Below are 60,948 nucleotides of genomic sequence, written 5' to 3'. Positions count from 1 at the left end.
GCGGCAAATTTCATTGTTCCTCAGTGTTATTACCTAACACTTGGTTTCGGCCTGTAAGCATATATTTAGTTTTCTCTTAGTTAACTTCCAAACCTATCTCTTTAGCAGTTTTGAAAAATATTTTAGCATTATTCTTAATTGTATTTATATCATCCCCTAATAAGTCTACATCATCTGCATATGCTAACAACTGAGTCACACCATTTAATTTTAGTCCTTCGTTAGTTTCTTTTACCTTCCTATCAGCATATTCTAAGGCAAAATTAAAGAGCAATGGAGATAATGTATCTCCTTGTTTTAACCCATCATGAATTGTAAATTTGTCAGATACATTAATACCCACACAAATTTTACTTTCTGTTTCACTGGTGCATACTTTTATCATACTAACAAGCTTCTTAGGTATTCCAAACTCTACTAATTAGGGCATGGCTGTCCCTAAATGTAGGATACGAATCATTCACAGTAAATAATACACATTATTAGAACACGTTAACAAATTGTGTAAAATTGACACATTTTCAGTTTAAAGATTCTTAATCAGAAAAAGAAAACACCACGTTTTCAGCCCTACTTCACAGAGGAGCCAACTTTCCTCAAAATATCAGGTTTAGTCAAAATATACTTATGAAACTAAACAGTCAAAGTCTTCAAAATTATACTGAACCAGTACCAAACCTATACAGACTGAATTTTTTTCTCTTATCAGTCAATTGTGGTGATATCACCTGGAATAGCAAACAAATATTCAGCAAATTAACATAACTTCAAATAATGTGAAAGGTAAGATTGCAACATAACTGCAATGGTTCTAGAAATTTCATATTTTTGTTCAATAACTGTTCTCTATACCTCCTGCTTTACAATCAAAATATTGAATTAAAAAGGGAAATGTAGGATCCATGAATACTTCCATCAGTTTAAACTCCAAAGCAAGAAATTGTGCTCAGGCATAGAAGAACAGTGACCTCAACAGAATGTGACCCCTAAACTTTGTTGATTAGTACCTCCCCCCCCCCCCCTTATTCACTATTGGCTTTGGCAATGGCCTCCATAAACTTGTTACTTTTTACTTGCATGATGTTTCCCTGTGATTTCTTATTGTTACACTGTAACATGTATTTTCTTGATTTAAATTATGTGATGCTCAAAATGTAGGACATTTTTTTTCTTTCTTCAAATTCTCCTGGATGCCAGACATACAGCTAAAATGTAGGACACGTTTATGAAAAAGAGGACGTCTGGTAACTAGTGAAGGTAGGCAGTTTAGGTGCTCTGGCCACAGCCATAAACAAGGTAATGATCAACACACGAAAATGCCCTAGAGCTGTACCCATCTGATTGGCGTCTCCATCATGACAATGCCAGAGCACATTTGGCCAATGTTGTTTTCATTATCCAGCTGTATTACAATTCGTCATTTCTAATTGTGCACACAGTGTTACCACACAGTGTTTTGTGTGGATTGCTGCAGTAATTTGGAATGTGATAGTCGGTCTAGAAAGAAGTAATTGTTGAGGGAGTGGATCCTCTTGAAGTTGGAATGGAAGAGAGAAAAAAGGTCTAAGTGGAATTGATTTCTCCACATACAAAATGCCATGGCCTGCATACAATTTTTTTAAAAAAATTAAAATTGTTCAGGCAATGCTGACTCTTTGTTCGATCATTTTTTTTTAAAAAAAAATATTGTAATAATATAAATACACTCGCTCAGAAGAAGGTTGGAATATTGTTATATTAGACAATAGGTGACGGACACGTCCTTTGAATACAACACCACATGGTATCTGTCTGGTGGACGTTCTCATCTTTTCGCCGACATATGCCACTATCCTATCACCTAATGCCTAACATAATAATATTCCAAACTTTTTGAGGAATGTATGCGAAGAGACATACGAAAGCGTGCTGAAAAGTAATGCCTGCTATTTTTTTTGTGACAGTGTAAAGACATTTTGAATTTTGAGCAACCATGCATTGTACTCTTCAGACTTTCCCCCTTCTCCATTCCAAGTTTCAAACTTCTATCACCATGGGTTGCTGAAGTAGAGCGAGGAAAATGGCAGCATGTAACCATACTATGTCAGTGCACCTGAAACTGCATGTGGTGACCGAGTTTCTAACTGCAGAAAATGTGTCCCCCAATTGACATTCATCAGAAAATGAAGGCTTTTTATGGCAATGAATGTGTAACGTCAGTACTGTATGATGTTAGGCTGTTCATGCTCACAATGAAAACCGCTGCCGAGGAACTCTCAACGTGTGTGACAGAACTTCTTGAGAGGTAAGGTTTTTTTTTTATCACTAGGATCAAGGAGGAGACATTTCTTAATTCATTTGCTCATTTATTAACATTCCTAATTGTTTCATATACGAGCATATTCTTAATTATCTTAATTGGCTATTTACAACATTTTATTTACTCCTATAATTTTTATACTCTTCCTTATATATATTATAGTAAATGCAAAATATATAAACAGTGGGAATTCCCCCCACCAACGATCTTGTCCCGAAATCTTTTCCGGGGGGAGGGAGTTTTGTTGCAACAACAAACATAAACAATTAGTTTGGGAGTTGATCGAATATACTTTACTGGAATAATATCCAAAACATACGCAAAGGACGGATAACAAAGAGCTTCATCTCTAAGGGCACTGAACCCTGCAAACCCCAGAACACAGAAATCAGTCTGACTTGTTATTTTTCTCCATTTCTCATCGCCTTTCGTTATCTACCGCAAAGTAAGTAACTATATTAATAAAACACGTAATGGCATTTAGATGTGAATTTTATATAGGAAACTATTATTATCAGATAATATACCCATATCTGCGTTTTTATCTTCTTAATGTATCTTAATGCTTTTCGTTCCTGTTAAGTAAGTTCCGAAATTGAAGAATATGGAGATCGTAGAGACCAGGAAAGGGAAACCGTGTGCAATGTTTAACGGATACTCGTACCGGAAATTTCGCGTAAACAAATCTGCTGTTGTAACGTGGCTTTGTGTCGGTGAGAAATCGACCAAATGCAAAGGTACGATGAAGACCAAGGATGATACAATTTTAATTGTGACCGATCACCAATGTGTGCCCGACTAAGCCAGCATCGAAGTTAAGAAAGCGCGCTCAAGAGCGAAAAAACTTTCCTGCGAAGACACTACCACTTCAATATCTGAGGTATGTATATCATTTAAAATTGTTCAATCTTCTTAGTTCCATTTTAACATCAAAATCGATGTTATAAGGGAATCGCAGTTTTTTTTTTTTTTTTTTTTTTTTTACAATTTAGTTAGGTGTTACCATAAATGTTTTGTCGTTAAATATGTCTATATTGTGGAACGAATTTGCCATTTTTTGAACAAAAATGCAAATGCACTTTCGATTAAGCAGAAATTTCTGTCAAAGAAAAGCTACGATGCTAATTCAAATTGTATATTTTACAAAAAAAGACGATTTTGTTATCTTTTCACAGGTGTTCAAAGAAGAGTTCTAGTCCGTACAATGCAGAGGCTACGAATTTGTCACACGTGTTCCAAACTTTTCTGACGTGAAGATTTCCTTGTACGCAAATAGAAATAAGGCGCATAGAGTTCAGAAAGAAGCTAAGTATCCCGAGGAAATTGTTCTTCATGAAGAATTGATGAAGATGTCGGATGGAACTACAAAATAAACAGCCGCATGGCTACACCACATCCCAGAATAAACAAGCTTATAATTCTTTTGAAGCTGGAAGCCGAGAAATCAAATGAGAAAATTGTTAGAATGGAGCTCAACTTGGAAGGAGTGAAGAGAAAGAAGAAATATGTAAAGTTGGACGAACGAGTTGCAAGAAACACGAGAAAATATGAAGAAAATGGTGATGTGCCTAAATTTCTAAAGACAATGTCCTACATTCTAAAACTGGATTGATAACATGTAAAATACTTCTGACGTAGCACAAAACTTACGTGTTTGACAAATCAGCTTCGCTTAATGCTGCTGATGGAACTAGGACTAAATTTCTGAAGACGATGTCCTCGTTCCGAAACTGGATTGCTAGCATGTAAAGAACTTTTGACGTAGCACAAAATGTACGTGTTTGACGAAGCAAATTAATGCTGCTGATGGGACTAGGCCTTCAATTTGAAGGCCGAGTACGGTTATCCGTGCGGGTCTATCACGTCCGTGGGTCTCTCGACCCCCTGTCGCATTGCCGGGAATCGAACCCGGATATCCCACGAAGTTGTCAGACTAGACCAGCGCGGCTCCTTGAATGAGTTTCATATTTCGATTATTTCAATAAATTTAATATATTTGCTTGTTTTTATGGATTTTCTTCACACTTAAAATGTCTCACTTATCATATACAAATAACCGTTGACTAGACAATTATTTTGAAACAAAAGAATTGTAATTTTGTTCTATTTCTCTCATAAATAGCAGCTGCATTAGTAGTAATTAAACTAATTAATTAATTATAAGAATTATTAATTAATTTATTATTATTATTAATTAATTAAAGTATAATAAAACAATGGTAATGTGAATTTGTAGAGAGTTTTCGAGATAACACCCCCCTTGATGAAATCCTGCGTACGCTACTGCCTGGTTTAAACTGGAATTGGAATCACTGTGCATGTGCTTCTTTCCAGGATCGATCTAAAGACCGCTTGAGGCGCGAAGAGGCTCTTTATCTCGTCTCAAGCCATGAAATATACGTATAGTATCAACATAGGCGTAACTAGAACTTTATATTTGGGTGTGCACAAAGAAAAAAAATGAGGTTTTGCATCTTTTTAATAGCATATTTTGCAACACAATCACTTGGCTCTTTAACTGCACTGATGTTTGTAAAGGAATCTAAATTCACTAAATGACAGTGTTGGAAATTTCTAAATACCGTGCGTCCATTTCGATCTGCAGCCGAGAGATCGGGAGAAGCGTGGCGGGCGGCGCTGACGGAGATGCCGACATTTGCGGCCTGAAATGCCCGCTTATTTTTATGGACATATGCAGACATTTATATAAATATTGCAAAACGAGCACTAACCTGTGTTATAAGAGTATGGTTTTAATTTTAGTAGCTTAGTGACTGTATGTGCCGATGATTTTGACACGCCCACCTCTTGTGAATCACGGCGTAGAGGTTTGTTTGGAGAACGTTCTAACGCTGCACCAATATCATCGAGTTTTGCTTCGGTTAGAATCCGTCGTTTTTGCTTAGGTGTTTTAAAATTTAACGATACAGTTTCTCGTAATTTAAGGACAAGATGTCTAACCGTATCTCTGTGTGGAGTTGAAACGCATGGGAATTTCTGTACAAATTACCTACACACGTCTCGACACGAGTTTGTTTTCACGTACGTGTCATACATAAAAAATCTTTGTTCTAACGTGAATCTTGCGGCTGGCATTCCAATCGTCTCACTGACACGTCACACATACACACTACAATAACACAAACAAGTAACTGCAAGTAACCAAGAATAACACTCTTGCGCACAGTACGAAATTAACACGCTCTTGGTTTACATTGCTCGCCACTATATTTACAACTCTGTCTTCATCTAGTCGCGAAGGAACAAAAAACTCGAGCTCGGATATTTCGGATTGCAAGGAAGCTCACTAAAACCATTCACTTTTATCGGTTTCGTCTGCAGTGTAATCCTGATACAGTGTTGCACATTCGAAACCTCCAAACGATTCCCATGGCCACAAAACTCTTTCAAGGATATAAACTTAAGCAGGACGTTACTGGTCAAAACTATGATTAAAATGCTTTATTATCTGTGGCTCTTAACATCGTTTCTATAGCGTATTTATTTGTGTATATAAGAGCAGAACTTGGATGAATTACAGAAGAACTTTTGCGTGTTATAACACAGGTTAGTGCTCGTTTTGCAATATTTATATAAATGTCTGCATATGTCTATAAAAATAAGCGGGCATTACAGGCCGCAAATGTCGGCATCTCCGTCAGCGCCGCCCGCCACGCTTCTCCCGATCTCTCGGCTGCAGATCGAAATGGACGCACGGTATATGTAGTAGAAAAAATCAAATTGCATAGAAATTACACACACACACAAAATGTTCATAAATGTTACAAACAAATACATCAAAATACACGTCATCTATAACGAGAGACGTCTGTCAAAGGGTACAATGTTCTTAAACTCATCAATAACTTCATTTACATCAATAGACTAAGCTTTTTCCTGTTCCACAAATAGCAAGAGCAGGGCTTCCAATCTATCCTGCTTCTGAGTTGCTCTTAATTTAGTTTTAACTTGGGTAAGCTTGGAGAAAGCTCTCTCACACGTGCAGCTTGTGACAGGTATAGAAGAAAACCGCTGCAGTACAGAGTAGAATGCAGTAATTTTCTTCTTTCTCCAATGACATAAAAAAATCGAAAAACTATAGACACTCGTTTCATCAGCGGTAATGCACACGTTTTTACCAAGTAATGACATTTTCAACTTCTTACAAACTGCCGCTTATTTTCTCTCTTAAGCCCCTATCACACGGAACTGGATTTCTAGTAGGAACGCTCTAGTTGACGCTGAACTGGCTACCCATTTGCTAGTTTTCGCCTCACACGGTACTTGTTACACCGTACTTGTCGATAGTCTTTCGTTCCCATAATGGCGGCCGCGCGAGATGTAAACAACGTATCACTTCACACTTTTAAAATACGATAACTATTCAACCGAGAGAAATATCGCTTCGTATTAAATGGTTTTAGGTAGAGAAGAACGGCGCTGATAAAATACATACTTTACAACGTTTACTATACACGTATGGAAGAATATTTTAGCTTTTTTAATTGTAAACATGCCTTTCGTGCTGGATGCACTCGGAAACCACAGACAAAAAAGGCTACATTGCAAACTCACAGATTATCTTCTCATGGCCAAACTTTGCTCTGATTGGCTGTTCCACAGAATCTAGTCGAAGAAGTTAGTAGCAATTAGAACATGTTCTATTCCTCAAAACCAGTCAAGCAGTCAGCCAGGCGGCCATAATTTCTACCTAGATAGTCAGTTCATCGCCAACCAGGGCATTCCAACTAGAAATCCAGTTCCGTGTGATAGGGGCTTTATTGAAATATCTGTCTTTAATTCTCTTTGATAAAGCAGCCCATTAGGGTGTGCCTAGGCACACCCGGCACACCCCGTAGCTACGCCTATGAGTATCAGCAATGTTTACATTATGTCTCACAACGTGTAGAGGTCATTAAAGCAACCAATTTTTCTAAGTAAAGTTTTTCTGCTTCATGCCTCATTTCGATGCTGTGAACCCTCCAAATGCGGAATTTTATCCGGAATCCTATATGAAACCAAGAAGCATCACAGGTTTACAACTGTAACTGACTAACTTTGCAATTACGACTAACAAAATATTTGACTTATCCGCTTTATATGTCTGAATAGCGTGCATAGTTATGTCAATTCGAGGCGAAACTGAGAGGAATCCGAAACTTGTAACGGGGCCATATTTATTTTCAACATTATCTCTATAGATAGGTTTAACCAGTTATCAGAATGCTATATTTTAAAGGTAGCTTCGCTACAGCTGCAGCTACGGGAGTGCAGAATAATTTTTAGACAACGATTATTAAAAATAATAAACAGTTGAAGTTTTCCAATGAGGTATATTTGACGTTTTTCCTCCCTTGGAGTATAATATTACAAGTATGTAAATCAAGAGCTCAATTTTTGTGACGCGGTCAGTAGTCCACTATGAGAGTGTCTTTCTACGTTGAAAAGTCCATTTCCACTTGGTCTTTAATATTAAGAAAGTTACAGAAGAGGAACCAAATGGGCGTTCGATCTTGGTCAACTTCCTGTAATAAATATTCGCACAACATATTCTAATCTTACTTCCATTCTCATTTCGCTGTGGCGTAACTTTGGCGGCATGTAAATCCTTGATGACAAGTGTTCAATAAATAATCTGTGCACTGCCTGGGTTTTTGTGCTTTACAGGATTAAAGACTGAGGAAAAATCACCAAGCTTCTTGATGTTTTGTGTAAAAATAGTTTCATCGTTTATTTTACTTAATTTTCAACACCCCATTTAATGAATTCGGTGGCGCAACCGCAGGGGGGCATTGCCCATCCCCAAACCTTGGACGGAAATCAATTTTAGGGTGGTAAACAATGCCGACCAAGGGCAGCTGCAGGGGGGCAATCGCCCCCCCTCGCTCGATTCCAAATTTTATTCAAATAGAAATGTATTTCGTACAATTTTCTTGATCGCTTCGCTCGCAATACTTGCTTTCTTACTTCATCAAGTTCAGACGGAAGTCGGCTCTGGGCGCCGAACGATCTAAATGAAAAAAGTTGTAAAAGAGAGAATGCCATAGCGGCCCTTGAAATTATTTGCGCCCTATTAAATCAATATTGTTTTCAATTTGCAAAAAAATTGGATCTAAAAATTTTCTTGCTCGCAACATGATTGTTTTATGTAACGCATTGTGAATTACCACAGCAAGACATCTGTTATTTGTAGGGCCCGGGACTTTATGTCCTATAAAACTGTAAAATATGTATGTAATTATGTCATATATATTGGAAAATATGTCATGAAAAATTACAAATATGTCAGAAAAATGCAGAAATATTCCCAGTAAAGTCAAAAATATGCACAACAGTACTCTCGAATTTCTCCCATACCCGGTAGAGTAGAGTAGGGGCTGTAATGTACTGAATGTTATTTTACTTTTGACAGATTTTTGTGAAAAGCGAAAAAGGCAAAGAAATGAGAACGAAACTTCTTTACTTCCCTTGCAACAATGAGAGAAAACATTTTTCCTCAATAATGTTTGCTTGGCTATCAATTGTCGGCGGGATAAAAACAAGTGAGGTATTATTGTTCTGTACTAAGAAAAGACGGCACCTTTCTTCCTCTGTAATTTCCATATCCTGCCATCGACAATATGAACTATCCGTTGTGCTAAAGCTACGAAGAAAAAATATGAAATAACCGATTATATGCGAGAGAATCACGAAATTATACAGAAATATGTCTTATTACAACAAAATTGAAGAAATATGTTGTAAAAACGCGAAATTGGTGAAATATGTCAAAATATGCTTTGTCAAGTTTGTCTATTTCGGCTGATTTTCATCAGATATGTAAAGATCTCACCCCAATATTAGATCCGAAGCCAAATGAAAAATATGTTATAACACAAAGTCCCGGGCCCTAGTTATTTGATTTCGTCTTAAATGGCACAAACAATTGTTTTGAGGAAAAGGAGTGGGCACATTTCATAGACAATTTATATAATTTTTGCTGTTGGTTTGTTATGAGGTGGATGAATTGATTATGTAATGTATTTGAATAGTATATTTTATATATACATATGAATGGCTTATTGCAGAAAGGGACCTGAGTCACATTTTTGAGGTATCGGAGTTAATTTTTTCATCTCCACTGTGTCTAGCAGCATACTGCAGGGGGTGTGCATTGAGGGTTGCAAAATTAACTATTCATTATGTTGAATATTTGAGCCAACAACGGCACATTTCTTTCTTACACAATTATTATTATACGATTTTTCATTGTTTTTCTCAGAATTGTGCAAAAGTGACTCAGGTCCCTTTCTGCAATAAGCCATTCATATATGTATTAGAGAAACTTTGAATACGTGCAGAATTTAGTGTTAACTAGGGTGACCAGACATACTCTTTTTAAGAGTATTATACTCTTTTGAAGGTTCATATACTCTATACTCTTTTCAATTTGCAAAAATCCCCAAATATACTCTTTTCCTTGCTATTTAATTTCATTCATTATTTTACGCGTAAAAATACCTTAAAATCCACAGAACGGAAAACGTCAAGATGTCAACAAACTGAAGTATTTACTCCTTGACTCAAGAATTTCCTGTGAACAATTTCAAGAGTCATTTTCATATTCCATCAACAAGCAAAACATATTTCAAATTAATTGGAATTTAATGATAATGATTAGGGATGAGACGATACCACTTTGAACCAATACCGATGCCGATACTCTTACCGATTCCCACCGATACCGATACCGATAGTTGAAAATTGCAATAAGTAAAATTTGTTCAAAATATCGATCAATATTGGTGTGTAAATATTCTCCTCCAATAATATGCAGCAACATACCAAGAAATTTGCTTTAGAATATTCAAGAATTACATCAGAATATTAAAATAGATATTATGTAGTCACAAAATATAGTTTTTCGTGCAAAATTAGTGTAAAATAAAAAGGAAGTTTTAATTTTGCATAATTTCAAGAAGTCGCGCGGGATTTTTTTCGAACCCCGTGAAAGACCAAAATGCCGGAAAGTATCGGCTGGTATCGGTAGCTGAATTCCAACCGATACTTTCCGATACGGATACCACGGGTATCGGCCGGTACCGATAATGATATTTTTGAAACTTACTGTGCAATTTCAAAAGCCGTTGAAAAACATTTGAAGATTGGCGGGAAAGAAAAAAATCAATGATAGGTAAGTGGAGGTCAGTGCGCAAAGATTTAGTACAGGTTGGGTCAAATTTTAAAGTGATTGTGCCTCTTATAAAATTCTTGTTTACCGTGTCTGGTACAAATGTTGGTTGTGAAAGACTCGTCACTGTTATTAAAACTTATTGGCAAGAGGAAAAAAAGTACACTCCTGGTGTCAACACTCGAACAAATAATGAAAGTGAAATTCAATGTGGACATGACCTGTGAAGAGTTTGGACTGGCAATAAAGTTCGATTTAAACATACTCAAGAAAGCAAAATCATCCCAGAAGTATGAACGATGGTGCCATTGGTGATGAAGTACTTGTAATTAGCTAATTACATTAGACCCATAAGTAATTTGAATCTGTAGAGTGTAGGCCTATTTTATAGGGGCTATAATAGAAGCAATAACAAATAGCCACCCTTATTTTCGTTTTCTTTTTATGTTTTGTGCATGCGGACCTTCAACCTATAGACTATACTCTTTTTGGTCAACAAATATCTGGTCACCCTAGTATTAACATGTTGCATATGTATTTTCTTATTTTACGGCGCTCCATGTTGCATATGTTTAAAACTTATGTTCTACATTAAAGTTATGCGCGTAATATGTACAAAAATAATTATACTCGGAATGCATTTGTCATGCATTTTCTGCCTTTCTAAAATACAGTTTGTGTGCTTGTTTTCCATTACTAGCTAATGTGAAATTGAGCGTATTGAAAAAAGTATTTGAAATCGTTTGGTTCCAACACAAATGCTTTATCACCGACTAATAATGATGATGATGATATTATTTATTATTATTATTATTATTGGTACGTTTATTCTGGTACCCCCCCCCCCCAGACAAAAATTCGTAGTTGCTCCTCTGATGAATTACCATGCGAAGTTTAAGACTTTAGTTCTTAACATTTATGTATAGTCTATTATTATGTTAAAGCATTATAGTGTTCTAGAAGGTTTTTCATTTCTTTTATTTTTTCTAAAGTACGTGCAAGTACCTGATAAAGTCGGGGAACGTTGTTTGGCAAAACGAGTTGACATCTCAAACCATTCTGTTTCTTGCAAACTCCACCAGAGAGCAGCAGTTAAGTCCAAGAGAAGAGGGAAGTAAAAATCACGCGGCACAAGCAAGACTCGACGATCTCTCCTTGTTTCCTGGTAAGTTGACATGTCTAACTGGGAAAAGTAGGCCGGAAGGGACAAGAAAAGCCAGCAGAGAAAACATTAATCCCATAAGGCGTTATCTTAATCTCGATCGGGCACGAGGACAACAAATATAGTGTTGGTTGATAGCGCCATGTTTATTTGTAGACACGCGTAGCTTTTGATGTTGGGGAAAAACGTTCAGATTGCCCTTTCATTTGCTCCTGCCCCATTATGACGTTTTGCAGGACGGATCGTTTGCAGAGCACACTGGAGCTTCACAAATGCTGAGGTCATGCTCCACAGAATTGAAGTTTGTCGCTGAAGCTCTCACGTGTGCCCTGGCAGCTGCTGACTTGACCAAAAAGTCGAATGTCTAGACAATTGAAACAAAACACGATCTGTCCTATTTACGAAGAGCATCGAGCACGTAGAATGCAATACGCGGAAATCTTGTACACCAAGACGTTTAAAATTGACAAGGCTGTAGTCCCCTAACCCCCCTCTTTAAATCCGGACCTGTGTAAGAGTTGTTACATTATAGAGCACTATATCTACAAGTACTTAAGAAAATTTGATTTTGTGCTAAATTTATCGACATGCTTCAATATGACGGACTGCCGTAACCAAATTTAGTCAAATAAGATATATAGGTGAGCCAAAGTAGCCCGTGTTGTGTTCCCAAGGTGGCCCACATTACGAAAATCGTATTAGTATTTAACACAGCTAACAAATCCCACTCATTAATATATCCAGTTCCCCTCAGGTACATAATGCAGAAAGCTAACTGTCCTGTACTCTTCAAATTTGTGACCAACAATGTTATGCTGTCTGTAAAGTATGAACACTTCACACTGAAACTATAATTCTTTACGTGTCATGCAAAATCCAATGGCTATCTGGCTCCGTGTACTATTTTCGGAAATATTTTTCTCATTGAAAAGTTAACATTAAGAAGGCCAAGAATCACAAATTTGAGAGTCCTGAAATATTTCTTTCGTACATCGTTCACACTTCATCCTTCTAATGAAACATGATTATATAATTTTGAAATACTCATTTTCATAAACAACAGCGATCTATCTATTGTTGTGGGGTCTAATTTTTAATTTTCCATACATTAATAGGCGCACCAAAAGAGGGGGGTTATGGGCCTTGGGCCATCATGTTGCACAGAAAATTACCTTTTTCACAATTTTATAATAGAAAATTTCTCATACTTGTATCATTTTCAAATAACAGGAATCAGTGTTTGGAATGGCACAGCAGCATTTATCAATCGTTGCAACTTTTTGTAGGATTTTCAATTTTATCCCGTACCAAAGTTGTTACTTGAGAATAAGAACGAGATCAGTTTTTCTTCATATTTTTAATTATGTATATTTATTCGTTGAAGGTACTTTTAAGACCTTTTAAAGCAATGTCTCTGCATGGTGCTGTTCTTAGTTTCACCAAACCTCTAATAAATGGGTACCTGAAGGGTAAAAGCGGGCGGATATTGAGATATTGACAAGAATGAGTTTGCTCGAGTGAGGACAAACTAATTTTTTACATTGTTTCTTTGTAAGTTCAATTTTTATGGTCAGATCGGCTCAGACCTCCTGATTTCAAGGGGACGACGTTACCGCTAGGACATAAGCGTATCCAGAATTATTTTTTGAATATACAATTGGAAATACAATGTGCAGCATTTTCTACATATCACACTCTGTATCAGGAATCTGTGAAGCAAGGGCGCGCATAACAGTAGAGAAGGGCGAAAGCGAGTGGGTGGAGCAAATCAGTGCGCGCTGCTGCAAACGGCTGGTAGTTGCAGCAACGTTTTCCCTCCATGCACTCACTTCATCTCATCTCTCACACGTTCATTGGTCGATCTCTCTCGAGTCAATACCTGCGCAGAAGACTCGTTCGCGTTCTCTAGCTCCAGAGATTCTCTGGACAGAGTGTAAATGCAGCCATACTACAGCGCCTTGAATAACGTAGTGTGGAAAACGACCCAAGAAACTGGTTCCCGAGACGATGACAACATAGATGGCAGTGCGATCCGTACAGGTGCTAATTTTGTTATGAAAGTGTTGCGGCTTAGTTAGTTTTTGGAATATATTGTGTACATTTGTTTGTCTTGAAAGGCGGTAAGTGAATTGATGGAAACAGTTATATTTGTGGAGTGATTTGCAGTCACGAAATGGCATTAATTTACACAGAAAAGTAACATAAATACGTTTTATGTGCAACGCAACACGAGCAGCAACATCGCAATGTGAGGCTGGACGTCGAACGTTGGATTGTGTACACAAGTTTGTTTTTGTATGCTAATAAAATTTATCTTTTTGTTTGGGAACACTAAATATACAAATACCCTTTTCTTCACTTGAACGATATACACTAGAACAACCAGGCCAAAACAGTGGCGATCATATCTTCGAGACATGGTGAAAATATAACTCAACCAACGCGTTGTTTAAGCGGGCAACGAAAAGTGTCATATTTCACTCTTGCGAGTTTTTGGGTGGTACGCGAGTGGATGTAAAGCAGATCTTTGAAAAATTAACGAGTATTGTCTGTGTGAATTTCCATAAAAATAATGTTTGTGACAATGACAATATTAATGAACCTTTCAGGATAATGCATACACAATATTAATTCTCGCGGCAATTGTCACATTGCGAGTAACAATCCATACCTATGTTTTCTTCCGTATTGTTAATAAAAAACTCAAGGACAGGTCATGATCGACGGTTCAGAATGTTCTTTAATATTTTCGCGACTACTGTACCAAATATCATAACAATTTTCTGATACAAAGAAATGTTACAGGGAAAAGAATCAGACGTTGCAGCAAAAACTCAATTTACTTCCATTATAAGCAGACGAATGTCATGCACCTGTACCGACACCAGCGCCTCTAGCGGTATCATTTCTGAGTGGAACCAGCCAGAGAAGCCAGAACCGTCCGTTTTCCACACTACATTATTCAAGGCACTGTAGCCATACTATGATATTCGCGAGTGAAAAATGTTTTCAAAACTTTGTTTTGGGTCAACTGTGCTGTGCGTTCAGGTAAACTAATCGAGACTGGGCCTACAGTTTAAAGTGGGATCCAATCCACCTTCACTGCCAATCGAATGTGGGACCCCTTCATTAAAAGGTGAAGTACTTCTCTTACTTGATTTAAGAATGATTTAAAAAGGAAAGAATGAAGGTCACTAAGGCAAAATTGCGCCTAACCTTGGATATGCTTGTGTGTGTGTATGTGTGTGTGTGAGAGAGAGAGAGTGAGTGAGTGAGATGGAGGCTTCTATATACTTCAGCTTTATCTCCATAAGTGTAAATTTACTTACAACGTCTCTCCACAATTTATTCTTTGAGGGCCTCCAGTATTAACGTGATCTTTATGTGCAGTCACCAGCAATAAAAACGAGACACCTAGATCCTGAAATTCTCGCTTCCCTGCAAGGCGTTGTGTGTTGCCTAACTCTACGGCGGTGGTACAAGTCGCCATTGAAAATTTGCTATAAAATCCACTTAACGCCGTATAGTTAGACAACACACACAACGCTTTGCAGGGAAGCGAGTATTCCAGGATCTAGGTGTCCCATTCTTATTGCCGGTGACTAAACAAGACAACGTAGGTTCGATTTCGATCAAATCTAGTTTCGATTAGCTTATTTGTGCAAACTGCGTTTTATTTTTTGTTGTCTGGAAATGGATATAACCGAGGGGGGTTATTGAAGTATTCTATCAAATGTTCTTCGAATATTTTTTTTTGTTTTTTGGGATATTACCTTCAGTAAAATTAATCTTTCCTTTTGGGAGGGGTATGTGTTCCCGTGGCCCTCCCGCTAAATCCACCAGTGCATTTCGCCATCGAGGAGGCACTTGTAACATTTCAACCTTCATAGATATGAAGGGAACAGAGGAAGACAGGAGAAAGAAGTAGTGACAAAAAGATACAAACAAAGGGAAGGGAATTATAAAGAGCAAGAAAGAAACACAAAGAATAGAGCGATAGAGGAGGAGGAGAGGAAGAAAGAGAGAGAGAGAGAGAGAGACAGTGGCGGATCCAGAAGTTACAGTGGGAGGGGCGAATTTCAGTCGGGCACCTCACCTTACCGAATCAATTCTAACCTACACTATATAAACAATATATGGTTCTATTAGCAGGAACCAATTGTGTTCTAGAGAGTACTCTTTCTTTTTTTATTGGGGGTCTAGGTCTGGAATAATTGGTTATTATTGTAGTATGTCGTTATTATCATAATCACTCCCATTTCACGGTAAACTGAGTAAAATGAATAAACAAGGAAACAGAAATCCATTCTCTGCAATGGTCACGGGTACGATCTCCTTTTGAGGAATTGTGAAGAGTGATTCGTATCCAAATTTAAACTGAAGCACCAGTTCCGATTAGCCTATAAAATAATATCATATCATGAACAAAACGTGGGCTTAAATCAAACTTTAAAAAATATTCTCGAGCCTGTTAAACTTGGTGATAAAAGACTAAACAGTTGAGTCTCTAAAAATATTAGGCATAATAGTATTTAAAAAAAAATCTGACATTTTGGAGGGGCTGTCGCCCTTCCCATGGATCTGCGCCTGGAGAGAGAGAGAAAGGACAGGGAAGGAGAAAATAAGAGAGATAGTGATACGTCATTCTACATCACTTAGGACAAGTTGACAAGCCAAGGTTTGTTCCTAGCTAATTGAGTTACAGAGGACAGGAGAGGGACAGGAGAGTTGGCATAACTAGATGCTAAAAATACAATTTATCTAATTATCCATTTGAATCCCTAGTCAGTTCTTAAATTTCTAAAGAAATAGCTGATGGAGAGAGATGCAAGGGGAGACATAGAATACTATAAACTGAGTTGGGAGTGTGTAGTGAAATCATCCAAATCGTCAAGGTGCAGTAAACTCGAGAGCACTGCACGTCACGCCATATAACAATACATGCGAAAAGAGAGACCAAACTTTAAGAGGATATTTACCTTAAATGAATATTTGATAACATTATAGTATAGGGGTGACGGATTTCTTCAAATTTACAGGAGAAAGTACTTACGGAAATCATTTTCTGTAGCGTTGTGGAAGTTCGTGAATGTAATTTTGATCCATTTTAATGCGAATGCATGTTGTTTTCTGCGAAAATCTGTCCGACACGCTGTTTCTGCTGCCGCAATTTGCTTTCTGCACGAGAGCACAATGTTTCCCGTCAGTGTTTCAAACTCGCCGTGTTTTCACTAAAACATGACGTGTCGAGTATTTTTATTTTTTTAAACTTTTTTCTATCTATGCTTGCCTAACCTAACATAACCTAACCTAACCTTATGGAAAATGGTTTTTGTGGCTAACGTGAATGGTTTTTGAGGCTAACGTGAATGGTTTTTGGGGCTAACGTGAATGGATTTTGGGGCTAACGTGAATGGTTTGAGGGGCTAATGTCAATGGTTTGTGGGACTAACGTCAATGGTTTGTGGGGCTAACGTCAATGGTTTGTGGGGCTAACGTCAATGGTTTGTGGGGCTAACGTCAATGGTTTGTGAGGTATTAGCATAATTTCAAATCCGGCCACGAAAGTAGGTATTTTCCGGTGAACGAGATTGCAACTGCATAAATCGACAAAACACTCGCACAACGCGCCCTGAACCAGTACGCTATCGCCCGCCATAATGTGTTACAGAATCGAAATAACATGTAACAGTAAGTACTCGTAAATGTAAGAAATAGACATTATCTTAGTTGGAAATGCATTATTTCACCTTAGGAAATGTTCCGCATTCCAAAATAGTACGTTAGCAATGTAAAAAAGTGCGAAATATATGATTTATAGGTGTCTCACCCATACTATAATAGCAGGCTACCGAATATTCCACTCTTATTAGATACGACCTTTGTTTCGCTATATTTTGCTTTTGTTTCGTTGAAAATACCTGCGAAATCTCCAAATATCGGTTGCTTTCTGGGCAGAATTTATATATGTGAAAGCAAGGATCTAACAATACTGCGAGGACCCCCATCTAGTGAAAACTTATTTATTTTGTATTTTATTTAGTGTGGTTTTCTGACAATTTTAGTTAGTTGCAATGATGAGGATGAGTGATGTTACATGAGATATACGTACATATATGTACTTGCATATATCTGTATGCATAAAATTAATTTTATTTTTTCCCAGTTTTGTCGGATAGTTAGGTATTTTTAATTTTGTTGCCACAATATTTAATTTAAAAAAATTGTATTGCATTATCATAAGTTCAATATAAGTACACCCATTCAAGAAAAAATAGGTAAAATATGCCAGCATAAGTTTCTCAGCCTCCCCGAAGGCATAGTGGTAATGTCGTCGCATTTTAATCAAAGGGTCCCGGTTCGATTGTCGGTGGAGGCACCTAATGATTCGGATCTCAATTTAAACTGTAGGTCTAATTAGTCATTCTGCGCATAAAGGGGACTTCAAAACAAACTCAAATAAACAAATAAGTTTCCCAATGACAATTTTGTCGTAAGACATTCTCTACCAGAGACGACCTCATCGTCGAGATGAATCTAACCGCGCTCAGTTGTCAAGATCGAGTGCTACAAAGTCAGAGACATTTGGTTCGAACCTTAGTCAGACATATATATATATATATATATATATCACTGTGTGCATTCCATCGTCAATTTCATCAGTTCGTTATTCATCTTCAGCGTTGCGATTAACTGAAGAGGTAGGTGAGCAACGTAAAATAACCAGATATAAATAGAGACGAGTCTTGGGATGTAGAAAGCAACGTAAAATAACCAAATAAAAGCAGAGATGAGCCTAGAAATGTAGAAAAGCCATGTAAAAAAGCCAAGTAGAAAAAGGGATGAGCCTAGAAATGTAGAAAAGCCATGTAAAAAAGCCAAGTAGAAATAGGGATGAGCCTAGAAATGTAGAAAAGCCATGTAAAAAAGCCAAGTAGAAATAGGGATGAGCCTAGAAATGTAGAAAAGCCATGTAAAAAAGCCAAATAGAAATAGGGATGAGCCTAGAAATGTAGAAAAGCCATGTAAAAAAGCCAAATAGAAATAGGGATGAGCCTAGAAATGTAGAAAGCCATGTAAAAAAGCCAAGTAGAAATAGAGATGAGCCTAGAAATGTAGAAAAGCCATGTAAAAAAGCCAAGTAGAAATAGGGATGAGCCTAGAAATGTAGAAAAGCCATGTAAAAAAGCCAAATAGAAATAGGGATGAGCCTAGAAATGTAGAAAAGCCATGTAAAAAAGCCAAATAGAAATAGGGATGAGCCTAGAAATGTAGAAAAACCATGTAAAAAAGCCAAGTAGAAATAGGGATGAGCCTAGAAATGTAGAAAAGCCATGTAAAAAAACCAAATAGAAATAGGGATGAGCCTAGAAATGTAGAGGAGCCATGTAAAAAAGCCAAATAGAAATAGGGATGAGCCTAGAAATGTAGAAAAGCCATGTAAAAAAGCCAAGTAGAAATAGGGATGAGCCTAGAAATGTAGAAAAGCCATGTAAAAAAGCCAAATAGAAATAGGGATGAGCCTAGAAATGTAGAAAAGCCATGTAAAAAAGCCAAATAGAAATAGGGATGAGCCTAGAAATGTAGAAAAGCCATGTAAAAAAGACAAGTAGAAATAGGGATGAGCCTAGAAATGTAGAAAAGCCATGTAAAAAAGTCAAGTAGAAATAGGGATGAGCCTAGAAATGTAGAGGAGCCATGTAAAAAAGCCAAATAGAAATAGGGATGAGCCTAGAAATGTAGAAAAGCCATGTAAAAAAGCCAAGTAGAAATAGGGATGAGCCTAGAAATGTAGAAAAGCCATGTAAAAAAGCCAAATAGAAATAGGGATGAGCCTAGAAATGTAGAAAAGCCATGTAAAAAAGCCAAATAGAAATAGGGATGAGCCTAGAAATGTAGAAAAGCCATGTAAAAAAGACAAGTAGAAATAGGGATGAGCCTAGAAATGTAGAAAAGCCATGTAAAAAAGTCAAGTAGAAATAGGGATGAGCCTAGAAATGTAGAAAAACCATGTAAAAAAGCCAAGTAGAAATAGGGATGAGCCTAGAAATGTAGAAAAGCCATGTAAAAAGCCAAATAGAAATAGGGATGAGCCTAGAAATGTAGAAAAGCCATGTAAAAAAGCCAAATAGAAATAGGGATGAGCCTAGAAATGTAGAAAAGCCATGTAAAAAAGACAAGTAGAAATAGGGATGAGCCTAGAAATGTAGAAAAGCCATGTAAAAAAGTCAAGTAGAAATAGGGATGAGCCTAGAAATGTAGAAAAGCCATGTAAAAAAGCCAAATAGAAATAGGGATGAGGCTAGAAATGTAGAAAAGGAACGTAAAGTAACGAAATCGGAATAGATGTGGAAAAGCGACGTAACATAACCAAATAGGAATAGGGTTGATCATAGTAATATAGAAAAGCGACGTAAAATAACAACATAGAAATATAGATGAGCCTAGAAATCGAGAAAAGGGACATAATGAACCAAACAGATACAGTGTAGAGCCTAGAAAAGTAGCAAAGCGACATAAAATAAGCAAATAGAAATAGAAATGAGACTGAACATGTAGAAAATAGTGTTGCCCACGAGACGAGACTTTGGCTTGTCTCGTCTCGTGGAGTCTCCTGGAAATGCTGTCTCGTCTCGAAAATATTCGTTTGTCTTATGACACATGGTCAATCTCGTCTCGTCTCGAATTTTTAAAAGCCTGTCCCGTCTCGTCCCGTGGGCATCACTAGTAGAAAATCGATTTTAATTAACAAAATAGAAATATATATATGAACCTAGACATGTAGAAAAGCCACACAAACGCATGGGACTAGTGAAAGACTAAAGTGCAGCAATTATTTTCACAAGATTGAGGGATGCACCCAGTTTAGCGCATGCACGGAAATAGCTCGTCCAAGCGAAACAGGAAATAGCTCACAAAAGCGAATCCACGCAAAATTTACTTTTACCCCCGATAAAAGCCACACGCCACGGCGCATACATCACTCCTAAATGCGAGCGGGAGCACAAAAACGGCCTTTGTCCGCCAAGTGGTTAAATATGCAGACGCGCGGGGTTGCAAGAGTGCAGAGGTAGCGAGTGATGGGTACGCGGGCCGTGCGAGCCAGTGTTAGTGTCGCGAACCGATAGCCAGGGGGAGGTTCGACTTTTGCGCGATCTGGCAGTGGGGTCCAGAACACTCGCCGCTACGGATCCTCTCTTTCCGTGATCATCGGTTGCCATGGAGACACGGACGCTGCTCCTTCTCCTCATCTTCATGTGTTTGGGACACGTGACATCCTTGTTCCGGACGAATAAGGTAAGTGCGTAGAAATTATGTTATGCTTGTTTTGAAAAGTAAAAGAGAGGAAACGAAGCATCAGTGCCCGAATTTGTTGAGTGGTCGAATGATTTCGCCACCGAAAGTTTTGGGTTCGACTCCTTATCTAGGTATGGGTGCTTCTTTGTAAATGCCCCTAATTGTCATGATTAGCTGGGTGGTATTTGTAGAGAAGATGTGGGGGAGGGTTCCTACTCCCCTGTTTGCATTTTTTTTGCCCCCTACGTTGCTTTTCTACATTTCTAGGCTCACCTCTACTTCTATTTGGTTATATTACGTCGCTTTCGATACAGATATTCTCATTCCTATTTCTATTGAGTTATCTTACGTCGCCTTTCTACATATCTAAACTTATATTTATTTCTATTTGTTTATTTTACTTAGCTTTTCGCTCATCTCTATTTCTGTTTGGTTATTTACGTCATTCTCCATATCTCTTTTTTCATCTCTACTTTTAATTGTTTGTTTTAGTCCCGTTTATACATATTTAAGCTCATCATGGGGGCCGATCCTGTCCGTCGCCCCCTTCCCCCTCCTTGGAAATTGGCTTCGGTCATTTCAAATTACAAGAAATGGAATAACAAAGTAAAAAAATTGTGTTAAAGATAAAAAAGTCCGTGTAAATACAGGGACCAGTTTACGTTTTCATATTCTTACATTTAAACCAAAGAACAAATCGTTTTACAGTTTACAGAATTAAAAAGAAAAAGGTTTATATGAGATATTACACAACAACATAAACACTATGACTAAATTTCTTCCTAACTTTTAAATCTTTTTCTTGAACTAGGTGTGTAAAAGTTAATAACAATATGGAAGTATGCATTAATTTGAAAAAAAAACAAACAACAGTTGTGCTGGCTGGATATTCACTCATCTGGTAGATCGAGTACAAAAGTATCTTCAAGGTTATAATAATAATAATAATAATATAACCCGTAGCGCAACAGCCCATTGAGGGCTCGGGCCTACCTACCGACTGCCAGCCTCACTCCCACCTTATCCTACTCACTCATCCAACCAGTTACGGGGTGACGTGTAGTCAGCAAGACGAACTCCCAGTTGTTGTTCTAGGTTTTCATGGTCGGGTTACGCTACTCATTCGTAGCTCCTCAGTTTCCTCACGATGGTGGGTATACAGTGGGAAATCTCGAGAGAAAAGTTGTTACGCTTCCCCCAGGAGACTCGAACCTGCGCGTCCCGTAGCTGGAGCCCAAAGCATGACGCACGGCCACGGTGCTGGACCATAAACATGATAATAATTAATTATTATTATCGTCATTATTTATACCATTATATATACACCAAGGGATCCCGGGTTTGATAGTCGTTTGGATCTCACTTTAAACTGTAGGTCCAGTCATGTGCATAAAGTGAACTTTAAATAGTTAAACTTTTTCGAAGTTATTCACATACTTTTGAAGATACTTTTCACGAATTTTTAAAACGTATTTTTTTAATATTATAAGAATTTTCTACAAAAAAGCCGTGTGATCGCACAGAAAAGTTACATTGGCAAGATACAGCTAAATCCTTAACCTTATGCAATCGTCTAATTTTGACAAGCAAATATTCAAACCAGCTCATTGCCTCCCCGATGGCGCAGTGGTAGCGTCGTCGCCTTGTAATCAAGGGGTCCTGGGTTCGATACCCGGTGGAGGCACAAGTGGTTCGGATCCCACTTTAAACTGTAGGTCCAGTCCCGATTAGCCTTACTGTGCATAAAGTGGACTTGAAACACCAAATCAAACAAACAAACTCATTGCTATCTGACAGGGATGAGCGATACACCATTAATAGTACTCAGAGGTACCCGGTAGTCTAAGTTTTAAGCCTTCTTGTTTATGTTGACAACTGTGCCTGGAGATTCCCTGCAAGAGTTTAAAAGTTCGATGTTGGCCCAGTATCGTCAGGACAATTGCGGAGCTACTTGTAAAATAACAGCAGAGAAAGCCAGAGAACAGCGGTTGTGAAACTCAAATTTGTTGACCACGCGTCATTCAACGAAAATCCTGTTGGCAGTCCTTCGTCTTCAAATAAAAGGGCTGTTGCATAACGGAGTTTGTTTTATTTCGAGTACTCAGTGCTTACCGACACGGTACCGAGAGGAACATCACCAATTATATACGAACTGAAATACCATGATGGAACATTAGTCATGTGGATCAAAAGACAAGTGTCCCCATTCCATGGACATCACCTGAAATTTTTGTAGAGGTTCTCAGACCGTGACATAAAATTGAATAGTACAAGGACAATAATAATAATAATAATAATTATTATTATTATTATTATTATAAACTATTAATGCACTATTATGTTACTACTAATTTATTATAACCTTGGAAGAGTCTTCTATTCGAGCCACTACACGAATGAAAATCTGACACAATCGTTTTTTTTTTACATTCTTATAATTAATATATTAAAATTCATAGTGACTTTATTTTATTATTAACTGTTACACACCTGGTTCAAGAAAGTATTTGAATGCAGGGAGGAAATTTTACCCAATAAGTTCTTATTTTGGAAATTTGGAAAGCTCATGGACTATGCGTTCGGAAAGAAGGGGGATAGAGGATGATGCCACGGTCCCTTGAAAAATGAATGTCAACCTAAAATTATAGATTTCACACATATAATTTGATTTCAGTCACAGTAATCTATGTTAATTATTATGAAGGTCTTGCAGGAACATAACTTCAAACTGAAGGAGTTTCTTGACGGGGGCAACAGCCGACCTCGGTGGCGGAGTGGTTATCACAGCGTGCTTCGATACCAGGGAGCCCGGGTTCGAAGCCCGGCCTGGCCGTGGGTGTTCTTTGTGAGTGTCCCTTCATCAACTTCATCATATCATAACTCATTCTCATTGTCGCGATTAGCCTAACGCGGCAGAAAAATAACAAGAATCAATCAATTTGACGGGAGCAACACTATTAGGTGAAAAAATATGCCTTGTTTGAACCCCCGGGAAAGAATTCTTTGTTTCTACCTTCCTGGAAATAATCCTGCGGACGTCCATGCACTTGGATCTATGTAGTATCCTACTTGGCTTCAGTGGTAGAACATGAAAACATGAATTTCTGATCTCGTTTGTGCATATTTTGATTTTACCACCAATTTTCCCGTCTAACGCACTTTTTTTACTATCAAATAACCATTCACTAATGTTCGAATCAGTAATTTAATCGGCAGGTTTAAGAAGGGAATAAGTCCAAAAAGTAAATGTGTGGCAAATCAAAAAAGAACTGTATGAGGTCCGGGATTCATTTCCATCTTTGACCTTACGTTGATTTCAAGGTTCTTTATCTTCCTCTAGGGAATGCTTTTTATATCTTTCTTCACACTCACGTGTAGAGCGACGCTCTCCGATGATGTCGAGTACAAAATGTCATTTTGCCATTTTTTGGTCTTCATTCCCTTCCTAAACCTGCCGATTCAATTGGTCAACATATAATATCTTACTACATTCTAATCTTACTAGAAGTGAGATTATTTCCTTAACAGCTCTAGCCGTTCTGCGCTTGCACCTTGGGAGCGAGTCATAACTCCCGAGGCTTCCAATCAGGAAGTGAACCGCTGACGTCATCTCTACTCTGCGCCTATAGCTAACTCTATTGCTCGCTCGTAGGCTTGCTGGCTAGACTCGCGCAGTCAGCTGGAGATGTTCCGAATGCATGCGGACTCTAACATTACGCACTCTTTTACCTCTAACAATTTCAATATGTTTAAGCGTTAATACTAATCTTACTAACATTACTCACCCTTATCTATAACAATTTACAATATCAAAACCTTGATTGTTTCGGAAAGCAGAACAACCAGGTTACTTATAGTTAAAATCAAATTACTATAATCTTAAATACGAATGTTAACAATACGAAAAATGTAAATTGTAAAAGAAAGAAAAATAGTACACAATAAACGGGAGAACCGAAATCTGAAGAAATGACGTCTGGTTTATTGTTTAAAGGCACCAGGACATAAGCGCATACCCCTGAATGTATGCAGGTGGAGGCGGGCTTCTTCAGGGGCTCCCTCCTTTATTCTATTTATAGTTGAGTTTTTACTTTCATTTTTATGGTGGGATACTAATTACATAACTTTATTTCGGTTATCGACTTCAACAATAATAAGCTTTTCTGTTTTTATCTTCTAATTTGAAATGAGAAACGTTCGACCCCCGACCCACGCCAGTGCTCCCTTCCAATGCCCATGTCACCTATCAACCGCCCGACCCTGTGGCCGAGTGGTTAGCACATCGCGCTGCGACGCCAAGGGTCCCGGGTTCGAATCCCGGTCGGGCTTGGTTGTTTGTGAATGTCCATTCATCAATTTCATCATTTCATCACTCATCGCCATCTTCGCAAATTAGCCAAGAGGCACAAAACGCGAAGTAAAATAAACTAAATCAAATCAAATCAAACCTATCAACCCTATGCATTTCTTCATAACTAGAGACCGGATTTTAAAGGGAAGTCCTTCTTTATCTTTCACTACGGACAGTGATGTACCGTAGACTATAAGTTTACGTCTATAGCTACACGTTGTCTACACGTAATCTACGCGTAGATTACATTCGCTTTAATTTACATAGACTACGTAGACAATATAAAGTACACTAAAAATTAATTTTCAAGGCTTTTGTAGTGACATTTGCAATTATATTTGTTCCTACCGAGCTGACAAGAATCCTATTTACAACAATAAAAAAGTTATCTCATTCTCTGTCATCAACTGTAGGGAAAAGCTAAAATGTATTCAAACAACAGATGGCAGTCGTGAGGCAAAAGTAATGTTTTCCCCATAAAACACTATAATATTTCCCACGTTGCAATTTTTCTTCCTTGAGAAATTGTTTGTAATTGTAGAGAAGAGTAAATAAATTTATTCTCACATTTCAACAACTGATATACTGTATAATTCTGTTTCAATTCCACAGGACCCTTAATTAAGCTTACGCTTTCCACCATGTTGTTTACATAGATTACGTTATATAGTGTATAAAATAGTCTACGTGTAGAATGTAGACTATCGTTGTTTACGCGTAGACGCACATCGCTGACTGACTACGGATCATGAAATAAATAACAACAGAGTTGATAATTATCTTCCACCAACAAGATCACATGTTTTTGACTTCCCTTTTTCAGCCCACAATACCTCTTTTTCCCTTTTTAAAAACATTTTCTTTTCTGGTTCCTTTATTGACTAGTTTCTCAGCCTACATTCCTCCCCCCCCCCTTTTAAAAATATGTTCCTTGGTCACTTTATCGACAAGATATCAAATATTTTGTACGACGGTTTTCCCCCTGAACAAACAAAACATTCAACAATTGTCTATTTGGTGCAGTTGCAGCGATTGTTGAAACAATGTGATCTGTGCTTGCGCAGCAACAAACGCATTGTAAGCGGCACGCCTGTTGGGTTGAACGTGTACTTATCTGATAGATTTAGACTTTTATTGTGAAATTTTTTAGAATAGGTTTAATTTAACTGTGTGACAGTGATGACAGTATTGAGTGTCAGTGAAATGGCGAAGCCAGGTACAAATTTGACAGCAAGCTATGGAATACGGTAAGTTGTTGCAAGGAGTATTTCATCGAAACAGATGGTAAGATTATTCGCTGTACATTACCGTAAAAAAAAGAAAGAAAATGAAAAAAGGACTATAGATGATTTTGGCACTCCACTAAAAATATTTTAAATGAAAGCACAATATATACCATTCATATATAAAAATGGATACATCAATTCGAAATTTAATGTATCCCTTTTTATATATGAATGGTATATATTGCGCTTTCAAGTAAAATAGTAGTTTTAGTGGAGTGCAAAAAAAAACAACCTATAGTCCTTTCCCTCTTTTTTTGGCAATAATTTTCCCTTTTTTGTGCTATTTAGAGGATTTTTTCCCCTTTAACCCTTCAGTACTACATCTAAAAAATACGTAAATGGTATTTAGGGGTCCTGAGGACCCCAAATATAAAATGCAGCAATAATGTATATGACCACTGCTTTAATGAAATTTTTTAAAACATGTTTAGGAAACTGAATAAATTTGCAAGACAATTATTCCTGTTCGTTTTCAAGACACTTTGAACGAACATTTTGAGCACAACTTGCACACTGGACACTTCCACAAAAAGTTACATAAACAGTACTTTGGGGTCCACAGGACCCCACTTATTCAGTGTGAAAACGAGTGACTTTTCTGCAAAACTAATGGCTTTTCTAAACTCCTCACCAGATGTCAGGATGGGCAGTATGCAGAGCAAAGTCATCTGGTGGCAGTCACAAAAAACATACCAGCCGGGGTCCTCAGGATCCCAAAGTAGCACTGCAGGGTTAATATCCAGTCTCTATTCATAACTTTCCTAACACAAGCGCGACATCTTATGATAATTCTGTGTGAACCTTAGTTCGTTTGTATCAGCAGAGCATTCAACTCTGCCGGCCGCTTCATGTCGTTGGAATCGCGAAGGAGGGAAAGTGTTCCGTTGGCCCGATGCCAGTTTCACACGCCGAGCGGGTTAATTGAACTTCACCCCTCTCGCGATCGAATCTGTGGCGTCATAACACTCATCTCCACTTTAACCGCTGACGCGTTCGCATTTAACGAAATGCACAATCTCCCTCCACGGAACATTCCCTGCCTAGCAGCTTGAATTGTTTAAACGTATCGAGCAGAACTCATTCACAATGTAAACCCAGACACCTGGCGGAACGTTTGGTGATCCGAAGTGGCAAAATCCCGACACGTACTCTGGCCATGACTTCCCTTAGGGCGCCCACAACGCTGCCCTGACAACAACTTAGTTCATACCAGGATGGGTAAAAATAAAAATAATAAAAAAGTAAAACAAAGCAAATCAATCAATCAATCAATCAACATGATTAGTATTTTGTATATAATTCTACACAAAATGTTTGCTATTTTTGGCCATAAAATTATTGAATTTTAAATCAAGAGAAATCCTGTGTTTACATTTCATTTCGTATGAGCTTCACACTATCAGTACAATATTTTATTTCCTTTATTTTCCTATCCTAGAACCTAATAATCACCATTAAATGATTACGAGAGTAATGTACTTTCACCAAAAGTATTTTTGATATCTACAAAATCCTTATGTACGTTATTCTATAAATTCTTTATTTAGAGTGATTTAAAATAGCGATTTAAATCAACCTGATTTAAATCAGTCCACCCTGGTTCGTACTATTCTTGCCTCCCCTATGAAGAAGTTGGTTCGCCATTATCTCTGACATACGTAAATCTTAAATGCCCCTTCACTTCTGCATTAACACTCTTGATTCACAATAAAATTACATTCTAAACAAAAGTAGTAGGCTTGTATTTTTCTTCCATAGATGGCAAATTAATATTAGAAAGTTTTCACAATATACAAAAATCACTTTAAGTAATAAAATTGACAATGTTTTATAGATTTTTACACATTAATCGATTAATGAAAGTTTTATTAAAAAGGTACATTCGATGCTAATTTGTTTAAGAAAATAATTCACAGTTTAAATCCAACTCTTCTAAATGAACAATTTATCCACTAGTACATATTAATTCTGACTCATAAAGAAGTAGGTAGATTAATTAATTTAATGCATTAGTCCGGCCGTTCGTTCTATACATTAATGCTACAGAAAAGTGTTGGCAATGCCAACTTGGGGTCAGTATACTAATATTAGCGTCTTAAGTTTCATTTATTATTCCATAACAAAAAATTGCGGATTCAAAACGACGACCAGCAAACTGCACCTACTACTATTTTACACGTGACTATGTAATCGTTATCCTTAACAAAGACAATAGAAAGGGAAATCTTCATAGACTCTAATGATCGGAATAAATTGGTTTTTCATTTACCATTATTATTATAGAAGTAGAGATGTTATCCTGCAAATTATATTATTTTTAACTTCAGTAATGCATTTTGTCAACTCTGTAACTACGTTCCCTGTAAAAACAATATTATTATTACTATTATAAAAAAGAAGGCACATGTCCTCGTGGGAAGTTTTCAAGTTATTTGAATAAATTACCTTCCATAGAATGGGAGATATGTAATGAAACGTGCACGCGCAATGAAGAATCTTTATTCGGTCAATTGTACAGGGAGGTTATTGCAGCATGACACCGCTTCAGCGTCGGCCGCTTGCCGGCCCAGTCATGCAACAGGTGCCGGCAAATTGCGTAACAGATAGCCCGTTACACAAACCGCTTGTTTTGTAATGTTTCCACTTTTCACAATTATAGTTACAATTACAACTTAAATAAGCACGTACCTTGCCGCAAGGATGCTGGAAAAGGTGTCCTCTAAAATACAAATATTTCTGGCACTTTATTTCTGCCCATATCGCTTCTGACAGCAATGACTCATCCAACATAAAGGATTCAATTTTTCATTCTTGTCTTGCCTTCGAATAAACAAAACCGTGACTCTTATTTTGCAGATAACACAAGATTAATCCTTTTGAACACTAGAGTCAGTGGCGTGCCCAAGATTTTCGAGGGGGGAGGTTACGTATACATTATTATGCAAAACGAAAGCGCAGATAAACGAATTATTTAACAGTGTCACTTAATTTTAACGTGTGAATATTTTTGAAGTAAAGTAGCGATCATACACTGTGTGCGTTTTTCTTTCTGAGAGCGCCATTTGAAATAAGCACTTTTCCCCTTTTGCTACTATGGGATAAACTGAATATAAAAGGCTATAACTGCTCAACAACTGCATCTTTTTAAGAAATTTAAATTCTAAATGTAAGAATGAACAAAAAGCAACATTTTATGTAAATTCCGACAATTGTGAGTCCAGGGGGAAACGGGGGCCAAATCCCAAAGTTCTATTTTCCCCGTAATTACGCAAAATTTCTGAACGTCGTAATTTCCATATTTTTTTTTTCTTCAAAGTTGCGGCAGGAGCATTACATATCCTCATAGAGTAGTCTTTTGTTGTGCTTCCCTCAAAATTTGGTCCATCCAGTGTCTATAGAGCCGACGCTAGAAGCGAAATTCCTCAGATGTCGCAAGAGCGTCAGCGGCTTATCGGAGTAGTGGTAAGCCGCGAGAAGCCTCTCGATACTACGCGAATGCGACAGCTGTCGGCTACCAGTTGTTTAGACGTGTTCACTTCGGTTTGCGTTTATCAGTACTCGTGTTGTTCAGTGCTAGTGCTTTATCGTGTGTTAATTGTTATTCATTCATTAGTTATGCCGCCAAACAAATATAGTCTTGAACAAAGAGTTTTTATGTACGATACTTACGTGAAAACGAACTCTTGCAGAAAAGTAGTCAGGCGATTCGCAAGAAAATTTCCTGGCAATCCTGTTCCGGACAGACATACTGTTTACAACCTCGTTAAAAGATTACGAGAGACGGGATCTCTTGAACCTAAGAAACGTGTTTCCAGACGACGTGTTCTTACGGAAGAAAAGCTAGACGAAATTGGTGAACGACTTGAACATACTCCAAAAAAATCCCTCCGTCGGCTTGCTCAGGAAACAGGCATTTCAAAATCCTCAGCACGAAATGCCACTAAATTACTTAGATTAAAACCCTACAAAATTACAGTGGTTCATGAATTGTAACCGCGCGATCACGCGACTAGAGTTCGATTCTGTAACTGGATGCTGGATAATATTGTTGCTGGCAGAGTAAATCCAGAATTAATCATATTTTCAGACGAAGCTTGGTTCGAATTGAATGGCCGAGTTATTTCACAAAACAATCGCTATTGGAGCGCAGGAAAACCTGACCTTGTGCATGTAGTTCCGCTCCATCCTGCAAAAATTGGTGTGTGGTGTGGTTTGAATGCGCACAGAATAATAGGGCCTATTTTTTATGAAGGTACTATCAATGGTGAAAGGTATCGAAGAGACATACTACAACCATTTTTTGAACAATTAACGGACATTGAATGCCAGCAGTCATTTTTCAGCAGGACTCTGCTACTGCTCACACTGCTTATGAATCACTTAATTTTATTGCCGAGATTTTTGAGGACAGAATTATCAGTACTGAGTTGTGGCCCTCTCGTAGCCCCGATCTTACTCCTTGTGATTATTATTTATGGGGAACATTAAAAAACAAAGTGTATCAGAATAACCCGCGTACAATAGAGGATTTAAAAGAAAATATAAGAAGAGAAATTGCCAGAATCACACCTGAGGAGCTTATGGATGTTCAGAGGAATTTCATACGCAGATGCCGGAAATGTATTGGTGTTGAAGGAGGTCATTTTCAACATCATTTATAACACAGAAGGTTAGTGATCATCATTATTATTAGTTTTAAATATAATTTTACACTTTCGGTTTGCTTTATGCGCCGCGATGCTGTTTCTGTTACGGACTATCTGTTACGCAGTTTGGCGGCACCTGATGCATGACAAGGCCGGTAAGCGGCCGACGCTGAAGCGGTGTCTAAGAAAGATTACATGTCAAAAATAAAGTGCCAGAAATATTTGTATTTTAGAGGACACCTTTTCCAGCATCCTTGCGGCAAGGTACGTGCTTATTTAAGTTGTAATTGTAACTATAATTGTGAAAAGTGGAAACATTACAAAACAAGCGGTTTGTGTAACGGGCTATCTGTTACGCAATTTGCCGGCACCTGTTGCATGACTGGGCCGGCAAGCGGCCGACGCTGAAGCGGTGTCATGCTGCAATAACCTCCCTGTATATACAAAAAAGTATCACAATTGTCGAAAATGTTGTTGGCAGTAGTGCTAGATTTGCTTTCTGTTCGTACAATCAAATTTATCTACTTCTAATGCATTATTCTTTTCTTAGTATTGTAGTAAATGCTTATACAAATTCAAACGTTAAATTTTAGGTTGAGACCTCTATTATGCAGGGATTAGTAGAGCTTGCTCCGAAACCAGAGTTCACGGATACGAATCTTGAAATTTGCCAATTACATTTTGCCAGGTCGGCCAACAGGTAAGCAACCCTCGTAGCGGCTTGGGTCCAGTCGCAACCAATGATTAAAGAGGACCTGGTTCTTTCTATGTCTTTGAGTTCAAGCTCCTCTAAAACACAGCTTGTCAAAGTGGAACAAAGTGCACTGTAAATTCGCACACTATTAATATCTCTTGTAAACTCCTGTTCACATGAAGTGACACACTTTACAGGGTTGAACAGTTGAAGTATGTTCCATTTTATCTGAATAGGAGTGTGTATAGTACTGTGGGATCCACTAATATTGCTCAGCAAATTGTCCATGACTATATTCATTAATTTTTCTCTTACATTCTATGTGTTTTTAAGCGATTGAATTTTATGTATGCTGGTGCAGAAGTTGTCAACAGCTTGTTTTGAGTTTTCTTTTAATTCTTGAAGCTCTCATTGGTTCAAATAAAGTTCACGAACATGGTGATGGACAATGTGCACGGTAATACTCATGAATCCCACTGTACATTTATTTTTAAGTGAAATATTTATTTTCCATGTATAAAAAGGCAAATAGAATAATTAGACTTTCTCTTTGTTTCAGCAATATTTGTTGATATTTAAGGAAGGACGTTATCAGATTCCCGTGAGGGTGAATGTAGACTTGATAAGGAAGACAGCTCTGGTTACCCCACCTAACATTACTCTGTTCGGCGACTACCTCACTTTCTACGACTTCAAAACGGTGAGTATACAGCTCAGTGTAGGTCACTTTAGATACGAACGTAGTTCATTAAGTTAGAAGTTAAAATACATTACGATAATACCGGTAGAACCTTCAATTTAAATTTTGATTATTGAGATAGCAAAGAAATACATGGAAATGAATAAATTACTACTTTTTTGTGCGACTTACGCCAGTTCTTCCTTAGAAATTTAAAAATATTTGCAGGTTGCTCAGTAGCATGTTGCTTTATAATTATTAACGAAAAACGACCTGTACTGTTTTAAACTTCTGTGCGTACAATCTTCGTGCTTTGTAGGTGAAAAATTTTATAACGTTCTAGAATTCCTTACCGAGAAGGATCTTTGATGTTCTACAACATTCTGGAAGTCCTATTCCTGATTCGTGTAATATTCTTCAACTTACCTCCTAGTTTTTTCTACAAATTAGTTTTAATGCAGATACAAATAGAAACCGCAGATTCAGTTCAATCTGTTTTTCATACTTGTATTTGGGCTATTCTTATCCAAGGCGTTGCAATACATGTTATCACCAATGTCACACGGCAATTATGTTTGTTTGTTTGTAAGTAAGCAAGGCTCTACAAGTTTTGTCTGTTGAACTCGCGCCGATATTTTCGATACTTGGTATATCGACTCGCTATCGATATTCGAATAATATCGAACTTATCGGAAATTTATATTGCAGAGCACAGTTCTACCTTTCCCTAGCTAGGGCCTTGACCCCAAAGCTTCTGGTTTCACCGCTAATGGTGAGAGGATGACCACTTAGGGTAGGAAAGAAGTTAAGTTCAACGTCCTAGTCTTGCAAACTTCCTGAATGATGACGTATAAGCATTTATGCGATCTGCTTTAGCATATTCTTAAGCTCTATGAATTGAAGAGCACTAGATTTGCACTTGATTTTTTCTTTCACTGTCTTGTTCCAAGCGTCCACGAGATAACACTTCGAACGTGGATTCACTTGGCAGTCACGTATGTGTGAATGCGCTGACTGTTGCAAGCAGATATCATCTTCTTTCCTTATCTTGACTGGAAACCACTTGGCACTGTGCACTCCAGTTCAGTGTTGCTAGCTGCACAGATATGTACCTAAACAAGCATGGAGATTTGTCGAACGTTATTTGCTAGGGAATGGGCAATAATTTAATGGGGGCCCCGGGTCTCGAACTCGGGTCTCTCGCGTGGCAGTCAGACGCCCTACCGATGGACCATTATTAATCAATATACATATATTTATTATTAATAAAATTAGACGATTCTGTAAATAATGTCTACCTGCATGCATTTTTCAAATGTAGCCAAATTTTTTATATATCGATATATCCACCATCGATTGAAATACAACTTATGCTTGCACAATTGCCAGTGTTCCATTCCATGCCGCTGCATCAGCGAATAGAGCATTTCACTGAATGAGATTATTTAATATGTCAATCGGTACACAAAGGTACAGTAGGATGCATAAGTATTACCAAGCATATTGTCCATCACCATGTTTATTGCCTTTGTTTTACGTAATGAGGCTTCAATTATCATCATGTTAAACCATAGGATCATCCCCCAGCTAATTCCAAGACTCGACCAAACATACCCTTCAAGCTTTGGCACTAACCCTACGAAATGTAAAAGAAAGTAAAATAAAATAATGGAAAACAGTTGTACTGGATGTTCACTCGCCTGGTGGATCGTGTAGAAAAGTCTCCCTAGCCATACGATAACAACAATAATAATACATTTCGAATAAAACATTTTAAATTTTTTTATTAATTTATAATAGTTATTATTGTATAATAACATATTAAACCGAAGTAAGAATTATTATTTTTGTTATTTTTCTACTAATAAAGTGTTATCAGTGATCTACACCCCCTTCAAAAATTTCTGGTGACATCCATGGGGTTTGTGTCTTTATTCGTAAAAACACGATGTGTGGAGGGGGCATCGGTCCCTACAACTATTGAAATACTGCGACTTGGAGGAATCGGGAAATCCAACTCTTATGATGGCGTTCTCACGAGCACGGAGGTAAAATGGTCCCCCGTGCTTGGGTAAAATATTGCCCACGATCGGGTGGAAACACTGCTCCAGCTCCTAATCTACCCGAGATGCAATGCGTCATGTGCAGTCTTGCCATGCATTCGCTCCTTGTTTCGCCTAAGTAGTGCGTGGGCCATTAATGGGTTTAAGCTTGGATGCGACGCCAGATCCAGACAAGACTTTTTGTAAACCCTTTCCGAAGTTAAACAAGGAAGCAAGGAAGGAATTTAGTTTTACTTTCAATGTTTACGATTGTCAGCTGTTTCTCGTGGAAGATTCAGTGAACTCGTTGCCAACCATTTCCTTTGCACGAGCAATGCAAAGTGGCTTGAAGGGAGATGGTCTGGAATTGGGGCAAGTTAGATAAATTAGATATGCAAGATGGAATTAAATATTCCACTCAGGAATCAGGCTGATTTTTGGGTTATGTTGTGATTATTTTGTGATGCTTTCATATCCACCTAGACGATTCGCGAAAATGAAGATTTCTTTTTTACGAAGCATGCATGTGATAGAACAAATACAAAGCAGCATCAGTTGGTGAAACAGGATTCGAATCTGGAAATTGGCATGGCTCATTCCAAGTAACGAAAGAACTTGTTATTTTTATTGTTAACAACATATTTTTTTTTAATATTAGTTCAATTAGTTGATATTCGAACAGAATAACGAAGTTAAGGTAAATTCAGGAACCAGTTTATGTTTTCATATTTTACCTTTTATACCGAAGAATGAAAGGTTTCACAATTTTCAAAATTTAGTTTTATGTGAGCGGTCACACAACATAAACACTATGACTAAAATTTTGTCGTAAGTTTTAAAGTTTTTTTTTTTAGAAGAACATGTGTAAAAGTTAATAACAAAATAGAATAATCATGAATTTTCGTTACACCAACTGTATGAAACATTATTATTATTATATAATAATAATAATGTGAGGTGCGCAAACAATGGATTGCAGCGTCTTGTTTTTAAACTTGTCAATAATAATAATAATAATAAACAGCTGTGCTCGATATTCACTCATCTGGTGAATCTAGAAAGAATCTACCCAACGATATAATAATAATAATAGTACTAATTGTAATATTGTAATAAAATTAGTTTATATTTATTTGTTACATATTATTATATTATATATTATATTAATAGTTATTATTTTATAAGCATTACATTTTAACATTATTTATTTCAACTTTTCAAGTTTTATCAATGTCGTAACCCCCCCTTCATACACACACACAAATTTCTGGCGACCCCCATGACTCAGGGACTAGGAAGATGTGACGAGATTTGGTACAATCTAGTCTTGTCTCAAGAATGGAGAACTTCGTCTTGTTCTCGGCCTCTTTTAAGGTCACCAAGTTGTAGATACGTAAGAGTAAATATTCTTAAGGGAACTCTTCCAGATCGAAGAGATGAGGGACAGGCGACCAGCGAATTGAATTGATAGCATGTTTCATGTTGCCTAGGTCTATTGGTCGCGCATGCTCAGTGAATGCTTCATTACGGAGCTTTGAGGAAATAAGCGATACGTGGAACTGGCAGTTAGGGATGGTTTCTAAGTTCAGTCATTACTTCTTTTGCATATTGACTACATTCGAACAACAGACTTTGAGGCGGATCATCCGCTTTAACTTAATCCTTTAACCAGAGCTAATTCTCAGGGAAGTCATCAACACTAGACAAGCCTAAGCACCTGGCAACCCCTGGAGTGAGAACGAGAAAGGGAGATAACTTCTCCAAAGAGTCTGGTTAGCTCCATAAACTAACCTCTTTATTGAGGTCCGACTATCTCTTCTTCCCCGATGGCGTAGTGGTAACGTCATCGCCTTTAAATTTAGGAATTCCGGGTTCAATACCCGGTGGAGGCACAAGGGGTTCGGATCCCACTTTAAAACTGTAGATCCAGTCCCGATTAGCCTTCCTGTGCATAAAGTGGACTTAGATCCAAAACTCAAACAAGCTCTAGGGAGAGGATCATGACTCTGTTTGACTACAATCTGTGTTAATCTTTTTCTTACAACTTTTACATGATATTATTACAGTAAGTACCTTGATCATACAATATTCTTACTTTTCGTGAAGATGCACTTCAACACCCATTAGCCTCCCCCATAGCGCAGTGGTAGCGTCATTGCCTTGTAATCAAGGGGTCCCGGGTTCGATACCCGGTGGAGGCACAAGTGGTTCGGATCCCACTTTAAACTGTAGGTCCAGTCCCGATTAGCCTTACTGTGCATAAAGTGGACTTAAAACACCAAACCAAACCAATCAACACCCATTATTCTGTACATTCTGTACAACGATGTCAAGTTGACCATTATGTCCAATCTTTCCCCGTCATCGGTAGACTGAATATACAGGGTGACTGGTAATTAGATGTATTCCCTGAAAGGGGTTAAAGTAGAGACAATTTGCAATAAATTTGACCATATGATACCCCGTCCGAAAATTAGTAGTTTTCGAGATAATCGAATTTCTTTTGTTTCTTTAAAAAATGACAATTTTCCACATAAAAACATGAATTGAGAAAAAACTGCTCATTGTATTGAACGTATTTCAGCGTTTTCTGATAGCTAACGAATAAGTGGTTCGTTGAAAAAAAATAATTTCCTAAATAACAATCAGATGTAAGTAACGGGTGGGTCTAAACTTACAACTGATGATAAAAAAATGCACTCTTAGTTTACTTGGCAATGTATTAATAACAAAAATGGTATGACACGAAGCGTACAAATTACTTAAATTACTTCCTTGTGTCATCTGCTATCCAACAAGGTACAAATGTTGCTAACATTCACATTTGTGTACAAGAAATAATACTTCATTCATCTTCATGTGAATGGAATCAATGAACAATACAATTAAAGAACATTACAGTCTTGCTCAAAGTGGTCACCTACGTTACGAATGCAGGCACACAGGTTTTTACAGACATTTGGTCTCTAACTCGTGATGTGATGGTGTCCTTGATGTGTTGACCAGCTGTTAAGATCCTCTCCCTGAGCTCTTCTTGCGAGTTTACCGGTGTCTTGTCACGTAGCTAAAAATGTAGAAGTCGCAAAGCGTCAAATCGGGGGATCGAGCCGGCCAGGGAAACGGGCCGCCTCGGCCAATCCATTTCTTTGGGTAATTTTCATCCAGCCACTGTCGCACGCCCAGGCAGAAGTTTGGATGGGCGTAATCAACAATCATTTGATCGAGTCATTTTTCCTGCCCCAAATCTTAAATGGCATCACTTATGAACATTTTTTGAGGAACGGGATGGCAATGTTGTTGGAGGATGTGCCTCTAGCTACAAGACGTGACATGATTTATCAGCATGATGACTGCCCATCTCGATCCCCCGATCGATTTGACGTCTTGCGACTTTTACATTTGGAGCCACATGACAAGACACCGGTAAACTCGCAAGAAGAGCTCAGGGAGAGGATCTTAACAGCTGGTCAACATATCAAGGACGCCATCACATCACGAGTTAAGAGACCAAATGTCCGTAAAAACCTGCGTGCCTGCATTCGTAACGTAGGTGCCCACTTTGAGAAAGACGTGTATTGTTCTTTAATTGTATTGTTCAATTGATTCCATTCACATGAAGATGAATGAAGTATTATTTCTTGAACACAAATGTGAATGTTAGCAACATTTGTACCTTGTTGGATAGCAGATGTCACAAGGAAGTAATTTAAGTAATTTGTACGCATCGTGTCATACCATTTTTGTTATTAATTCCTTGCCAAGTAAACTAAGAGTGCATTTTTTATCATCAGTTGTAAGTTTAGACCCACCCGTTACTTACATCTGATTGTTATTTAGGAAAAACTTTTTTTTTCAACGAACCACTTATTCGTTAGCTATCAGAAAACGCTGAAATACGTTCCATACAATGAGCAGTTTTTTCTCAATTCATGTTTTTATGTGGAAAATTGTCATTTTTTAAAGAAACAAAAGAAATTCGATTATCTCGAAAACTACTAATTTTCGGACGGGGTATCATATGGTCAAGTTTATTGCAAATTGTCTCTACTTTAACCCCTTTCAGGGAATACATCTAATTACCAGTCACCCTGTATATATATATTTTTTCAAACAAACGAATATAATGCCTAATGTAGGATAATTCACTATTCCCTAAAATTTTACCAAGTTGTTGGTCTGCGTTTTTATGTGCAATTGATTCAATTGTTAATTTCATAAGCGTTTAATGGATTAGGTACCGCCAGTGCCATCTCTTAATCTAAAAATCTTTGTCCTAGTCTGGATTTTACAAGCACCTGTGTCGTTGTTGGTCTTGTATCGACAAGCTTCAAAGGGTCTAATCTTGTTCTCATCTCGATTTTTATACGTTCGATCCGAGATCTATACTGAAGCCTGCCAATCACCCCATAGAAAAAAGGGACAGTCCTCTTTGTTGGCTTACATGTTCCTTAATTATTGTCGGACGTTTTCAGGCGGTTCCTTTTTTATAATTTAAAGTAAAACTATTTTCAGTTCCTCTATGTAACTTCTTTCAAATATGCTTAAAAAGACCTAAAAAGTGCTAAAGGAAAATTGTTTTACAGTTGAAGTCTTGTCTTGAATCTAGAATTTGCTCTGTGCAACCCATTTTTTCGAAAATGAACCACTATTGGTCATGTAAGAAGATAAACCTTTTTGGAAGCACCATTTCCGGTGCAATGATGCTCAAGGATAATCTAAATTTTTCATGTGCGGAAACGTACGACAGACTGTTAAGTAATATCAAGCTGTGTAAAAAACATAAGAGATCTTAATTTGCTGAAATATTTCCAAACCCAATGCAATTTGCAAATATCGATATGTTAATAAACATTGTTTTGATGTGAAGAGCTTTCTACCATTATTCTACTCCTTTGATCTGTTAAATTTGGCTAAGTAGCCCTACTGTTTGTTTTCCAGAAATTTGTTGAAGTGTTTTAGGTTATTTTGCTTTACAACACAGCAGCACTCACTCTGAAAAGATTTCCCCTGTGTAACGAACCTGAGAGTTTAAGGTTTTATATTTGTAAGAAGTTAAAATTTTTAAAATGTTTGTTACATCAAATAATGTGCAAGTTGTCACCGATAACTATAGTTAGATTGATACAGTTGTGGTTGGAACTTGGGTATATGTTTAGAAATAGGTCATAATCTGTTCGTGTTGACTTCACTTTCTCATCTCTGCAGAGGAAGTGAACCCACCTGAATGTTTTTCACCTGACGACAGACTCAGTTGGAAAACAGGTGAAGGTGAGAAATCAACAGACACGTGGTAACGGTTAATGGAGTGCCTGAATAGTGTAATTGGTAATTATTTTCGTTTCATTCTGGCTATACTCGGAAATAATAAATAAGTACAGAAACTTTCGTGTATTTACGTTTGTCTTGTCCAACGTTAATTCTATATGCAAGTATGTTTAGTGATTGTGATGTGATTTAATATGCTATAGAATTGTTCCTCTTCAGGCAGAAACGTAAGCAAATCTGTACCTTGCTTGTAAGTCCACATACGATAGGAAATATAAGTGATTATAAAACTGCGTTTAACTTTGAATACTGTGTTGTGTTTCTTTTCTACCCAGCAAACCCTGATGATTTGCAAAGATTCTCATGTTCCCGACTAAAGGAGTAGGGGACTAACTTTCTGACGACTGGTGTATGTACAACCAGGGGACGTTGGACCTGTATATCAACGAATTGATCCCATTGCAAAATAGAAACGTCCCGTATTTTGGTGAAAAACTTATGGCAGACTTACCTGTACTCAGTGGCGGCGATACGGACTGCAGACATCCACCCTTCTTTTGAACTGAGTACGGGGTCCTATGCAGTACGAGATTCTTATATTTTTTCTGTAGTTCCAGTACCAGTACGGAAAGGTGCCTGTCCGGTGGCTTTAGTGGTAACGTCGTCGCCTTGAAATCAAGGAGTCCAGGACTCAATACCCGGTGGAGGTGGTTCGGATCCCATTTTAGCATGTCGATCCAGTCCTGATTAGCCTATCTGAGCGAAAAATGACTTTAAAAAACTTTATCACAGCATTTTTCACCGTGTGGGTTTTGTAGATGAAGGCATGAGGCTGCTGCCCCACAAAATTCCCCATAATTCCGGGCCTGCTGCTTGTACGTACTTGTCATGAGAGACCAAGAAAGTCTTCAAGTTAGGACCGCAGATAGTCAATGACGTAAGACACGCGATCCTGTGTCACGTGCAGACGTTCATCTGTTTCCTGGATAGATGGGGCTGCAAGTGTGGTTCATTCGAGAGGGGAATGACACTGGATGCAGATCTTGTCATCTCGTTCCGCGAAAAATCTGCGAGGGGCACAAAAAAGAGAGGAAGAAAGAGGGGGCGCAAATTGCAAACCACTTATGGCAATGAGCCTGGTGTCAGCATATTAATGTGCAGCGTGTCATCGTATGCGATAATTATCTCGCCCTCATAACATTTGTGTATCATGTTGTTGGTTGACGGGATGCGTAATGCACAATGCGGAGGTCGGAAAATAAGACGTTTTGTCTCATTCGGTCCATTCAAAGTGTTAGGTTTCACTTTTTCGTCATTACTAAATCTAAACTTTATGCAGCAGCAAATCTGCTCTAAGTTTATTACTGTTCGGAAGACCGGGCCTCCTCGATGGCGCAGAAGTAGCGTCGTCGCCTTGTAATCAAGGGGTCCCGGGTTCGATACCCGGTGGAGGCACATAGTGGTTCGGATCCCACTATAACTGTAGGTCCAGTCCCGATTAGCCTTACTGTGCACAAAGTGGACTTAAAACACCAAATCAAATCAAATCAAACTGTTCGGAAGCTGCTGAGCGTCTAATAAATTAAATCGTGGATACAACTTGAAGGCCGGAGCGTGATATTGACCACACCGCATCCATTTTGGTCGACTCGAGAATGTATGGAGCTTTGCCTCCACGCCTCCCATTGCAAATTCAATGCACAGGTGAAAGTTTTGACTTTTAAAAATATTAGTAACGAAAATTATATATGAAGCAAGTTCATTATAGTGCATGTTGTAATGTAGAATCTGCTCCTCCAAAAAAACATTATTTTCTGTGGCGATTAGCATATCTAAGTAGCTGCAGCTCTGTTACTTAATTGTCATTAAAGAAGGATACATTTTATTCCAGTTGCAGTCATTTTTTTATTTAGTTAGAATTTATCCAATATCTATTATGTCTTTTCCCTTCTTATTGTAATGCCCTGGACATTACACGGTGGTTCTTTATGATTTAGTTGAAATGTTGTGTTTGTTCACTTTTTAATTTGGCAAATATTAATGACGTCATAGACAACTAGTGTCAGATGGCCAGATAAACTACTCTTGAGTACCAGGACCTGGCAACATTTGACAAACGGAGAGATTTATCAACAAGATAAAATGACGATAGCAACAGTTTAATAGTGGTAAAAAAATGTCGAAATAATTGTAATATGTGGTTTAAAGTTTGATTGCTGTAAGTGTGTTTTCAAAAATATACCTTACATTTAGGTGAATAGTAAGTTTTCATTTTCACGCCTTGTGTCACGATATGAGGAGCAAAGGGAAAGATTCCACGTTAGACTGAAAGGTACGTAACAGGAATTATTTGGCGACCAACGTGGGACCGCGAAGTGAAAAATAATTTCAATCGCCGATTAGTGAAATAATATTCGCGTGTGGCTTGAACTTTGTGATTCGCGTGCGATTTCAGACTGCTGAAGCTTCGGAGACTTTCGCGGGTAGTTTCAGTTCACGTTATTCGGTTTCGTGCATCTGAAATTTCAGAAACTTTCGCGTGTGACTTCAGTTTATGTACATTAGAGACTTTCACGTACAGTTTTGGCTTACGTTGTGAAGTTCAGTGGAGCTTGGCATTAGTGATGATCATGGACGTCCGCAGGATTTTTTCCAGGGAGGGGCAAGGAAGGTGTTTTTTTCCAGGGGGGGCAAACAAGGCACATTTTCCTCAATAATAGTGTTGTTTCCTCAAAAAACATTGTTTAAATTTAAATTTATCATATTCATGCAATAATTAACACATATTATTGTGGCTGTAATGAAATTATATGTGAAAAATATATAATTTTTAGTTGACTTTCATTTTCCAGGGGGGGCCGTGGCCCCCCCATGCCCCCCTTTCCGGACGCCCATGGTGATGATATTCGCCATGTTAGCCGTTCTTAAGGTAGCCCAATCTTAAGACAGTTTCCTCGACGGAGACTACTAAGGAATATTAGGAAAGTTGCTGGGAATGCAGAAGAGGTTGTTGAGGAGTGAGAGCAAGAATATAAGGTGACTCATTTGATGTGCTGCCAAGATGTTAGCAGAATGGAGGAAGAAGTGGTGCAGTGTTACGAGTGTTCAATGGAGTTTCATTTGAAGTGTGCCGAGTTTCTTCAGCCCAAAGAGTCTTATTCAGCACAAGAGTTAAAGTGTAAGAAATGCAATCAAAAGGCAATAACGAGCACTGCAGGAAAGGAGATTACATTGATGGATGTGTTACGGCTATTGGAAGCGCAAAGAGAGGAAAGAAAGAGAGAGATAGAAGAAAGAGATAGGAAATTAGAAGAGAGAGATAGGAAATTAGAAGAAGAAAGGAAGAGAGAATTGGAAGAGAGAGAACGGAAAGTGGAAGAAAGAGATAGGAAATTAGAAGAGAGAGATAGGAAATTAGAAGAAGAAAGGAAGAGAGAGATCGGAAAGTGGAAGAGAGAGATAGGAAATTAGAAGAAGAAAGGAAAAAATAAGGAAGATTTAGTAAGAATAATTGAGGACGGAAGGATGAAAAATAGGGAAGGGAGAAAGGCAGATAAGGAAGATCAACACCGTAAATTATCAGAAATTTATCAAAAGATAAGTCTTCTAGAAGAGAGTAGGGAGCTCGATAAAGAAGAATTAATTTCAAATTGTAAACGAAATAAGGATGACTTAAGCAGAGTAATAGATGAGGGAAGAAAAACAGATAAAGAAGAATGTGATAAAAGGTGGGGAGAAATGAACCAAAAATTAAATGATCAGAGAGATAAGCTAGGTCAGGATTATTGGAGCCCTTAGAGGATTGGAATTGGATAAAGATGAAAGGAGAAAGATAAAGAGGAGCGACAATTAGAAAGAAAGAAAAATAAAGAAAAAGGCAACAGGAAAGAGCTAAGGAGAAAGAGGAGAAAGAAAATGAAAAAAGAAAGGCAAAGAAGCTGGAGATAACAGGATGAGGAAGAAAGAAAAGGTAGTATTACATGGTAATACGAATTTAACTGAAGAGAGCTCTACGTACATCCTCTGAAGAATACTCACATGCCAAAGGATCCGATACTCGAAAGTGGAAGAAAGAATACTACAACCGAAGGGATGGAAAATTTTTAGACGAGTTGTACGAACCTGTTGATAATGCTAGTTACAATCGCTATTTTAGAATGGCTGATGCCAATTCAATCGCAAAGTTCAGTGGCGAAATTAATTCAGTTTCAGCAGAAAGGTATTTAGAAGGCCTTATAACATATATGGACTTGATGCGGATGCCTATGGAGCATCGCCTAAAGGTGTTACCGTCCTTGATGCAAGGAAAAGCTAAAGCTTGGCTGATAGCCAATGAAAGGAAATGGAGGTCTTTTGAACAGTTCTGTGTGGCATTTAAAAACAGTACGCCTCTCCAGAAGCCAAGCAGAGAGAAATGCAGACTCTGAGGAACCGACGGTACACTAAGGGTTCTGGCTTAAATCTGGAAGAATATTGTTGGGAGATTTATGTCAGCTACTGTAATCTGACTGAAGAGGTAAACCAGTCAGAAGTTTTGCACATGATAATAAGTCAGCTACCACATCGGATAAGACAACTGGTTTTGACCAGAGATCCAGCTAATGTAGATCAATTAGCAAACTTCTTAGGCAAGTATGAAGCATCCGAAATCCAGGATAGCTGGAGAAACGAGCCGCCTAGATGGGAAGATAAGCGTCAGGGTTCTCCAAAGGTTAGGTACACTAGTTTTGTCAGTCCTCCTCCAGACAACAATGAAGTTCGGAACTTCCAAAATCCTAACCGTGTCTTCCAGAGTCAAAATTCAACCAGCTGGAGAAATCGCAGACCAACAAGAAGTAGCTGGTACAGAAACCGAACTACGCCTTACTTATAGAAACAACTGGAGAGGAAGTCGCCGAACCAATAGAGTAAAGGAGTGTGCAGTACAGACTGATGCTCCACCGACAGATGTGAGAAGTAATCTGGATTCAAATACTTCCTCAGAGTATTTCAAAACCCCAAAGTTCAGGTTTAAATACCAGAGACATAGGAGGATGGCCCTCGCCAGAATTTCAAACTAACTTCCACTAAAGTTGAATAGGTGGAAACTGGAAATTGTTTCAACAGTTAAAGAAAATTTCCTCCACACAAGTGTATTGTCAATTTTCTTTGTTGTGTGGGAGGAGGCCATGTAATGCCCTGGACATTACACTGTGGTTCTTTGTGGTTTAGTTGAAATGTTGTGTTTGTTCACTTTTTAATTTGGCAAATATTAATGACGTCATAGACAACTAGTGTCAGATGGCCAGATAAACTACTCTTGATGTACCAGAACCTGGCAACATTTGACAAACGGAGAGATTTATCAACAAGATAAAATGACGATAGCAACAGTTTAATAGTGGAAAAAAAATGTTGAAATAATTGTAATATGTGGTTTAAAGTTTGATTGCTGTAAGTGTGTTTTCAAAAATATACCTTACATTTAGTAAGTTTTCATTTCCACGCCTTGTGATCGCTGGAGTCTTTTGTCACGACATGAGGAGCAAAGGGAAAGATTTCACGCTAGACTGAAAGGTACGTAACAGGATTCTGTTATCGTCTCGTTTCTTATATAGGCCTATAATTTGGTGACACAGTATTGTCAATGCACTTGATAAGTATTAAAACCTTTTGCGTGTATGGTTACTTATAGCTATAAAAGATGCAAAAAATTATTAATTTTTACACATCTCAACCAAATAAAAGCTTTGAAAGCTAGAGGATAATTTTATTTATATAATAGACATTTTGTCGCTTCTCACACAAAATTCCATTTTTTTCGGAATTTTGAAAATCTATGGAAACATTTATCCATTGGATAAAATGGTAGAATATCAAGACATGCATTTCTCTGATCTGGTTTTTGTATTTTACATTAGCTTTTTTATCTAATGTATTTTTAATGTCGTTATTCTGTTCCAATGTAAATATTGAACTATTTTTTTGTATTTTGTCTAATTTGGAGTGAGGAAGTATACTTTGCAGAGAGGTCGAGTGATTGGTTGAACTACAAATCACTAGTAGAATACAACTTCTGATTACAATGACCAAAAATGTCCTATATGCTGTGTCATAATAACATATTTAACTACTCTGCAACAAGACCGAATGAAGCCAGTCATTTTGTACAGCAGATAATCGTAATTAAAGTTCACAATACGTTTCTACTTTCTTTTCAGACACCTTCATTAAACTGTTATTTTGTATGTGTCACAAAATTATCAAGCATGGCATGAGAGATAGAACCTTGTCATTCTAAGATATATCCATTTTTCTATTTTTAGAAATTTGTCGCTTACAAAGATGTCCACCACTTCCAGTGCTATCTGGAACGGATGAGGGAGAGTTACGGGGACCTTAGGCAGCAGTTGGCACTACTGGAATCTCTGCAACGGTCTGTCATTACAGATGCTCCGAAGACACTATACGTCTCCAATGTCAATCTTACTAGCATTGAGGTATGCAAAGATTGTTCAGAATTCACTTTACTTTTCCTGGTAGACATGGCTTAGCATTAAGAGGCCACGGAGGCAATAAGTGGCAAAAAGTGGGGGAAAGGCAAACTGTCCCCCCAGTCCTATTAATCGCCGCCACTGCATATCAGTCATATCGATGTAGTGTATATTGTCTACGTAAATTATGTAATTGCATTACAATGTTATCTTCATGTAGATTTTGTGTAGAGAACACATGTAAACGTAGATTTATTGCATACAGCTCATACACTTTACTCTAGCCATTTGCGCAATAACATTAAAAAGAAAAAAATGCAGTACAATACAAGCAGCTTAAACTTGCCTATAATATGTTGTAGGGAGAAACATTGATTTCATCTTGTGTCATTTAAGGTATGTAAGTTGATAGACTTGGAATCATTAACATTAAAGTTTTTTACTAAACCAACTGATTATTTTCTCTAAGGTGTATCGTCTTGCGGGTAGACGCATTGCCGAGTTCTGTCGCAACATGCCCACAGCAGTTCTCCAACACATGCAACCCCAGAAGAGCGTCCACCCCTCGTACAACGAGCTTCCAGGGGATGCAGAGGGGAGGAAAGCCAACGTCCTCGCACAGCAGCAAAGACTGAAAGGTTAGTGAGTTTATGTTATGTTAGGATTGTTATGAGTTGTTGCCAAACGTACGTTTAGTGATAAATGATAACACAGTGACTGACCGTGCTGTTCACGTATCCTTAGAAAGTCCTAGCAAATAACAATGAGCTGTTCAAGCCGTTTTGCTCTCCTGATCTGAAATCGATTGCCTTCCCATGTGCCAACCAAGTTTTTATATTTCCCTCGCAAAGGGAATGGAGAGCTCTGGTTGGAAGAGACCATAGCACATGTTGTCTTCGGTGGAAGTACTCACGTAATGGCTGACAAGGTTTTCCAGCAGACGACAAAATATTCAGTGGCAGGGACCAGAACAAACCTTTCTGACCTATCTAGAAACCACCCACCAAGGGCACTTTTTAATGTGACGACTGACTGTTCTGACGTTCTGAATTATACGAGGGCTGTTCAGTAAATAAGGCAACGATACCTCTCATGTGCGTGCATTGTTTTCTTAGCGTATTTATTGAACAAACCTCGTATTTTCTTTTCTACGCAATTATTTGGCTCACATTTTACAAATATCTTCTACGGATAGTTTACCCATTAGACGTAGGCTACAGACATGGAAAATACTTCCCCCATGGAGGCTTATAATGGAATTATTTTTTTCTACGACTGTAAATTTACGATTAACCCATACATAGTGTAAACTAAGTAATAATAAGGTAGTGTTTTAATAATGGTTGTAATTTTTGAAGGTTTTTCTTTACAGTGCGATCGAAGAGGCAGGCAAACTACAGGACTTACAGACGGTTCAGAGGGCAGACGCAGTCACAATACCTGTCGTACCAAAACGGAGGCAACGGGGGCACAGCCGACGCAGTAGCACAGCCAGATCTGTCACAGAGCAGAGTCAGTAAGTGGCGAGAGTTAGTTTTGAAAACTCAGTTACAGTTACTTTGCCCAAAAAGTAATTCAGTTATAATTGCAGTTACTCATTTCAGAAAATAACCCAGTCATTCTTCGAAAGTAATTGAGATAAATTAACAGTTATTTTTTCCAAGAAGTGATTCAATTATAGCTGCAGTTATCTATTTGAGAAAATAATTCAGTATGTCTTTAAAAAGTAACAAATTAATTTTACAGTAATTTTTTCCAAGACATAATTCATTTTTAATTGCAATTGCTCATTAAAGAAAAATGCTCAAGTAACTAAGTTACTTGTAGGTACTTGTACAGTTACTTTACTGTATGGCGAAGAGGGACAATTACGCACCAGGCATGCATTTATTCCAATATCGTCGGAATGAGCAATGCTACTAAAAAGATCTCCGGCAGAAATGAAGAGTACGAATTTCTCCCCATGTGGCAAGTGGAAGCGGTTTCCTAAGTTGATTATTAAGCCTTATACGATTTTTGAAAAATATGATGAATTAGTATTTACCGAATCCCATGTATTCCTTATGGGACATCAACTTCAACTTCAAGTTACGGCTCATCAAATGGGAGTTTCGACTTTTCCTACTACTATGACATAGTTCAACGTGTCCTTTTTCCGTCCATGTACTTTTCTACGTCATCGGATGTTTGATATTCCCGAGAGAACGAATAAAATAATGGTCCTATAAGCCTAGTGCATTTCTCCTTGCCTCCTACGGCCATCCTTGCAGTGTTGCCAAACCTGATGTGCATAATAGAGCTAAATTTCACCATTAATATAGCCAAAGAGGACTTTCAAGGAGCTAGATTAACGAAGGCTGCATAAAGTGCCTACTAGGGTAATTTTAGTTGTCAGAGGGGTGGGGATGCTGCTATTACCGTTAGCTTTAAAGTGATGGCAATTTATTCTTAGTTTCCACCACCTAGATTTGGCGGCATCACCCATCTCAATAATCCAATGATGTTAATATAAAGTCGAAAATAAAGGGTTCCCGGATAACAAAATTGTCATCTCATCTTAGCCACAGCGCTAATAAAAATACATGGGGAGGAAAGAAGAGGTGGGTGACGCAGCCTATAGTTATACGAATATCACGTCACGTGCAAAATGTACACTCATGGCAAAAGTTGGTATTTATGGGCCGGAGCCAGTGGTGGCATCATGGTGGGACAGAGGGCGGGTGCCACAGTTCACAGTCAAACGAGTGCACGAAAGAGCCAGATCTGGCTCCAAAAGAGCGAAGTTTGCAACAGTGATCAGCAGCTGCCCCAGCGAGAAAGACCTAGGGGAAATTGTCCCTCCTCGCCTTAACGTTCTTCTTCATCTTTTTTTAAGGAATATTGGACCAGGGAGGGTTATGACCCCCACCACCACCCCTTTGGGCACGCCACTGCGTAACTAGTATAAACTTTTATTAAATTATAATTAACCTCATTGAACAGCGACGGCACCACATCTGTAAGTATTCCCATTGTTGTTATATGATCCAGAGAAAGAATGCTCCCATTATATTCGTTGTTACCTATACACCTTCATTTTATTTTCATCACGAAATATGTCCAATAAATTTTGACAAGGTGGACCAGCACATATTTTAGTGAGCTCCACCTTTGGCGTCGCTCCTGCTTTGGAATCAAAAAAATACTGAGGTAAAAAAAAATCAAAATTAATCTTAGAATATTATTTCTTTTTTTTTTTTTAAAAAAAAAAGAATATTTTTTGTTTATTGGAGTTGCTATCCGTTTTCATCTTCAGGGAGGGGCGTTTCAATTGGGTCACTTCAGTCATTGATGACAAGATCGAAGTTAGCTCTCGAAAGCTCGAAAACATATCCGCAACTGGTCTGGTTGATATCCCAAGATAACTTTTTCATGAAGAGTTACTGCTAGTTTTGATATACAGAGCATTCCCTGACATTCGCTACGAGACTCGGCGGCAAGCGGCCCGGCGTTAGTGATTGTTTTTCCCGGTGAACAGGGTCCGCGACAGTCGCACGCTACAGTCTTGTTTTTCTCGCTCTCCTTACCTTCGCTCTCTTTCCCTTTCTGTTGACGTTGCAGACTGACGCCAGTATAACCCTTCCTCGGAAGTTGTGTTGTGTCGTGTCCGTGTGTTGAAGATTGTGGCTTAATATGGCACATAACATTACAACAAAGGATTTATCTTGTCGAGTGTTACTTCGGAAAGAGGAATTGTGGAGAAGTGCGACGACGTTTTGCAACGAAATTTCCTGGTGTTCCCGTTCCACATAGGGCCACTATATTAAACATCGTAAAAGAGTTTAGAGTAACAGGGTCAGTTCTGAATGAAAGTGGAAAGAAAAACCAACGTGCACTTACTGAGGAAAAACTCGATGAGATAGGACAAAGGTTTGAACAGTCTCCTCGGAAATCTATCTGCCGCCTCTCAAAAGAAACGGGTGTTTCAAAAACCACAGCATTTAGAGCCGCTAAAATTCTTAAATTTAAGCCCTACAGTGTGACAATAGTGCATGAATTACAGCCTAGAGATAATGAGAGTCATGTGAATTTTTGTAACTGGGTTTAAGGAGAGTATTTATACGATAAATCGCGAGAATTACAGTAGATGAACTTGCACGTGTAAATGCCAATTTCCTTCGGAGATGCCAGGAATGTGTTGCAGCAGAGGGACATAATTTTCAACACCTTCTGTAGTCAAGGTTAGTACACAATATGAAAACTGTAATTTTAATAGCCGAGTCTAGCGACTGTCGCTGACCCCGTTCACAGGGAGAAACAAGCGCTGACGCCGGGCCGCTTACCGCCGAGTCTCGTAGCGAATGTCAGGGAATGCTCTGTATTACTAATGGGCGATCACCTTTTTAGAAGCTATTTAGTTTCACGTTCTCTCTTGAACTACATGACTCAGGGAAGGATGATCCCTCGCATAATTTTAAATGTCGGAGAGTGATGATCGCCTTTTTAGATGTCTCCGGGGGAAGGATTCATTATCCCTTAATCCCTCCCTCTTAATCGATCTATGATTCATACATTCTACTTTCCATTTCAACCATCTTCTTCATTTATCTTCTTCCCCCTGATTACCCATTTACAGGTGCCATCGCAATCGGAGATCGGAAAACATATCAACATCTTTTTTATGCGACAAACACGCCCATGCTTTATCTAGATTCGAACTTAGGAGTACATGCTCCAAAAACCTTAGAAATAAGTAGGTGTTCGCTTTTATTCATGAAGCATCTCGTCATTTTAAGTTGTGGGCCTCCCCGGTGGCATAGTGGTAACGTCGTCGTCAAGGGGTCCAGGTTCAATACTTGATGAAGACACATACTGGTTCGGATTACACTTTAGACTGTAGGTCCAGTCCCGATTAGCCTATATGTGCACAATGTACACTTAAAACAACTCTCAATCAACATTTGAAGTTGTTTGTCCTTTTTGTATAAAACCTGTTAATAAAATTACATTGTTATTTTATCCATATTAGTAAAGAAATATATATTTGTATGATTCTAAAAGTCCTTCTAAATTTTCCTTACAAAAAAATCTAATCTCAAACATTGCACTAGAGTCGGATCCATTTTAAACTGCAGGTCCATTTGCTATTGGCCTACTTGAGCAAAATGCGAACTTGAAACAATCTTTGACAAACTTTTTGACTACCACATTTGTTTCACTAAAATTTCATAAGATTTCTACACATTATTATGTACCAAATAAGTGCGATCCCTCTGAAGGGAAGAACAAGAACACAATTTCATTACTTAACTTTTTCAGGCGGTTCCAATGGAATGGGGCAAGCTCAAAGTCAATCCGGAGATCCTGGATGTGAAGGATGTTATGGTGGAATAGGAGTTGGAGGCCCAGGCGCTGTAGTGCAGCCAGGTGTTGGAACAACTGGTGTTCGTCCAGGAGTAGGAATTCGACCAGGAGTTCAACCAGGAGTAGGTTATCCTGGTGTTCAACCAGGAATTGGTCCAGGTGTTCAACCAGGACTAGGAGTTCACCCAGGAGTGGGAGTTCCAGGTGTTCGTCCAGGAATAGGTGTTCGTCCAGGAGTCGGTGTACAACCAGGAGTTGGAGTCCAACCAGGTGTTGGATATCCAGGTGCTCAACCAGGAGTTGGGATTCCAGGCGTTCAACCAGGAGTAGGTGTTCCTCCAGGAGTCGGTGTTCAACCTGGAACAGGAATCCCAGGAGTTGGTGTTCAACCAGGTGTTGGATATCCAGGTGTTCAACCGGGAGTTGGAGTTCCAGGCGTTCAACCAGGAATTGGAGTCCAACCAGGTGTTGGATATCCAGGTGTTCAACCAGGAGTTGGAATTCCAGGCGTTCAACCAGGAATAGGTGTTCGTCCAGGAGTCGGTGTTCAACCTGGAGTTGGAGTCCAACCAGGTGTTGGATATCCAGGTGCTCAACCAGGAGTTGGAATTCCAGGCGTTCAACCAGGAATTGGATATCCCGGCGCCCAACCAGGAGTAGGTGTTCGTCCAGGAGTTGGATATCCAGGTGCTCAACCAGGAGTTGGAATTCCAGGCGCCCAACCAGGAGTAGGTGTTCGTCCAGGAGTTGGATATCCAGGTGCTCAACCAGGAGTTGGATATCCAGGTGCTCAACCAGGAGTTGGATATCCAGGTGCTCAACCAGGAGTTGGAATTGCAGGCGCCCAACCAGGAGTAGGTGTTCGTCCAGGAGTTGGAGTCCAACCAGGAGTTGGAGTTCAACCAGGAATTGGAGTTCAACCAGGTGTTGGATATCCAGGAGTTCAACCAGGAGTTGGAATTCCAGGAGCCCAACCAGGAGTAGGTGTTCATCCAGGAGTTGGATATCCAGGTGCTCATCCAGGAGTTGGATATCCAGGTGCTCAACCAGGAGTTGGATATCCAGGTGCTCAACCAGGAGTTGGAATTCCAGGCGTTCAACCAGGAGTAGGTGTTCGTCCAGGTGTCGGTGTTCAACCAGGAGTTGGAGTCCAACCAGGTGTTGGATATCCAGGTGTTCAACCAGGAGTTGGAGTCCAACCGGGTGTTGGATATCCAGGTGTTCTACCAGGAGTTGGAGTTCAGCCTGGTGTTGGTTATCCAGGTGTTCAACCAGGTGTGGGAGTTCAGCCTGGTGTTGGATATCCCGGCGTTCAACCAGGAGTTGGAGTTCAGCCCGGTGTTGGATATCCAGGTGTTCAACCAGGAGTTGGAGTTCAGCCGGGTGTTAGCTATCCAGGCGTTCAACCGGGAGTTGGATTTCCAGGTGGTCAACCAGGAATAGGTTTTCAGCCAGGAGTGGGAATTCCAGGATATCCAGGGGTCAGTGTGAGACCACAACCAGGAGTTGGTTATCCTGGTTATCAACCGGGTGTAGGGGTTCCTGATGTTCAGCCAGGGATTGGAAGGCCAGGTGTGCAACCAGGTGTAGGGATACCTGGAATACAACCAGGTGCACAAGTTCCTGGTGTTCATCCAGGAGTTGGTGTTCAACCTGGTACTGGTGTTTACCCTGGGGCAGGTGTTCAACCTGGAGTCGGAGTTTCACCTGGAGCAGGAATTCAACCTGGAGTAGGAGTTCAACCGGGAACTTACCCAATTCCTCCTGGAGCTCAGGTACATCCGGGAGCACATCCTAGTGGTTACTATCCCGCACCAGGCACCCAAGTTGCTGGTGGAGATACCCAGTCTCAAACGTCTGTTCAGGTAGAAGATTCCGAGACAAGAGCAGGAGCTTCCTCTCAGGGTAGATATGGAGAAGGCACTGTGCAAGCGCAAGTCACGGGTACCTATGATGGAACAGGATCCTTTTCTGCACAAGCTCAGACAAGCGACCGAGGACGAGCGGCCCAAAGCCAAGTTGTCGGGGGGCGCAAAGGAGCCACAAGCACTGCCGGTGCCCAGGCGGGAGGCGGACAGAGCCAGTCACAAGTTCAGCTTGGAGCAGAGAGCGGAGCCACTCTAGCCGAGTCTCAAACTGGATTTCTCAATGGAGGCACTTCCACGCAGGTTCAAGCAGGAGCAAAAGGCGGATTGGCAGATGCCCAAGCTAAGGGACCTGGTAGTACCTCGAGTCAAGCTCAAGTAGGATTCACCCCTTATCAAAATGGTAAAAATGGAGATCAAAGGTCACCGTTCAGAGGAGGCGGCACCGCATCAGCTCAAAGTGGATCGTATGCCGGTAGGTCACAAAGTCAAATCCAAGGAACGTACAGGCATGGGATAACTTATACTGGCGCAGCGCAAGCTGGAACAGGTAGTCATACTTCTGGATCGGGTCTAAGAGGAAATGGGCAAACGGGTACAAGTGTGTCCAGCTTGCAACAAGGCCAGGATTTTCGAAGTGGAGGAGGCCAACTCACACAGCCATCGGCAAGTATACTTGGGCAGAATGGGGATCGTAGTAAATCAGTATTTGGCGGAGGTATACAAAATGGACATGGTATCCAACGTGGAGCAGGTAGCCAAAACGGAGGTAGTATCCAAAATGGAGTGGGTAGCCAATATGACGGTGGTATCCAACATGGGGGTGGTAGCCAAAACGGAGGAGGTATCCTAAATGGAAGAGGTATCCAACATGGGAGTGGTAGCCAAAACGGTGGAGGTATCCAAAATGGTGGCGGTATTCAGCATGGAGGTGGTATCCAAAATGGAGGAGGACTTAGACCTGGTTTAACAACATATGACGGCACATCGGATGGAACAAGACGAGGAAGTGGAAGAACTGGCATAACTGATCATGGGGGAGTAGGACTTGGAAGAAACGGAGGAACAATTGGCTCACAAAATGGCGGAGGAAGACATGACGGTCAGAACGGCTCATTTAGAAATGGACAACTCGGAGGTGGGTTTACATCTGACAGTTTGCAAGGAGGAAGGGATACAGGATATAGGAACGGAAAAGTATCTGCTGGGAATGGAGGACCGAGCCAATCGCAAGGTGTGTACTTGGGATCTTTAGACCAACAAGGAGCTCATATATCGCAATCAGCAGGGGGAGATGGCGTTTCCGTAGGGGATGTTTTCGAAGCAGGCGAAAGGGTTCCTGGGATACCTGGATACACAATTCCCTCCGGATTCAGGGGAAGGGCTGTTCCTGGTGAAGGCGACGCGGGCGGTCGACCAGTCATAGCAACGGCCGGTGGACCTGGGAGGACTTCCGCAAGTGCACCACATGGTGGACATGCTCAATCGCAATCGGTTCATCTGACTCCAGGAGCTAGGAACATCACATACACGGGTCCTGGCGATCAGAACGGTCGCACACTGGAACACCACCTGGAAGGAAGCGGAGACGATGGCCACGACAGAAACGGCGACTACCGAGGAAGGAACGGACAGTATCCAACCAACGGAAGAAACGGATACGGAACACACCACGTCAGCGGAAACGGAAATGGCTACCATGCTGGTCAGAACGGCAGGAACGGATACGGCGTCGATCAGTACGGAGGCACCAATGGACACAGGAACGGAAATGGAGCTGGCCAATACCCTCAAAGAGGAAGAAACGGATACGGTAGAAACGGAAGCGGTTACAGGGATGAGGATCACGATGCGGGAGAGACGCCACCTCCAGACAGTTTTGTCTCGGTGACAAAAAGTGTAACAGGGGAACTCCCCAAATCTAATGGGAACGGGAATGGAAAATATGCACACACATACTACACCAAGTCTTCCACGTGTGGCTACTTCACATTCTCCTGTAATATAGTCTTCGGTTCAAACGGAAGGGCGAAGATATGCAAGCCAAAACCTCCTAAGAATGGAGGTGATTGTTGTTGTTAGTATTATTCATGTTTATAACCAGACTCATAAATGCACTGATAACTACAAGTTGGCACCAAAGTTGTATAAGATACACAGAAAATAATCCACAGTTTCAAGTACATTTTCTAAAATAGAATATGTTTGCTTCATTCATTATGCCAACATCACATATCACTGCCATTCTGTCGCAATTTATCATGTCTATATTTATCATTTTATTAATATTTCATAAAAATAACCATAATCAGAAATAACTTACAGTTAACGTAGGAATAGTTGTACTACAATAAAAGAAAGACAACCTAAAAGTGATTACAAAAATATAGAAAAATTGTTCGATACTTAATTCCTGGCATTGTCATTACATTGATTAATTTACAAAACTTAAAAGAACTGATTATGATATCAGAGTATACGAGTGATATTAGGTATCTAGCTACAGTTATTAGTAACAAGGAGAGATAACCATGCTACACGCTAGCAGGTATTAATGGTCTAATATGCAACAGTTTAAAGAAGAATTAAAAGGACTTGCATTCAAAGTTAAAAAAGAAAGTCAAACAGAATTGTACAGATATTAATATATAAATGTTACGGTCTACATAGAAAGTAAAAATGTTTTACACTTTTTTGAATCGTGTTTTTCACGTTACTTACTATAAGATGAATGGGTTAACAATAATGTTTAACTAACAAAATGTGTGTTGTGACGTCACGAGAAATGGTAGGTTTATTTTTGTGTGCTGTGAATGATTTTTCTTGTTGTTGTCGTCTGAAATCTAAGCACTAGCGTCTGTCATTTAAATTTGATTTGATTTCGTGTTGAAATTGTACTAGACTGATTAGGTTACGCAAGTTGTTGATCTAATATTTGTAATTTTTTTTTTACTATTTAATAAAATAAGAAAGTAGAAAGGTAAATTCCTTTGAAGTTAATTTATTTCTTGTTCAGTATTTTTACGTGAAGAATGTAGCAACTGATATTTTATTCAGTGTTGTAAATAATTTAGTTTTGTAAGGTAACGAAAGGCATTGCCAGTCGATTCGAAATGTTTACCATTTTTATGTACATGTATTAATGTGACTTCAGCAGGGTGATATTTATAGGGTAATGTCGGTTGTCGGGAATCCTCAAATTCCCACACAATTTGATTTCAGCGCCATTATCGTGAAATGGCTGAACTACAAATTATTTATTTCCCTTTGGAAAATATTGGATACTCTATGTTAAAGCATAATTTTACTATATTTGATTCCAGCTCCATCATTGGGAAATTGTTGAACTACAGATAATTTACCTTCCTTTGGAAAAGATTGGATATCTCCATGTTAATAGCGTGATTTTAATATTTTTGATTCCAACGCCATCAGCGGGAAATGACTGAACTATAGATTTACCTCCCTCTGGGCTCCAAAGGGAGGTACATGATTTGTAGTTCTGTTACTTCCCGATGATGGAGCTGAAATCAAATAGGACTAAAAGCTCTCTTTTAAGATGAAGGATCTAATCTTTCCCAGAAGAGGTAAGTAATCTGTAGTTCAGCCATTTCCCGATGATGGCGCTAAAATCAAACATATGAGGTATGGATACGAAGGGCGAACTCAACAAAAGTACATTTAGAGAAAAATGTGTTTCAAGTTGTGAGGTACGGGGCAAACTCAACAAAAAACTTTGGAAATCACGCAGGAAACTTTTCGATCTACCCTTACCACGTTTTTGTGGAGTTCGTACTGTGCCTGACAACTTGAAACGCATTTCCCTCACTATCTACGTTTGTTGAGTTTGCCCTTCGTATCTGCAACGCCTCATATTAAAATCACGCTTTTAAAATGGAGGTGTCCAATCTTTTCCTAAGGGAGGTAAATAATCTGTAGTTCAGCTATTTCACGATGATGGAGCTGAAATCAACTGTATCGCGCATTTAACATGGAGGCGTCCAATTTTTTCCCAAGGAAGGTAAAAAATCTGTAGTTCATCAATTTTCCGATGATGGAGGTGGAATCAAATATATTAAAATTACGTTTTAACATGGAGGTATCAAATATTTTCCAAAGGGAAGTAAATAATATGTAATTCAGCCATATCACGAAGATGGCGCTGAAATAAATCAAATATATTAAAATCACGCTTTTAAGATGGAGATATCCAATCTTTTCCCAAGGAAGATAAATAATATGTAGTTCTGCCATTTCCCGATAATGGAAATGTCCCAAAAAATGTTTAAGAAAAAACAAATGTGCTGGATAATCATTGTGGTGGATCGAGTTGAAAAGTCTCCCCTAACATATAATAATGACATTAATAACAATAATAGTGATAATTATAATAAATTTCTAATAAATTGGGTTATTCTTTTATAATAATAACAATAAGCATAATAATGCTACTTCCACTGGCGGCCCCGTGGCGGAGTAGTTAGCACATCGCCTTCCCGGGTTCGAATCCCGGCCTGGACATGGGTGTTTGTGAGTGTCCATTCATCAATTTCATCATATAATGACTCATCTCCATCTTCGCAATTAGCCAAAAGTGGCGCGAAAGTCAAATAAACTAAATCAATCAATCACTACTTCAACGAATTATTATTATTCATTTTTTATCATTATTATTAAAGTTTTATCATTGGGTTGACCTCCAATAAAAATTTCTGGCAACACCAATTGATCTAAGTACTTAGCCTCTCAGAAAAAAATGTGGTTGCGGCTCTGACTCCTTGTACAGTGGGATCCATGAGTATTACCGTACAAATTGCCAATGACTATTTTCATTGATTTTCTCTTACATCCTATGTGTTTTGAAGCGATGGATTTTTTATGGATGCTGGTGAAGAAGTTGTCAACAGCTTGTTTTGAGTTTTCTTTAAATTCTTGAAGCTGTTATTGGTTCAAATTTAGCGCACGAACATGGTGATGGACAATTTGCAAGGTAATACTCATGGATCCCACTGTACAATGGGATCCGTATATATAATCCTCGACCTACAAAGAATCCGGACTCAGCAGGCACGGAAGTTAACGGAAAATAAGAGAAGTAATGAAAAGTCAGCGATACCAGGAGTGACGGTTGGAGGAGAATAGTACCGGCTCAGCCGGTCAACGTTCGAAGATTCGAATCCCGTTTAAATAGCCTGGGAGAGAGAGCTCAGGGCTAGAGTGACCAGACACAGACATTCAAAAAAGAGGACAGAGCATGGTGAAAAAGGAGGACAAAGTCATAAAAAAGAGGACACCACAAAAAAAAAAAGAAATGGCAACTCATTTGCCATTACTCATAATTTCATTAATAAAGAAAGTACCAACACTTTGCTGACATATTATAATTCTGATGATTTTCTCAATAATTTGAAATTTCCTCTTGCCTTTAAGCAACAAAAGCAATCTCCTAATCTACTATTTAACACATGACAATCATAACTAAGATATCTATACTTTGAAGCACAGAATTTTACTCTTTTTCCAATTCTTGGATATTAGAATGCAATATCCCAATAAGTGAATGCAAATGTAACAAGTAAGCTTCGCTTAAACGTACGGTATAAATGTTCAATACTGGAAGTATCTCCAATTTGTTTGAAATTCGGCATACTCACTAATTTAGGCCTCGTAATCTGCAATTAAAATTTGGCGTTCACGTCTACAAATTGCAAAATAACGGGCAGAAATTACCGCTCTCATATTGTCCATACACTAACATGGTAACCATGCTTGATGATATGAACAAGTGACATGCGAAGGTTGCTCAAGTGTAGTGCAATAATTGAGACCCGTTGATTTGCATGTGAGAAACTGGCGTCTTGCGTAAAGAAGGAAAAAATGTTTGACCAACGAACCATTCACGGTAAGGTTAGGTTAGGTTAGGTTAGGCAAACATAGTTAAAATTCAGGGTCATCATGAACATAGTTTTTAAACGCTAATCATTGCAAAAACTATTTGTTTCCTTCATAAATCAAGGGTGTTTACTCCGTTCGCGGACCCGCTTATTTCGGCTTATTTTGCAATTTCTAGACGTGACCGCCAAATTTTAACTTCAGATTCGTGATTACGAGGCCAAAATTAGTGAGTATGCCGCATTTCAAACAAATTGGAGATACTTCCGGTATTGTAAATTCGCTCCAAACATATTTCCAAGAACCTAATTTACATTTTAGGTAGCAGTGACGTCCGGTGACGTCGACACTTGGGGTAGCAATCAGTGGCGTGCTGAAGGGGGAGTTGGTGTGGGTCATACCCCTTCCCCTTTAGGGCCCAGTATTCCAAAAAAAAAAAAGAACGTCAAAGACAGGAAAAGATTGCAAAACGATGAATGAGTACTAAAAAACGTACACGTAACCCTCACCCCCGTTCGAAAATTAAAAAAAAAAACATTTGATTTGACTACTAAGCCAGATATTCTGGGTTCTAGTCTCGGCTTGGCCATGGGTATTGTTTGTGTGTGTCCCTTCATCAATTTTATCGTACCATCTTCGCGATTAGCCAAAAGTGTCGGAAAAGCGAAGTAAAATAAACCAAATCAAGCAATCAATCAATGATTTGATTTCATTTTTGTTAATTAGCGTCGCTTTTTTTGTCACATTTGGTTAATTGCGAAGATGATACGATAAAAGTAATGAAGGGACAAACACAAAGAACACCCATGCCCAGGTCTGGGTTCGAACCCGGAACTCCTGGTGTCGTAGCGCGCTGTAATAACCACTCCCCCCACGGTTGGTTGATTTGGTGTTTTAAGTCCACTTTATGCACAGAAACAAAACAGGTAACAAAACACATTTTTTGTAATTTCTTCAATAATATTCATTTGGCTTTTTGAGTTCTGAGATACATTTTCATTCCAAATTATTTCATTATTCACTGCAGAGTACAACACATAGGAACAAGAATGCGCGCTCATCACGGGTTCGAATCCTGGCCTGGATTGTTCATATGAGATCTCTTCATCAATTTCATCATATCATCACTCATCCTCATTTTCGCGATAACCAAATGTAGCAGAAACGCGAATAAACCAAACCAACAACAATATGAACGCGCGTTCTCTTGCCCAAATAAATACATCCGTATTTATGACTGTTAGAGGCCAAGGGATTAGTATATTTAAATAAAACACTACTAAAACGAGAGTGAGAGAGAGCCTGAGCACATATTTGTAATTTAATCATTATATATTCCATATTTGAAAAAAAAAATAGAAAAGAAAGAAAGCATAACATTATTGTCTGCACATAACACGTTCCCATTTCATAAATAATAAAACTACATCCCATATTATACGTACATACATATTGTACAAAGTGTAAAAAGTTCTGATGTAAAT

At 38.7% G+C, this 60,948-nt stretch overlaps 1 protein-coding gene across 2 annotated transcripts; it reads left to right on the top strand.

Moving 5' to 3' along the window:
- Nucleotides 1–20,726: 20,726 nt before the first annotated feature.
- On the top strand, nt 20,727–56,548 carry prc (collagen IV-like protein pericardin). Of its 2 annotated transcripts, XM_083122239.1 has the most exons (6): nt 20,727–20,928; nt 32,465–32,605; nt 46,197–46,370; nt 46,834–47,002; nt 47,737–47,880; nt 51,663–56,548. In XM_083122239.1, exons 1-6 carry the CDS (start codon nt 20,851–20,853, stop codon nt 55,652–55,654), a joined length of 4,698 nt encoding a protein of 1,565 aa, XP_082978365.1. In that variant the 5' UTR covers nt 20,727–20,850; the 3' UTR covers nt 55,655–56,548. The 2 variants fall into 2 exon arrangements, with proteins under 2 accessions (XP_082978365.1, XP_082978366.1); XM_083122240.1 differs by lacking the exons at nt 20,727–20,928; nt 32,465–32,605 and adding an exon at nt 45,357–45,447.
- The last annotated feature ends 4,400 nt before the right edge of the window (nt 56,549–60,948 follow it).

This window comes from Lepisma saccharinum, chromosome 5 (genome assembly GCF_977018435.1).
Source record: "Lepisma saccharinum chromosome 5, izLepSacc3.1, whole genome shotgun sequence".
NCBI classification, from domain to species: Eukaryota; Metazoa; Arthropoda; class Insecta; order Zygentoma; family Lepismatidae; genus Lepisma; species Lepisma saccharinum.
Note: the sequence above shows the minus strand (reverse complement) of the source record. Positions and strands in the feature narration are given on the sequence as shown.

Excerpts from the sequence above, each read along its gene's own strand:
- prc (XM_083122239.1), top strand. The coding sequence starts at position 20,851 with ATGGAGACACGGACGCTGCTCCTTCTCCTCATCTTCATGTGTTTGGGA. Across the intron at positions 32,606-46,196 it reads CTTTCTACGACTTCAAAACG|AAATTTGTCGCTTACAAAGA; the intron begins GTGAGTATACAG and ends TTCTATTTTTAG. Across the intron at positions 47,881-51,662 it reads TCTGTCACAGAGCAGAGTCA|GCGGTTCCAATGGAATGGGG; the intron begins GTAAGTGGCGAG and ends TAACTTTTTCAG.